The sequence below is a fragment of the Chenopodium quinoa genome, unplaced genomic scaffold (assembly GCF_001683475.1).
Source record: "Chenopodium quinoa cultivar QQ74 unplaced genomic scaffold, ASM168347v1, whole genome shotgun sequence".
Classification (NCBI taxonomy): domain Eukaryota; kingdom Viridiplantae; phylum Streptophyta; class Magnoliopsida; order Caryophyllales; family Amaranthaceae; genus Chenopodium; species Chenopodium quinoa.
The window spans coordinates 292,347-364,435 of NW_018744466.1; the positions used below are offsets into that span (position 1 = coordinate 292,347).

Genomic DNA, 72,089 nt, shown 5'->3' on the forward strand with positions numbered 1-72,089 from the left:
ATGTTCTTTTATTTTTGAAAAACTCCAAAAAGATTTTTGTTTTTATTAAGGCAAATTTGCAATGTGTTTTGTTTTGTTCTTGCTTTGGACATAGTAACATTTGGACTTGTAAACTTGAATTCTTTTATTCCTAAATGGTAGCGGTGTGCACGGTTTAAGATTACGTTTGGTTGATTCTAGGATAAAGCATGCTAAGGTAGTTGTCTAGAACTAGGGGGATCATGAAACCAGATTCTACTTGTTTGTGGCATGTTGGTAGTTGCTCCCTATCTTTGATTTGACAGCCTTAGTGAGTTTTCGCTACAACCATGTGAGATTCATACTTTTTCAAGCTTTCAACATTTTCTTGCATGAGTGGCGTGGATCCTTGACTTTCGCAAACCTAATCTAGAATTTTAACGTATGATTCCTAAGACCGAGACCGAACCACCTAGGTATGGCAAAGGCATCTTTTCGGGGTGGTACTTTTTCTTTTCTAGGATAGTTTTAATTTTCTTTGGTTTTTGGGTTTACATTTGCCTACTTGCTAACCCTTTGAGCCTTTTTCCCTTCTTTTCAAGCCACGTCTTAAGCTCTTGAGCCTTTTGTTTCATTTTCATTTTCATTACTAGTTTTACTGAAGCAATGGTCATTGTTGTTGAAGATTGTGGTCTATAAGTTTAGAACTTGGTTGAAGTTTATGAGAAAGTTTGTGTTGTATATACATTGTGAATATTGGCATATGTCTAGTAAAAAGCCGTCCAAAGTAAAAAAAAAAAAAAAAAAAAAAAAAAAAAAAAAAAAAAAAAAGTGAAAAATGAAAAATGAAAAAATATTTTTATGTGAGTATTCTTCCTTTTTTAGCATTGGGGACAATGCTCCATTTAAGCTTGGGGGGAAGCGTTCTCACGCTTTTTGTGTATATGTTTGTGATCTTAGCTTTGAATAAGCTTGGGGGTGTTGGTATTTTTGTTTGGTGATTACTTGGTTATGGTGTAAAGAAATGCGCAATCTTTGCTTCACAATTTAGGTTAACCACCAAATTTTAAATTTAGCCTACCTTAACCCTTTTTGCCTTACGTTACAACCTTTGGGAAGACCTTTTGACCTAGGTGTTGAGTCATTCATCGGTGGAGGGAATCATGGGTTAAAGCCTAAGGAAAGGGGATGCAAGGACAAGATGTCGAGTAAGCAAAAAATTTGATCTTTTTCCGGTTCCTTCGTGGAATCTATGAGACGCTCACTAAGGGGAGATATGAGATTAGTAGGGGGAACGCGGTAAGACCGTTTGGGATGAAAGTGGAATGTGATAACTAGTTCCTATGCTTAGCATATTTATGTTTCAATCAACCTTAGGTATTTGGAGCGTGCACTCCCTTACTTATTTAGAAAGATTTGCATTCATTTGTGCTTGTACATTTTAAAAAGTCCTTTCATGAACATGTGTTTGCTCTTCTTTTCTTTTGATTTCCTTTTTTATGCTTTGCGTTGTTTGTATTATTATGAGAGTTATGGGTTAATCTCTGAGGAAACCTTTACGAGAGCATCACTCGTCCTCTTGGGCGATCTTGGGGTTTAAATGGCTTGTCTTTAGTTGCTAAAATTGACCGTGATTCCTACGAAAGTGAGTTAGTGTATATTCTCATCCTCTTTCTTTCTTGTTTCTTTATTTGCTTTAATAAATTCATCATTTTTCCCTTGGGTTGGATTTTATTTTGCTCGAGGACGAGCAAAAGTTTAGCTTGGGGGAATTTAATCCGTGCCATTTATGGCACCTTTAGGCTATGTTTTATTTATATTTCTATGCTCGTTTTTAGTCTTTTATGTCGTGTTTTTAGGGAATAATGCTTGATTTGCCTGTTTGTGTGTTAGTTTAGAGAAATGCGTGCTTTTAGTGGTTTTCTTATTATTATATTCATTTCTCGGCTTTTTCCCTCGCTTCTCCGTTTGTTTGACTTGTTTTGTAGGTTTGTCGAGCTTCCCGGGATTTAATCATCAAGGAGGGAGCTCAAGTGAATTTAAGGAATTTAACGGAGCCAAGTTAGGGAAGCCAAGCAGGCAAGTCCAGCCAATCTAAGAAACAAAGGAAAATGAAGGCTTACAAAGTTTCAAAAAGGACCTTTGTGCTTTGTTTCGGCCATATCTCGAGTTCTACAAATTGGATTAAGGTGATTCAAGTTGGGTTGGAAACTAGACTTGAATATCTTTCCAATGATAGGTCACAAACCTTCATATGATTCTTATATCGTAAGTTACAGCCTTCCAAATTTGGCCCTGGAAATCTGCCGCAACCCATTTCTGCCGATTTTGGGCAGTATCTCTCCGCGGGCGCGGGCTTAGGCCGCGGGCGCGACTTCTGGGGTGTCCGCGGGTGCGGACTTCTGGGTCTTTTATGATTTTAAGTTTCTTTTCTCCTTTTGTTTATAAATTGTTTTGGGAGGTTTTTATTATCATTCATTCACATAATTCTTAGTCTTAGAATAGTTTTCTCTCTTAGGCTGAGAGCTTCTCTCTCTAGATTAGGCTAGATTAGGAGTAGTTTTAGAGAGAGAAAGTGAAGGATTTCAATGGTGATTGAGAGATTGAAGATACAAAGGTGACAATTGTGTTCAAGATCTTCTCTATTATCAATGAGCATTCTTAACTCTATCTCACCTTATTGCTTTGTTTAATTTCATGTTTGTTTGGTTTAATTTTGATGTTTGATGCTTGATTAGTGTAATTGTTCTTGATATTTTTTTGATTCTTGATTCCCATAGTTGTTAGTTGATAGATGATGATTCTTGAATAGTTGTTTGGCTAGGAATTGGGTGAAACTTGTATGATCGATTAATTGTGATTAATTTGGGAATTGTGTTGATTAATTGTTGAGATTAAAGTGATTAGTGAAGGTTTGCATGTGTGTAATTCAATTAGGCCTTGAGAATTATGCTAGATAGCATTGTAATTGCTAATGACATGAACAATTGATTTAGGAATTGAGATTATTGATTGGTTTTGATTGTGATTCTCTTAGTTTCTTATTCATAGTGAACCCTATCTTAACAATTAGGAGATATCTCTTTGATTCCTATTGATTGCTCTTATCATTAGTCCTCACAACCTTTGATTGGCATGCTCTTTCCAAGTTGTTGCAATTGACATGATTACTTGTTGATCCCCGTTCCTAGTGTTTTATTTCCTTGGTTACTTGTTTTCTTAGTTGTTAGTATTCTCTCTTATTTTCGTCTTCGACCTAGCTTAGGCGCATAATTGAAAGAGCTTGAACATTACCGTTCCTTTGGGTTCGACCCTTGACTTTTCTCTATATCCGTATTTAGGTTTGTTAAGTGTTTATAAATTTAGTTTGACTGAGGGAAGTTTAGATAACGACCTAGTTTTTCCCCTCGTCAGTAACATGCAAGGGTTTGTTAATAATCTTGTTAGTATCATGCCTAGGATCTTGCTATTAATATTATGCTTTAACAAGATTATTTTGATTATTATTTTATGATTATTATTATGTTGCTTGATACATTTTTGTTATTGCTTGATCACGCCTTTTTGCATGTTTAAAGTGAATTTGTACTTGTAATCACGCTTGATAAGATAATTAATAATCTTGTTTAGGGCTAATTTGATTATAATTCAAGTGATCGTCAATAATATATTTGTTTGTGCATTAATATTCAACAAACATTGATTAAATAGTTTTAGGGTAAACCTATTGTTTGTATGTTAGTTAGAAAGCACACATGAATACGAGAAGAATAAAGTAGAGGGCTATTTTTAGAGCAGGTTCAATCTCTTTTAGGTTGGATTTGTACCTTCATCCCCGAACTTCCTATCATGGTTCCAGACCTATTGGAGTAAACGATCTTCTGGATCGTTAAGGGGTGTAACCTTCACCCTGTGAACGGTTTACAAGTTCCTAACACTTGTTGGCGACTCTTTTACTCTAACTTACTTCTCTTTGGACGCCATTATGCTTAAGTGTATGATCACTGTGGGGCTCAAGTGTAGGATGGCTTGAAATATTCCCGACACCGAGGTACTATGGAATATTGTCATAAGTAGTTAAAGATGGTTAAAAGCGGTGGTCTTCGATGATGGCGTTCACGAGGCACTGTTGAGGTTATCAAAACAATATACAACAAAAAATTAATTACTCTAGAGACGTGTGCTCGACGGTGAAGATACACGTTTCTTAACTCTTTTATCTATTTTAACTAACGCTAGTTTGCAAGTATCGGCGTTACAAGAATGATTTAGGGTCGCAAAACGCTTTGAATTATTCTCCTTCTCTATCGCTACTTTGACTTTTGTTTTTGAAAATAGCGTTTCTCCAAAATTAGTCAAAGTGGGGGCTTCTGTAGACACCCAAATGTGTCTCCCCAAAACCAAACCCAATGATGAATACCTTTCACGTCATTTGATTATCGAACAAAGTTAAAGTGTGAAAGTCTAGTGATGCCTTTATTTTTATATCTCTCTTTCAGTTTTTAAAAATATAATCTATTTGAAAATAGACATTCCAATTTAGTTTGGTCCATGATAAGGGTCCAATAATAGTTTAGTTTGATTTAGCTTGCAAAGATCTTTTTAACGATATATTATTAGCCCAATTACGATGTTTAATGATAAAGTTATAGCCCAAATACTAAATTGGGCCCAAATGAATTTTATATGCGGCCCAATGATCTACAGGAGGGCCTATTAATTATTATTCCTAAAGTTATTTGGATTGGCCTTAATCTTCTAGAATAATCTAGAATAAGGTTCTTCTAAATTCTAATGGAATTAGGAAATACAATTTTATTTTTAAGGAGTTTTACTTGGAATCAAATAAGTGTATTATGATAAACCCGATTTTAATTTTATAAACGTAGAATTACTACTTAATCATATTAAGAATAGGATTCCGCATACAAAGCGTGTTTTATTTCTGATTCAGCACATGGCGAAAAGCCTGTCGCTAGTTCCTGTCGTCTGGCGCTAGCTCCTGTCGTTCACGACAACAAGTTTTTTATTCGGAATGGAACTTGTTTTCTTTTCTATCGATTTTCGGAATATTTTTCTATAAATAGGGTCCTTAGCCTCCGTTTTAAAAGGAGCCAGAATTCTCTAATTATTTCTCTCCCTTAAGCTAGAAGCTTATTGTTTCTCCTTTTTTCTAAACCCCATTATTACAAAATTTTTCTAACATTAGTTCTATGTACACCTAGCCAAGTTTGAAGTTGACTTTGCCCTAGATGTGAAAGGTTGATAATTTCTTAGGGTTTGGCCCCAAGTACATATTTCAATAATTAAATTTAATTATTTGATTTAATATTTTCCTTGAAGTTACTGACGCATGTATTTTGTTATTAGAAAGAGATATGAGGTATCCAATCAAGTAATTTAATTACTTTGTTATTCTTTTGATATAGAAATCATGCTTTGATTATCTTAATTCCTAGTATCATGTTAGGATGTCTTTATGATTCCTCGTAGCATGTTTAGGGTAAAAACTAAAATTTCTAATATCATGTATGTTTATATGATGCTTCCTATTCTTTTCTTCTATCATGTTAGTAACATGTTAGCTAGGATAAAGCTTCTATTTTTAATTTTTAGTGACATGCTAGGGTTTGTTATTAATCTTGTTAGTGTCATGCCTAGAATCTTGCTAATATTATTATGCTTTGATGAGATTATTATTATGATGATTGTTGTTATTGTTGCTTGATATACTATTGTTATTGCTTGATCACACCTTTAATACATGTTTAAAGGGAATTTGTACTTGTAATCATGCTTAATAAGATAATTAATAATCTTGTTTAGGTTAATATTATTATAATTCAAGTGATCGCCTATAATAGATTTGTTTGTGCATTAATATTCAACCAACATAGATTAAAAAGGTTTAGGATTAATCTATTGACTGCATGTTAGTTAGAAAGCACACATGAATAAGAGAAGAATAAAGTAGAGGCCTATTTTTTACGGCAAATTCTTTATCTTCTAGGTTGGACTTGTCTTTATTCCCAAATATCCAGTCATGGTTCTAGACCACTATGGAGTTATCGATCTGATGGATCGTGAAGGGGTGTAACCTTCACCCTGTGAACAGTTTAAAAGTTCCTAAAACTTATTGGTGAGTCATTTACTCTAGATTTCTTCCATTTGGACGCCACCATGCTTAAGTGTATGATCACAGTGGGGTTCAAGTTTGAGATGCTTGAAATATTCCCTATAGAAATAAAACAATTAAATTACATAAAAGAAATAGAGATTTGTGACCAAACCCTCAAAAATTATCAACCTTTCATGTCTAAGGCGACGGCAAATTCGAACTTGGATAGGTGTGCCTAGAACTTGTGTATGTGGAATTTTGTAAAAGTGGAGATTTACAAAAAAGGGAGAAAAAATAAGCTTATATCTCTTTGAGAGAAAGATATTGATTGTGAATGAATAAAAATGGGGGAATATGACCCCTATTTATAAGAAAATAGTCCTGAATCGATAGAAGCAAATAAGAATTTGAATTGGAATAAAATTGATCCCTGTCGCAAGCGATATAGCCCAGCGCGAAACGACAAGTATCACGCATGGCGACAAACTCTGTCGTTTAACGACATGCTTGTTTATTAGCGCTGGTTTAAGATAAAACGTGATTTTGTACAGAATCATCTTTTTTAATATAATTAAGCAATTAAAACTCCATTTTAATTAATTCTAAATTAGATTTTATCAAAATAAAACATTTGTTTTATTTCAAACCAAATAAAATATTTTTTCTAAATATCAATCCTTATGCCATTAGAACTCAAAATAAATTTCTAGACTATTCTAGAAGACTATAATCAATCCTAATCATTTTAGGAAAAATAATTAATGGGCCCTCCACTAGATCATTGGGCCATAAAACCAATTTAGACCCAGTTTAGTATTTGGACCATAACTTCCTCATTATTCATCGGAATTGGACTTATAATATATTATTACAAAGCTCTTTTAAAATCCCATCCAACGACCCTATTATTGGACCCTTGTCATGGACCAAACTAAATTGAACTGGCTATTTTCGTAAAATAGAGAAGGTGTTCGAAATAGAAAAAGAGATTTTTATTAAAACAAACACATCACAAGACTTTTCTAACTTTCACTTTATTCGATAACTAAGCGACATGAAAAGTATTCATCACTGGGTTTGGTTTTTGGGGAGACACATTTAGGAGTCTATAGGTCCCCTCCGGCAAACCCGTTTGCTATGGTAAAGATCGGATCCTTGTTAGTGTCCGAACTGCTAGTAGGCTGGGCAGTCTTCTTGGATGACTGCCTAGGGTTTGTATTAAGGGTAACCTTCGACTTGAGGATGTAGGAAATTTTCACCCCCTAATCAGCTTGACGGTCGAACATCCGCTTGAGGCTATAGTAGGCGTTGGTGTCATGGCTAATGTCCTCGTGAAAATGGCATATCTTATTTTGTTTCAATTTTTAATGGAACCCTTCATAGCAGTGGGTTTCTCAATGGTCACCCTATATTTTATCTTTATGAGGATGGAGTGGCAGTCTTTATTAAACTCGAACTTAGGGACGTACGGTTTAAATTCCTTCTTTCTATTATGGGACAGCTGATCAGAGTCATCAACCGCCTAGATCTCTTTTCTCTGTTTCTCTGTTAAGCTTTTGGAGCCGGCTGAGTAGACCGGCTCTTATTTTGTTTGTTAGACTTCTTGGAGTCTGATTGATTGCTAGGCCAACAGAGATCAGTTGCTTGTATAAAGCTTTTCGCCTCTATCATCGCCTCTTTGAGGGTGAAAACCCTCTTTCAGACAAGGTCAAACTTAAAGGATGACCCGTCCTTCAGACCTTTTAAAAAGTTTATATAGGAAACTTTATCAAATTGTCCTTAAATTTGGATTCTATGTATATTGAACCGCCTGAGGTAGGAGCGCGAAGTCCTTCTCTGTCCCCCCTACCGGATGGTCCTCAAGTGAAGACATTATTTTCTTGGCTAGGATGTTCATCGAGATTTTTAACAAAACATGAAGGCAAGCCTCTTAAAGCTATCAATACATCCGGCTGGCAAATTGCCAAAGGTTTGTGTAAGCCTGAGGTGATCTTCAAGGTTAGTGGTACTATCATATGCACCAACCAAGACATTCTTAACTTTGGCTGGTTGTGCCGCCTTGGTTATCTCCATGGTTAACGTAGAAGGTTGATTAACAAGTTTAAGCAGTTGGAGCTTCCAGTCCAAGGGCTGGACATTGTATGTTGCCTAACCTCCGAAGAGGGCCGGCTATGTGTAAGGTGGGGCATATTGCCCGTCTGGCATATGAGGCACATACGAGGCTGGCTTAATCATCTGAGGGCCTGAGTGGACAATCTTGTCGCATGTATGACTCTCATGTAAGGATTCAATATTTCTCGTTGAGGTGTTTTTGAAGCTGTATGGAAGCTCGATGTAGAAGCCAAACTAGACATCTGCTGATTTCTCATCTTCTAGATGATGTATCAACCATCGAAAAATGATTTTTTTTCTATCATCTTGTTAAACTTTCCAGATGACCTTTCGTATGCTTGTCTGAGGCAGAAGAACTTTGGACTGGTCTACTGTAGGTGTGGGATTCTATTTTTGATGTGGGGTAGGTTGCTTGTCCTTGACTGGCTTTTTCCTCTCAGCTTGAGGAGTCTTCTTGGGCGAATGACCCTTGCTAGAGCCAACCGTCTTTTTGATGATGAGGTCCTTGATTTCACCCTTGAATCTAGTCATTAAATTCATGAGTTCATCACAAGTGACGGGAGTAGTCCTTGTAGCACACTGGGTTTCCTAGCCGGTGGTCTAGTAGATTTTCTTAGACCAGCTTTATTGTTGCCTCGTTCCAGTTTTTCTCTGGGACAGGTGCGTTCAAGGATGAGTGACCCATCTGGGGCCGCATGAGTTCGAAAGCAACGTCGTTATCTATGTCATGGTCTGAATAAACTTCCCCATCGACTCGACGTCACTTGGGTTCGAGTGGCGGTACAGACTCTTGAACCAACTTACAAGTACTCTCCCCACAGATGGCGCCAAATGTCTTAGGGTTTTTCTGGTTAATCGGGAGAGTTATGTCACTAAGTATGGAGTCTACTATCTGTACCTTCAAAATAACAAAGACTCTGGGTGGTAGAAGATGCGCCTCCGACGAACAAGTTAGAACGTGCACGAAGAAAAGTAAAACTCAGACTAGATAAAGTACGATTTTCTCGGATTACGAGATCAGGTGATTTCTCTTATGTAAGAGAATGTAGGTATATTAAATGAATAAACGTGCTCCAGAAATGGAGAAAAGCTCCCTATTTATAGATTCATCGGTAATGGTACCCTTTTTTAGGACACTCTGACCTAAATTCGATGGGCTGCGCCGCATTACGACTTTCTCGAGATATTTGCCATAAAGGCAGCTCTTTTCCCAGAGGGCCACATGTCATGAGGAAATTAATCTGTTTGGACCTTTCTTATGACACTTGTTTCCTTCCGATAGGGCCATATGGCCTGGGTAATTTCTCCCAAAAAAAAGTGTCATATGGGTTATTTAGTAGTATTACGTCATGGGTTACTAGGTCAATGTTATGTGGGTTACTTTTTCTTTACTACCTCCATTTTTAAATACTTCCTCCACTTTCCTTTCCGGTCGTTTTTAAATAATTGCTCCATTTTCTAATTTGGAAGTACACTATTTAATTCATTTTTCTCACATAGTGGACCCAACATAAATCATATTTTATTAATGTCACATTCTCTCTTCTCTTATTCTCTCAACTACTTTTGTTTTTTTTTCTTACAATTTTTCGTTGTTTCTCCTACCACCCCACCCTACTACCTTTATATATTATTATTTTTTCCAATTTCTCCTAAAATTTCGTACATGGAGAAATGGAAATTATTTAAAAAAGGAGGGAGTATAACTAGTCACACGATGTGGCTAGCCACACACAAAACGTGTTGATTTTAGAATAAATTGAGGGTAAAGATAAGCTTTTTTACCTAAATGATTTCGGTTAAACTTGCCTTTGATTTGCGAAAGATTTCTTTTTAAGCACGTCTTTAGTAAAGTAAGCATTATTAGACTAGATCTTGATTGTTGTGTTAAATATATTTTTTTTTAATATTTTTTGTATTTTTTACAAACATAATATCAGAAGTAATTCAGTAGACAGTAGTGTATAATCAATAATTTGATTGAAGAGTTAAATTAAATTGGAATTAATTTTGTGAAGAACCCCAGATTTAAAATTGAATTATGAATTTTGATTTCAAAATTGAATTAATCACAAATGTTATGTTTTAATTCAAAGGAAAAATTGAAAATAATAATCCCACCTTTTTCTCATCTTCTCAAAATAATGCCACCTTTTCGAATTCCAGAAATAATCCCACCTTGTACCTCTATCTTTCCAAAATGAGCCTTTTACCTGTTAGTGAAATTGGTAACTGGTTTTTAAGGTATTTTGCCACGTGTTGTCTTCTAATTGGTTATTTAAAAAAAAATTAAGGAAAAAAAATCCGTTTTTTTCCTTGATCTGATGTCCTACCAGAGCCACCCCTCCGTCTTCATATCAGTTGCCCACCGGAACAGCCAAAAGCCAACCAAACAGACCTGATCTCAGTCGCCCTCCTTGATTCCCTCCCACCTAATTCACCACCACCACCACATCCAGCCACCCACACATCGGGAAAAAAACCCAAACATTAACTTTCCTTCCCCGTCACTCGCTCACTCCCCACCTGAACCTTTCTCCCAAATCGACAATAATAAAAGCGCAATCAGCAAGCAACCAGACTACTATTGTTGCAAACCAACACCTCCAGCAACACCGCTTTCGCCGTGTATAACATCAAAAACTGGTTGCAATAGCCGCATTATACTTTTGGTTGGCAAATTTAGCCCAATTTAAGATTAATTGAACCCCCAATTTAACCCAATTTAAGATTAATTGAACCCCCAATTCAGCCCAATTCCGGATTCATTGAAGCCCCAATTTTGCCATTGAAGGAGTGACAAAGGTAGGAGGTTTAATAAGCTTCAGAGGTGGAGGAGAAAGAGAAAGGATTTAGAGAGGTGGCTAACTCGTAGGATTAGGGGTCAGCATTTAGTGGTAGTTGAGCTTGCAATTGATGTGCATTGGTAAGAGAAGGCAGGGACAGGGGGGTTGGAGTTGAGGTTGAGTATGGGGGATACAGAAGGTGAGGATTAGTTGTGGCTTGTTAGTTTGTGGTTGTTGTTACGGATGGTGGAGGAGGGGTGGTGTTTGTTAAATTATGCCTTGAATAAGATTATACGGCATATGAATATGTCTACCTTGGGCACCAAGTGTTTTACTTGAGAACCAATCATAGTAACACTTGGGCACCAAGTATTATACTTGGGCACCAAGCTTGGTAAAGTTTACCTTAGGCTCCAAGGTAGGAGGTCTAAAAATACCCCTTGGGATTAGTCATATTCTTTCATTCATTCCATAAGTAGTATTTCATATAGTTAAACTCATGGGGAATATCATGGGATATATTCATAGGGATATTGAATGGGGATATTCAATATCACTTTGTAATATATAATTTGTAATATGAAAAGATCCTCAAGATTAATAAAAGGTTTTTCTCCCTCTGTCCGTGGAGGTAGCCAATTTGATAATTGGTGAACCACGTAAATCTGTGTGTTCTTGTTAATACATTCTTATTTTGTTTCTCCCTCACATCCGTCATAACAAGTGGTATCAAGAGCTAAGGTTCAATCTTAGTGTGGGAGATGTCTGGGGTGAATGTGAAAATCGACAAGTTCATGGGGAGAAATAGTTTTAACCTATGGCAAATCAAGATGCGGGTATTGCTGAAGCAACAAGGGATGTGGTCACCATTGACAAAGAAGTCATTACGTCAGGAAACCGCTGATATGACCATTCTGGAGGAGAAGGCACAATCAACAATAATGTTGTGTCTTGCAGACAATATCATCACCGAGGTCGTGGAGGAATACCGCATCGGGTCTGTGGTTAAAATTGGAGAGTTTGTACAGGACAAAGTCTCTAACCAACAAGTTGCTTTTGAAGCAACGTCTGTTCAGTCTGCGAATGAATGAAGGTACACCTCTCAGAGATCACCTAGATCAATTGAATTTAATTTTGCTAGAATTACTTAATATTGATATTAAGATTGATGATGAGGATGCAGCTTTATTACTGTTAGTCTGTTTACCGCTTTCCTATGAAAATTTTGTGCAATCTTTCATTAATGGTAGAGATACTGTGACACTAGAAGAAGTTAGATCTGCTCTTCATACTAGGGAATTATGCCATAAGGCATCCGGAAGTACAGGTACAGACAATCAAGCCTCAGGATTATTGGCTAGTGGAGGTAAGGGGCATGGAAATGCTGGGAAAAGGAAAAATAAGAAACCCAAAAGTTTCAAGGGAGGTCCTAAACCAACTTATGTTTGTAATTACTGTATAGAAAAGGGGCATTGGAAAAGGGAATGTCCTAGGAGAGCTAATTTGCAAGAAAAGTCTGGCTCTACTGCTGTAGCAGAGGAGAATTCAAATTCTAAGGATGACATAGCTCTAGTTGCAGGTGAAAAAACACATTATACCGATGTCTGGGTTCTAGATTCTAGAGCATCATATTATATATGTCCACATAGAGAGTGATTCACTACCTATGAGAAGGTAGATGGGTGAAATATTTTGATGGCCAATAGTGCAATTTGCAAGGCAATTGTGATAGGTTCTAACAAGATCCGGACACATGATGGTAACTTTGGCACTTTGAACAATGTCAGGCATGTTCCACAACTGACTAATAAGAATCTGATTTCTCTTAGCATGTTAGACATCAAAGGTTTCAGTTTTAGGGTGAAGGTGGATTAATATATGTCTTCAAGGGTATAAATGTGGTTATAAAAGGTGTCAAGCGTGGTACCTTGTATTTTCTACAAGGATACACTCTATTAGGTTTAGTTGCGGTTGCTTCATCTAAAGTGCAGAAAGGGAATATGATAAGGTTATGGCACATGAGGCTTGGACATATGAGTGAGAAAGGAATGAGAATCGTCTCTAAGGTAGATCTTCTAAGTGGTCATAAGGTCACGGACCTTAACTTTTGTGAGCATTGTGTTTTTAGAAAATTACACCGTACTAAATTTCCTAAAGGCATTCACAAAACTAAAGGCACTCTTAATTATACTCACTAGGATTGTTGAGGCCCTTCACTTGTGGAATCGTTGGGAGGTCACAAATATTTTGTTTCTTTCATTGATAATTTTTCAAGAAAGACTTGGGTGACTTTAATAAAAAACAAAAGTGAAGCTTCCAAGAATTTCTAAATGTTGAAGGCGTTAGTGGAAAATCAAGTTAGGAAGAAGATCAAGAAGCTACGAACTGATAATGGTCTGAAAATTTGTTGATCTGATTTTGATGAGTTTTGCAAGAACAAAGGGATTGCTAGGCATCATATAGTGAGAGATACACTATAGCAAAACGGTGTAGCAGAACGAATGAATCAGACACTTTTGGAGAGGGCTCAGTGCATGCTCTCTAATGCTGGATTAACTAGAAGATTATGGGGAGAAGCAGTCAGTACGACATGTTATCTGATCAACCGTGGACCGCATACTAGAATTAACCTCAGAACACCTTATGAGGTGTGGTCTGGTAAGCCTGCTGATTACTCAATTTTGAAAGCTCTGGTTTTAATGCGTATTATAATGTAAATGAGGGTAAATTTAAACCACGAGCAAAAAGGGGGGTTTTCGTGGGTTATGGAGATGGGGTTAAAGGATACAGAATATGGTCCCCGTCGATGAACAGGGTTGTACTTAGTAGAAATGTTATCTTTGATGAAAATTCTATGTTTAGCCCTATTGTAAAATGATCAATTAGATCAGATAGTTGTAGCGTTGACAAACAGGTGGAGTAGCAAGTCACTCATGATGAGAGTCATAAGGGAAAGGAAGAAGATGTTTAACACAATATATCTGAAGCACCAAGTTCTTCAACACCAATTTTTAACAAGCTTGGTCTAGCTCTGGATCGCTCTAAAAGACGAATATTGGGAAACCTCCAAATAGGTTTGGTTTTGAAGACATTGTGGCTTATGCACTAAAGGTTGCTAAAGAAGTGGATGTTTACGAGCCATCTACTTATAATGAAGTGGTTACATTTACGGAGTCTACCCATTGGCTTGTTGCAATGAGTAACAAAATTGAGTTACTTCACAAGAATAAGACTTGGGATCTTGTTCAAAGGCCTCCAGGGAGAAAGATTGTTACTCGTAAATGGGTTTTCAAGAAAAGGAGGGGATAACATCTGAGGAGGGGATCAACTATAAAGATCGATTAGTTGTAAGAGGGTTCACACAAAGGGAAGGAGTACACTACAATGAGATATTCTCACATGTGGTTCGACATAATTCAATCAGGGTACTACTAGCAATGGTTGCACATCAAGAGTTGGAGCTTGAGTAACTAGATGTTAAAACAGCTTTCCCACATGGAGAATTGGAAGAGGATATATAAATGACCAACCTAGATGGTTTTCATGTTCCGGGAAAGGAAGAATTTGTTTGCAAGTTGAAAAGGTCCTTATATGGGCTAAAGCAATCTCCCAGGCAATGATACAAGATATTTGATAGCTACATAGTGGATCTGCTCTGTTAGTTAACACCTGGAACTGCTCTGTTATGAAGCCTGCCACTTATCAAGTAGTCTCAAATTTTAACATGTGATATTTGTGAGAAGTAGGCGTTCACGTGCTGTTGACCTAGCTATATCTATTCTGTTGAGTCATACACTTGTGTTTATGTTTGTCATTCTAGCTTTAGCTATTAATTTTATTGGCTTGTACCTACTGCCCTAGTTAAATTAAATTATCACTGGCTGATTTTCAAACAAGATGAGGAATTTTATCAGTTGTTTTGCAACACCAAACAACTTCAATCTAGCATTTGTTTAGGTTGTTTGGGTGATTGTGGACCGACAGATAAGTCTTGAAAAAGGGATAGCTTATGTCTTGTTCAAAACAAGGGTATGCCTTATTCTTTGTCTATGCAACCACTGCAGCTTCTACCTCGTAAGGCTACTGCTGTTGCTACCTTAGATCACAAGGCTGTTGATGCATGCTTCCATGCTCCTACTAATGTTCTTGTCTACGCTAATGCTGCTGCTATGCTCTATGCCACTGTTGCTAATCTGCTCTACGCTACTGTTGCAATATTATTACAGTCGATCTTTTTACAATATAAAACTATATTTTGTGATTTTTTTTTTGAATTAAAATGGTAATGTTACAGCTTTATACATTAATGAAATTATAAGTTTATATATATGTATGTGTTTATATATTAATTTAAAATGCAATTTTTTTTTATTTTTTTTATTTTTGTAGAGCATTAAGGGCACCGATTTTGACTCAAACTATTGCTAATAACAATGTTATTTCCACCGGTTCTAAACCGAACCGGTGCTAATAACTGTGTTATTGGAACTAGTTCTAAACCGATGCCAAAAGCTCTCAATTTTGGCAGCCTTCAAATGAACACCGGTGCTATAGGGGGGTTTTGAACCGATGCCCTTTTATATTTTTCTACTAGTGAACCAATATTCATATTGTGATAAGATGGTTCTAAAAGGCAAATTTTAAAAACCCATGTCAAATGTCTAAGGCTAGTTTTATTAAAAATGTTCGAGTAAAATGCCAACACATCTTCCTTTTGAAAAGTGTTTTAAGGGATATAATGAGATGAGAGGTATACACATTTGGAAAGACAAGCATAGAAGCCCAATAAAATCATTTATCTTCAATATGATTGAATATAAGAAAGTGATTGAAAATCTATGATTTAAAGTTGATCAAATTATATTACTCTTCATCCATTTCATATAGTGTTAAATAGTTGATTAAACTCTAATATAAATTATGATTGAATAAGACTTAGCAAAATCTTGTAATGTGCTTAAAATAATTAAGCAAAGTACCATTTTGAACATAAGAGAAATATTCTAAGTGGCTCAAATGGGAAATGTTTAACAATATGTGAGGATTGCATTAAAAAGTTATAGGCCAAGAAATGTAAATAAATTGCTACTTCTCAATCCTAGAACTACTTACATTCTAAAAGTTGTTATGACAACAAATGTTTCAAATTAAATGGACTAATTCCAATTAATAAGAAACTACCTCATATAGTTGGAAGGTAAAAGAATGAAAATGTTCAAATTTAAGAATTACATTATAGAAATTGATTTAGCATATTGCTACTTCTTTGACATATGATGTCTTCTTTATTTCACTTATTAAACAATTTGGTTAAACTAAAGGAATAAGTTATGGCTAAAGGAGAAATAAATCTACAAGTTTATAGGCAAATGTTGATACTTCACGAGTAGAATCTACAAGTCTGGAAGAAAAAGTTGCAACTTTACAAGTAGAACTTATATTTCACCTTACCTTGTTATTTGCTAGAATTAAATAAAAGTTATTCATTCTTGGCATTATTAAAACACCATTCAATGTTTGTAATAACTAATTATCGTGGATTCAAAAATGTGGAATAAATGCTATTATATGCTTCCTTGAGTTATAATGGGTTTTGAATTGCTAAATAGGTTTAAAGTTCTATATGTAGAAATAATTACACCATTCCTCTATATATATAAATTGTCTCTAATATGTCAATTAATTTGAATGAAAATGAGCATTGCATACAGAAGATCAAAAGGGATAGAATTTTAATATCATTATATTTTATAAATCCATTAAGTGGTAAGATTAGCCCAAGTCACCCGAGTTGAGCTCATAAAATTCATGAGCAGCTTCAAGGGTGAAATCAAAGATTTGATCACCATGCAGTCGACTGCTCCTAGAAAGGAATAGTCGGCCAAGAAACAAGCTCGGCCTGGAAAGAAGAAGTCAGTCAGGGACCATCAGCCGAATCCCTATCCTGCTTTGAAGGAGAAGGCTCGACCCCAGATCGACCTCTCAAGACACCGTTTCCTAGAAACGGTAGAAAGAAAAGCAATACGGAATCTACAGCCGGATGGTAGCAAGAAAACATTGCCCGATGCTCGACTGTATAACGAGCAAAATAAGACCTAGCAACTACTAGAGTCGGCATCTACGTTGACTTATCGTAATATCTTTCAAAATACCTCTATGAGGATTTCTCAATCTGTGCATGGGACCCCATCAAGTGGCCCTATTGTTCAGTTAGGACCCCATGTAATCAACTAGGTGTAGTATACGGTTGAGCCATTATAAAGGTCGCTTGCTTTTCAATACATTCAGCCTGCCTTCTTCGGAGGACAGGAGGCATATAAATACCAGCCTATGGACTGGCAACTTTGGCTACAAAACCTTAGGGAACATCCCTCTACGTTTTCCAAGGAAATAGTCGAGATCGAACAGGAGGCCAAGGTTAAAAATGTGTTGATTTGGACTTATGATGGTACCTCCAACCCAAAAGACCACATCTAGCATACACCCACCTCATGTACTTACAGGGGTTGAATGATGTCGCATGATGTCGTTGCTTTCCAACTACCATAAAGGGCATAGCCCAACATTGGTTTGGCAACCTACCAACTGGTTGCATTAATAGCTTCAAGACGCTTGTGTCTTGTTTGCTTCTAACTTCTCTATGAACATCCCTACAAAGAAAATGAGCCTTGATCTAGACAATGTGCAGCATGGGGATACAGAAGGGATGCGCTCATACGTCAGGCGGTTCAATCTGGTGAAAATCCAGATCCAAGGACTATATGATGAGGTGGCTTATACAGAATTTTTCAAAGGTCTGAAGGACGGGTCGACTTTTAAGTTCGAACTCGTCCGCAAGAAGATCTTCCCCCTCTAAGAAACCCTGAAAAAGGAGGAATCCTATACACATGCGACCGAGCTCTGCTCCTTAAATAAGCAGTATAACTCAAAAAAGTCTGACCGACAGAAGGAGAGTCGGCCTGCTCAACCGTCTATAAAACCAGAAGAGATCAAAAAGAAAAAATAGATTTGGGAGTTTGATAACTCCGAGCAGCAGGCCTAGAAGAAAAATAAGAGTGGAAGTCGTACGGTCCAAGGTTTGAGTTCAACAAGGACAGCTACTCCATCTTTATGGAGATAATGGATCTGTTGACTCTAGAGAAGCTAACTCATATAAAGGGTTCTGCTGAAAATCTGAACAAAAGAAGCACTGCCATTACCATGAGGATGTCGGCCATGACATTAACGATTGCATCAGCCTCAAGAGGACGCTTCACCGTCTGGCCAACCAAGCAGCGCTGAAGTCGTACGTGAAGTCCAAAGTGACTTCCAAGGCGAATCCGGGGCAGTCTAGCAAACAAACTCCCCAGCCTATTGGTAGTTCTGAAATGGATAAGGAGCCGGTCTACACAACAGCAGGCGGATTCTAAGGGGTGGCCCGACCATGCGGGGCACCAAGGACTATCTTAGAAAGATGGTCCATTCTATAAAAAAAAGGGACAGGCGGAAAGCACATCCGCCTTCCCCGAAGTCATCATCACCGAAAAGGACAGAGGAAAACTACGTCGGCCGCATGATGACCCTGTGATAATAGACTACAAAGTGGCCAACCAAAAGGTTGGCCGCATCTTAATCGACACAGGAAGCTCCTCAAACATCATCATCCGCAAATGTCTATCCAACCTCAAATATAGGTCGAATAGCATGATGGATGTCTCCTATCCCCTTGTTTGGTTTGGGGGAGGAGTTGTGCATCCATTTGGACGGATTGATCTGCCTGTTTGCCTAGGAGAGAAGAGAAGCGTTCCGCACATGACCATCCGGTTTTTGGTGGTTGAAGAGTTGACCGCTTAAAATCTCATTCTTAGCCGACTCACTCTAATGAGTGCAAGGCCGTCATCATCCCTTCCCTCATTATGGTCAAGTATGTGAAGGATGATAGAACTGTTGGTTCCCTGAACAGGGATAAGAAGACGGCTCGAGAGTGCTATCTCTAAGATGTCAAGCCCGCGGCAGCTGCAGCCGGTCAGGGAAAAGAGCCAAGAGACCTTTACGCAATCAAGGATGATCATCCGACCCTACCAACAGCCAAGAAAAGAAAAACTAATTAGCTTGTGGTGGTCAAAAAAGAAAAGCATATGCAATCACTGACCGAGGAACAGTCGGAAAACCTCCGTCCCCAGCCCCCTTCCCCAGCCGGCTAGAGAGCACATTGATATTCCTCTAGACCACAGTCAGCCAGAGCAAAGTGTTTAGTGGGGACGACTGCTTTTGCTAAGTTGGGTGCAAGCTTGCACTAACTGCTGAAAGAATTCAAAGAAATTTTTTCCTTTAAAGTAAAAGAGATGCCAGGAATCAGCCGGGATCTTGATGTCCACAAACTCGTCGTGAATCCTAAAAAGAATCCTATTTGGCAAAAGAAAAGAAACCTTGGCGAGGAGAGAAGTCAGGCGACAGTGTCCGAAGTTAAAACGTTGTTAGACACTGGGTTCATTCGGCCTTGTAACTTCCTAACTGGGTTGCAAACGTTGTGCTGGTAATTTAGTCGAATGGTACCTGGTGCATATGCGTTGATTACGCTGACTTAAACAGAGCATGTCTGAAGGATAATTATCCACTTCTGAGGAACGATAGTCTAGTCGACTAGTGAGCCGGACATGCCCTGATGAGTTTCATGGATGCTTATGCATGCTTCCATCATATTCCCCTATGGAAAAAAGATTAAGAAAAGATGACATTCATCACTGATTAGGGGTTATTTTGTTATATTATGATTTTGTTTGGCTTGAAGAATGCGCCTAATACTTTCCACCGAATGATTAACACAGTCTTCATTATTAAGATTGGGAGGAATGTAGAGGCGTATATTAATGACATGATAGTCAAATAAAACCAGCAGGCGGATCAACTTGCTGATCTCCGAGAAAAATTCACCGCACTCAAGCAGCACAAGGTCATGCTTAATCCAAAACAGTATATCTATGGTGTTGAGTCTGGAAAGTTTCTTGAATTCCTGATGACCAAAGGGGGATAGAGGCCAACCCTAAAAAGATACAAACGGTCATCAACATGCAGTCGCCCCGCACTGTTAAGGAAATACAAAAGCTAATAGGTTGTCTGGCGGCTCTAGGGAGATTCCTCAGTCGGTCAAGCAACAAGTGCCTTTACCTCTTCCCGGCGATCAGTAAGAAGACTAGATTTTAATGGGGGGATGATGCTGAGGCAGCCTTCCAAAAGTTAAAAGCACATCTTTACTCTTTGACATGGCTAGTTAGCCCTCAGCCCAAAGAGGCACTCTATATGTATTTGGCTTTCTCAGATCATGCCCTCAACAACGTTCTCTTAGCTCAACGAGACAGCACGAATCAAGCTCCCAGTCTACTTTATTAGCCATGTTCTTAGGAACGCAGAACTTCGATACCCCATAGTCGAAAAATTTGGCCTTGCGCTCTATATAGCTATCAAGAAGTTCAAGCCTTTCTTCTTGGCACATCCGGTTGTGGTCTACACTAATAAACAGATTAAGCAGAGAATGACAACTCTGGAATCCTCGGGTCGCATGCTCAAGTGGGCTATTGAGTTGCATCGACTGGAAATCACTTTGGAACCAAGAAAGGCAATAACGAGGCAAGTATTCGCTGAATTTATTGTAGAAATGGCAAGGCCAGCTGAGCCAGATAATATTGATCAGGTTTGGAAAGTATATGTGTACGGGAGCTCCTCTATGAACGGCTGTGGTGCATGCGTAATTTATCAGTCCCCTAAGGGGGACAAGTATGAGTATGCACAATGGTTCAAGTTCCAGGCCTCAAATAATGAGGCTGAATATGAAACCCTGCTAGCCGGCATCCGCATGTGCAAGGAAGCAGGGGAAACCAAGATTGACGCCTGCTCAAACTTCTAGTTGGTCGTAAGCCAATACTATGGTGACTATGAAGCCACCCATCCGACCATGATCAAATACTTTGAGGCGGTCAAAGCTGAAACAGGGACACTTGAAGACTTTCATCTAAGTCAATTGCCTAGGTCTGAAAACAACCAGGCATATGCTTTGTCAAATTTGGCATCCCCCGCCTCCTATGATACGCCTCGGTCAGTCTTCTTGGAAGTTATGGAAAAAAGGTGTATATCTAATGAAGAGCCCATTGGAGTACTTGATTAAAGCTTTACCTGGAAGGATAGCATCCAGGCATACCTGCCAGACGGCATGGTCCGTGATTCACCCTACGAGACTGTCGTGCTAAAAAAAGCGAGCTGCAATCTTCGAGATGAGACAAGGAGAACTCTTCAAAGCATGTTTCTTGAAGTCTCTATTGAATTGTGTTAACCTAGAAAAGGGGAAAGAAGTTCTCGAAGAATTGCATGTTGGATACTATGCCTCTTATATAGGCGGCTGATCCTTGGTCGTTAGAGCCAGACGACACTACTTCTAGCCAACCCCTGTGTCAAACGCTATGGAGAAGATTAAAATATTTGAAAAGTGTGAAAAATTTGGCAAGTTAATCCATCGTCAGGCCACTGACCTGATGGCAATCCACAGTTAAGTAGTGTTTGCTAAATGGGGCATGGACATTTTGAGGCCTTATACGGATGCTCCAGGCGGCAAGTGCTACATCTTAGTGGCTGTGGATTATTTTACTAAATGTGTAGTGGCAAAGGCGGTCAAAAAGTCAAGATAAAGGACGTCATCTCCTTCATCCGGAAGAATATCATCACCCGGTTCAGGGTGCCTATGTCTATGGTTTTAATAATGGTCCTCATTTTGAGACACCTCAACTTACGTCTTGGTTGGGATATCTAGGGAGCTCAAGTTATTTTCCATCAGTCGGCCAACCCCAAGCAAACGGCCAGGTCGAAGCCTTCAACAAGTTAATCTCAGACGGCATAAAAAGAAAATTAAAAGAGCCGATGGCCTATGGGTGGATGAATTACCATCCGTCCTATGCGCCATTTGAACAATATCAAAAGGGCAAACTGGAGAGACCCCATTTCTCATGGTGTATGGTGCATAGGCTGTCTTTCCCATCGAATACTATGAGTTGACTCTTCGAATCATGTTGTATGACGAATAGGTAAACTGGGAAGACATGTGGTTGACATTGGACTCACTCCCAAAGCGCAGGGGCAATGTCGCCTTGATCCATGAGATCTACCACCTGAGAATGACTCGTTCTTGTAACGAGATAGTCTGCAAGAGCCCTTTGAAAGTTTGGGACTTTGTTCTTCGGAAAATGGAGACAGCTAGTAGGGCGAATGAACAAGGGAAGCTAACCCCTAATTGGAAAGGTCCCTACTTAATCTATGAAAAAGTAATAAGTGGCACCTACCGCCTGGAGACACCAGACAGTAGGCAGCTACCCAGAACATGGAATATATATAACTCAAAAAAGTACTACTTTTAAAATTTTGTAAATTTTTTACTTGTTAATGAAAATCTTCCTTCATTTCCAAACTTGTCTTTTAAACATTTTATTAGGGCGCCGCCTACACAATGCACAGACGAACCCTGCTCAAATGTTTTTAATACGACCGCCTACACAATGTGCAGACAAACTAAGCTTAAGCTTCTATAGATATTTGAACAGCGCCAACATGATGTACAGGCGGGCAATGTTCTAACTCTATAGATTACCACATGTACAATGTGGAGACGGCCCTACTTGCTTAACACTTTGTTTAAATTGTCTTATGGGATAACATGGCCCAACAACATATGCCCCCAACCTGGATAAAAGTATCGACTGCACAAAATCAGTCGTCCCTAATATTATTCCACTTTTAAAAATTAAGTCACAAAGACTTCGAAACTATCTATTTTTTCAAAAAAGGTCGATAGCCAGATACACTCCATTTAAACAATCGACTGCTCCAATATGAGTACGACTTTCTGCTCCAACATGAGTTAGACAGCCGGCAACGTCCATTTGGACGAATTCGTCAAAGAGAAGCATCTCCCAATTGGGTGGCATATTGCCCCATGAATAAAACCAAGCGGCCCTATCGAATACGTTAGGGCAACGCTCGCATTCATTTGATCCAATATAACTCGAAATCTAAAAAGCGTCGAGTTTTTCGGACTGTTCTAGTACAGGCGAAAAGCGGCTACTGTTTCATTTTAGAGGCTATTCCACCGCCTGTTCTTGCTTTAGGGAAAGCCACGCGGTTGATTAGTTTCTCAAAAAATAAGCTAAGTCATAAAACATATCTGCTTAACCATATTTCATGAGGCCTTTAGCCGGATGCATTCAACTTATTAAACCGTCTGCTCTACATGGCCGTTTGTCGCTTTTTTGGGAAAATCACCATAGTTATTAATTGACTTAGAAACCATGCATAATCCTTAAAGTATCAATAATTTCTAAGTCAATAAATCCATGTTTTTTAAACCAACCGACATCCGGCAAGGGGCAAGGACATTCGCATAGTATACAAGTAAAATATAACAACAATATAAATAAAGTCGGCCAAACGACTAGATGCTTCATAAATAAAAGCAATCGTCAAATTCATGACTGGTAATGTTAGCTGGATAAACCAGGAATTGTCAAATTACCCGACCCCAACCCCTTGGTCGGTAAAAGATACACAGAATACTCAGCACGCAGGCCGAAAAAGAAAAATACTTGGCCATCCGGCCGCAGAAGTGATACCTAAAAGCTTATCAGGGGAGGTTCTTAGTGTTGGCAGCCACCTTGTCCTCTGGCGACTACTCTTTATTTTCTTTTCCTCCTCTTGATCTTCCTCCCCCCTTGAGCATGAATCATATGAGAAATCGGACCCCTCATTTCCGACATTGGCAGTCGCCTCCTCTACATCCCGCATGAGTCGGGCATTCAACTCATTGTTCGCCGCATCAAACTTGGCTGCAAATCTGATAATCGACAGACGGCTGCAATGCTGCCCAGGCCGCACGCATGATGGCTTCATTGTCATCCATTATTTGTTTAACCAAGGCCGCTTTCTCCTCCTCAGCCAATGACCTATACTTGGCCTTGAGCTGAGTTTCCTTGTTTTGTAGCCGACCCTTGAGTTTGTTAACCTGACCCTTTAGGTGGCTAGCTTTGTCCTACGATTCCTTGAGGGGATCCAGCTTCTCCTTGAGGCTCTTAATCTCATTTTAGAGCTTTGTGATACGCCTTTTTGCCGTATCTAAATTATGATAGACCTGCAGGTTGGCCGACGCCTGGGAATACAACATATCAAGAGTTAGAATCACTTTTTAAGTTATCTCAAACTGAGCTTTGTCTAAGGAGGAGGTGGCCCGGGCATTCTCTGCCTTTACCTCTTTGGAGTTGTCGTTGAGTGGGTTTTAAGATCACTCACTCGCGACATAGCCTACACTCAGTCGAAACAAAAGGAGAAATTAGTAAACATCCAGCCAAATCATTACTCAAGTCAAAAGACACAAGTCTGGCCTCGCAAAGAAGCTCTAGTATGGCGACTAGATCGAGGATCTTGACACCTTTGAAAGACGCCTAGTCATCAGGATCAAGCGTCCTGAGCATTTTATTGGCAATCTGTAGAACAATCGGCCTGACCGAAACCTCTGCAAAAAGAAGCAAATAAGCTAAGTTAGATTCCGAAGAGCCAGATCCATTCATGGTCAATGCTATATGATCAAATAAGTGGAGTATGCCGAATGTATTACCTTCCTCCTCACATGTGGCAGCATCACTTTCGCCTGCTGCTGAGCCGAGAGCAGTAGTGAGTGGCTTGCCACTCTTCGACACTCTTTGATTAGTATACGGCTTCGTGGGGGACTTGACAGGGGTGAAGGCGCCGGTCCCATTCATTGGCAGGGAGGCGACGTGCTTTCGGTTTTTGCCGACATCGCCACCAGACTACTTTCGCAGCTTAAGGTCCGGTTGTTGAGAGGGAAAAGGCTTGGTCGAGCCACTCTGCAAAAAATTTCACATGTTAGTTGTTACTTCAGCAAATTTTGACAAGTAAAAATGAATGAAATATTTCTCACCTGTGGAGTTCTGCTTAGCAGCTGCTCCTCGTTCGTCCGTTTGCCCAAGACGTTCGAACGGTAGAAGGCTGCCGAGTGTGCAACCGACTTTCGATGAGAAGGAAACTTTGTCATTGCTATGTGTGCACAATATAGCAAAAGATTTAAAGACTCATAAATAATAATAATCATTAGTAGTTAAGTAATGTAAACGCATGCAACCTACTACTTCTCGGCTTCTAAGAGCTAAGGCCACAAGCTGCAAATTATGTCCCGTCCGAGAGCCACTCGAAGCAGGGAATGTAACTCTGGGGGGTTACCTCTTTTACGTCAGTCTCCTCGTTGATTCGGAAGGCCACCAAGAATAGGCCTCGATCTAATATCTCCTCCTGCACTAGCCTTGGGAAAGGCGGTAGGGCTTTCTTTTCAGCAAGGAGGGGCGGCTCCTTGTTCCATCAGTTGTACCGCTTGTGTCTTTGGAAGTCTGGGTAAGAGACGATATAAAACTTAGACCTCTAGTCTTTCCACTTTTCTCCTTCCCCAGCGTCATCACAGCGTCATCTCGTTGATTCGGTTGGCCCAGCTTGCATGTGGTGTCTTGCTCAACCAATGAATCTGAGCGAATGCCTCGAAGCTGGGATCCACCTCTAACATCTCACAGGCGGTAATGTAGCCAAATATGTTATCCCAAAAATTAGGGGCTAGTTTCCAGATACCCAGCCGGTGTCCGTCCAAAATTCTCTCCACAATTGGATGGAGAGGGAAGCTCAGACATGCTTTAATGGTTGCCTCGTAGCAACCAAAACACATGTCTCCATAGCTGGCTTTCTATGCCAGGTGACCGTGTCCTCACTGTAGGGAATATTTCAATTGTTATCCCAAACTTGAGCCCCACTGTGATCATACACTTAAGCATGGTGGCGTTGATAAGCCTTCTTATCATGGGTTGAGAGAAGCATTTTAGGGTGTGTTTTGATGCTTTATATGTACTTTTGTTAGCTTTTGTGAGTTTTGGGCTGTGATCTCACTTATGTGCAAAAGGCGGGATTTATGAGTATAAGTGAGTGAGTGAGCTCGGGAACCAATGAAGAGTTATGTAAGAAGGATGGACCTTGGCTCGTGATTTGAGAGTTCTGATGGAGCATGGAAGAGCAAGGAAGAAAGCTTGAGGAAAAGGTGAAGCAAAGCAAGAAGAAGAAGCAAGGAAAGCAGGCAAAAACAGCAGGAACCGCTGCCAGGGCCGCTGGCAGCTGGCCAGAGCCGCTGGCAGCTGGCCAGAGCCGCTGGCAGCTGGCCAGAGCCGCTGGCAGCGAGTATACCAGAGTGAGGGGCTGCCAGAGCAGCTGCCAGCGGGTCCAGAGCAGCTGGCAGCGACTTTGGCAGAAATTTGGGCTGTTTTGGTTAATTTTCAGCAATTTGGCTTTGTTTTGGCTCGTGTTTTGGATATTATTTTATTATTATTATTATTGTGTTATGTTATTAAAATATAGAAACATATAAATAGCTTAGTTTTAATTAAGTTTTAAGTTAGAAAAGGAGAATTAAGTTTTGAGAAAAAAAAGCTTTCTAGGATTTTCTTGGAATTTTCAGAATTCTTTGTTTTGGAATTAGAATCCATGGAAGCTTAATCTTCCGGGTTCTTGGTTAAAGATTGCAGCTTTTAGCTACGAATTGTGAGATCTTTCTTCTCTTAATATCTATTGAATATATATTGTTCCTTGAATTAATTTCATGATTTACTTTAATCAATTGCTAGGTTAGAATTATTGGATTCGCTTGCATCTAATTAATCTTTCCAAAGTAGCAACTTTAGGTTATTGATGCATGCTTTTGGTTGATAACTTGAAGAGGGAATAATATTATTGAAGAAATTAGACCGCTTGTGTTAATTTATTCAATCCTTGTTGATTTCTCCGTTTATTTTCTTCTTGTGGATAATTTAGAGCGCTTGTCTTGAATTGTGCATTGGAAAGGGTTAGAAAGGAGCGCTTTGCTATTTCTAACTATTTATGAGAATTTAGAATCTAGGAATTCTACAACAAGGTGTTCAATAGAGCTTGATTGAGGAGACTTCTATGATCAATTTGTATATTCATTAGTGGATTTCGCATAACCAATACCGTTCTTCTCATTGATTACCTATTCATTACGTTCGTTGTTCTTACTTAGTTCATTTATCATCATTGCTCGTGAAAACCCCCCTCGTTACTTAGGTTACTACCGTCCTAGAGTATTTCCACTTAGGTTTCCAGTTATTAGTCCCTTTTTCCCTGTGGATTCGAACTCGACTTCCCTAACTACGTTTATTTGCAGTTAGCTTAGTTGTGATATTTTTGGTTGCATACGACTGAGGCACACCAAATTTTGGCGCCGTTGCCGGGGATTTAAGGCGTTACTTTTTAATTGTTTATCTTAGTAGAATTTATTTTAGGACTGTTCTTAGCTATCTTTCTTTGTTTGTTCGCTAGGGTATGATAAGTACCTGTTCTGCTAACAAAGAAGTTTTGCAGTTTGATCCAGAAATTGAAAGGAATATTTCCAGGTTGCGAAAAGAGGCAAGAACAACCCCCAGTGAATCAACATACTCCTTCAATATTCAAGAAGAAGAGGAGATGCTGACAATCGAACTCTAAGGGAACTCACAGCTCCCAACTTGAACCAACAACCGTTGTGCATTGCATACCAGCAGTTGGAGGAAGGTACAAATGTTGAGATCGAATCCGGTCTAATTCATCTATTGTCGGCATTCCATGGCATGAAAGGCGAATATCCGAATAAACATCTGGCAGAATTTCATGTGGTTTGCACTAGCATGAAACCGATTGGGATGACTGATGAACAAATTCAGTTGAGAGCATTTCCTTTTTCTCTCAAAGATGCAGCAAAGGATTGGTTTTACTATCTTCCCCCAGGTAGCATAACAACTTGGGCAGATTTAAAGAAGTGTTTCCATGAGAAGTACTACCCAGCCACTATTTCTGCAAGCCTTAAGAAAGCTATCAGCAATGTGGATCAGAAGGAAGATGAATCCTTGTATGAGTATTGGGAGAGATTTAAGAGATTGTGTGCTAGTTGTCCTTACCATGGGTATTCCGATCAAGACCTCATCCTATACTTCTATGGAGGTCTAACTGATGATGACTTGAGGATGGTGAATGCAGCAAGTGGTGGAGGGCTAGTGAATAAGACTCCAGGAGATGCAACTAGGTTGATTGCAGAGCTAGCAGAAAATTCTAGGCAATTCAGTCAGAGAACTCCCACGCGCCGGGTGAATTTAGCAAATTCGAATACAACTGAGTTAGAGAGTCAAGTAGCTGATTTGACTTCTATGATGCGTGAGTTCATGGTGAACTCAAGGAATCCACAGCAACTGAATGCTTGTGGTTTATGCACCTCCATGGGACATCCCACTGATGCATGTCCTCAATTACAAGAGGAGCAGAATGAGCAGGCCAACGCCTTAGGTTTTCAAGGGCAAGGTCCGCAGAGAAGATATGATCCCTTTTCAAATACCTACAACCCAGGATGGAGAGATCATCCAAATTTGAGATATGGGAATTCCCAAGGAAACCAACAACATCAGCATGCTCAAGGTCAACAACAGTTTCAGCAATATAGGGCACCGTTCCTAACACCTCAAGGCCAAAGCTCTAATTCAGGTAATATGTCAACTAAAGAAATGATTAGATCACTAACTTCTAATGTTTCTACCATGCAGCAGAATATGATGCAGTTTCAACAAGAAACTAGATCAAGTATTCAAAACCTGGAGAATCAAGTCAGTCAAATCTCAAGTGCAGTAAGCCGACTTGAAGCTAAGGACTCTGGAAAGCTTCCATCCCAAACAGAGCTGAACCCTAAGCAACAAGTTAATGCAATAACATTGAGAAGTGGCAAAAAGTTGCAAGAAACTGTAGTTGCACCTAAGAAGGCTAAAGACTTGATTGGAGTTGAGGAAGAGGAAGTAGAACAAGAAACTAAGGCGAATCCGCCAACCTTTACCTCTTATGAGCCTGTGCCACCTTTCCCAGAAGCCTTGCAAGATACTCGAAGGTGTGAGAAAGACAAGGATATTTATGAGACTTTCAGCAAATGTGATGTAAATATGCCCCTCTTGAATGTGATTAAAAGTGTTCCTCGTTTTGCTAAGTTTATGAAGGAACTGTGTACGATCAAGAGAAAGCACAGGTTGGGAGGAAAAGAAAAAGTGAAGGTGAGTGCTCATGTTTCTGCAGTTTTCCAAAAGAAACTCCCAGAAAAATGTGGTGATCCTGGTATGTTTACTATTCCTGTTACAATAGGAGACACCACATTACACCGAGCCATGTTGGACCTAGGTGCATCAATCAATGTCATTCCCTACTCCCTGTTTAAATCTTTAGAACTTGGGCCTTTGCATGAAACTGGGGTAGTAATTCAGTTAGCTGATAGGTCCAATGTATATCCTAAGGGGGTAGTAGAAGATGTACTTGTTAAGGTTGATGGATTGATCTTTCCTGCTGACTTTTACGTCCTTGACATGGAACATGACAAACAAGCAGCCCCCATCCTGTTAGGAAGACCTTTCTTAAAGACTGCTAAGACAAAAATCGATGTGTCTACCGGTTCTTTGACTATGGAGGTTGATGGGAAAGCAATTGTGTATAACATTTATGATACCATAAAGTATCCTGTTGATACTCATTCTTTATATTCTATAAATGTTGTCGATCCAATATTGCATGATGTTTCTAACATTGATCATGGGGATGAGCTCCTCACACCTATTACTAATGTTGTGTCTGGTGATTGCTTGGAATCTTCTATACCTACTAATGTGCAGGTGAAGGTGGCGGAATTGAATGAACAGTCCAAGCTTCCACCTATACCACTAGGGGCAACACCCACCCCGTCATCATTTCCGGGCAAGAAATTATCCCAGGTATACCACAAAGCAAAGAATAAGGTGTGGCATGACAAGATGAGCTCCCGTTGGAAGGGTCCAATTCAAGTTGACAAGGTCTATCCGCATGGAGCGGTAGAAATTCGGAGTTTAGAGACCAACAACATGTTCAAAGTGAATGGAAAAAGGCTCAAACCATACTACGAAGGGTTCAAGGTCGAGAATTTGGAGAACATCAATCTCTACGAGCCATCAATTGATTAACGAAGTTTCATGAGTTGTGTCGAGCCAACGACGTAAAATAAAGGCGCTAATCGGGAGGCAACCCGAAAACTCTTCCCCGTTTTCATTTATTTTAGTTTTTATTGTTTTTGTTTTGATGTACCAAGTGCTTTTGGTGGATTTATGTAGGAGGATGCTTTGGGAGTACGTATTGTGAGCAAAAACAGAGCAAAACAGGTAAAAACAGGCTTTGGGAGGTAGCCCCTGCAGGAGCCGCTGGTAGCGGGCTGGCAGCTGCTCTGTAGCCGCTACCAGCGGCTCTCCAAGCAGCCAAAAAATCCCAAAGTTCTGCCCCAGCCGCTGGCAGCGGGTCTGGTGCCGCTGCCAGCGGGTGTCCTTCAGAAAAAAAAAAGAAAAAAAAAAGAAAAAAAAAATAAAATTTTTGCAGCAGCCGCTGCCAGCGGGTCTTCCAGGAACATTCACCCTAAATTCCTTCTTAAGCCGCTGGCAGCGGGCCCCAAGCCGCTACCAGCGGCATTCCCTGCATACCTGAATTTTTGCCCTTTTAAACCCCTTTTTCTTCAATCCTACAATCCAATTCATTCTAGTCTTTATCCAAAACCCCAATTAATCACTTCCCTCTATCCCTTAGCAAGTATTCTTTATCCAAAACAACCCATTTGCCCCATTTTCAATCCAAAATTCAGAAATTTAAAAACCCCTCGTCTAACCTCTTTTCCCTCAATTTCAAGTCCAATTAAACCTTAACATTGTTTCAATTTCTAAATTCTAAACTTGAAATTTGAGGAATTGTGTGAACCTTGGTGTTTGGAGGTTTGGTGGGTTGCTCATTGTATTTTGAAAGAGGAGGTGAGATTTGTGCAATTCGTTCTTGTGCAATGGGAAGACATAACAAGTGAAGGCAACCTCTTCACCTACAAGGGTTGCAAGGGGGTAGACAACAAGGGGATACTTCAAGGGAGGGTGTATCACCCTCTTTTCCCCAAGCAAATGACTTCATGGGCATTCGTCTAACTACGAAAGAAAAGACTACATGGGTTCAACTTCAACAGCCCAAAAGAATGGTGCAATGCACAAAAATCGTCGATTTGGAGGCATTGCAAGTGGTTGGTTTGGAGGAAGTGATGGAGCACGAGCGCACCTACTTATGTGAGGTATAGATGAATTCCTTTCCACTTTGACTAAGGGATGTCAAGAATTTCTTTCAATTTTAACAATAAGAACTATGTCATGCCTTATGCGGTAATTAGAAATGCGTTTGGTTGGAATAATCTTCCCATGGGCAACACTTGGGGTCCCCATAGTTCATTTTTCTTCTCGAGAGTTTTGAAATCCTTGATAATGCCGAATCTTCCAACTTCGGGAATCCTTCCCATTAAGGTGGTACTTATTTCTTCCCTTTCCCTTACTTTTGTTTTTATTGTTGTTGTTCTTGCATTGAGGACAATGTCTCATTCAAGTAGGGGGGGGGGGAAGCAATTCTTGCATATTTTTGAAATTTGTATAGTTATCCTAATTTAATGGTTTTGTATAGCTATTTCAATTATGTTTCAATGAAAAAAAAAAGAAAAAAAAAAACAAAGAAGAAAAATTGAAAAAAAAAGAGAAAAGAAAAAGAAAAAGAAGCCCTCTAAGTCGAAAACCTGAAAAGGCGGCTTAGGCAAAAATGGGGGCCTGGTTAGGTTGAAAACCCGAAAGGGCGACCTAAGCAAAAAAGTGGCTAATGAGCGGGTGAGGTAGTGAGATTTGGAAAAAGATGAGAGGCTAGGATGAAACCCAGAAAGGGCTCCTAGGCAAAATGAGAGAAAAAAGAGAGAAATGTTCATGAATTTGATTCTTCAAGGAAATTTCGCATCTATTTGCCGGAGTCGGTGTCATAAGGGGAGGAGATATAAGGAGGTGTCGGGGTAGGTTTCATCTTGGTGATTTTGGGAGATAGTTGAGATTTTGGGGGAATTTGTTGATCATCTTAGGAATTTGAGAGCATGAGTTGTTTGTTTTCACTCTTGAATGTGGAAGTGTTTTTATGAGATTTTTGGTTAAGTTGAGTTTTTGTTTGCCCAATTTTATCAAAAGTTTCATTTCTTTAGGCAGTTGAGAATATTCATACTCATGGCTATGCGTTTATCGTTCCAAGTTGATTTTGGGGATGAATTGATAAATAAGAAAAAAGGGAGATTCAAAGTGTGAAGTATGGGGGAGTGTGATTGTGATTGGTTGATAAGTACTAGGATGTTTTGTTGAGTTTGAGTGCGTAGAGCTAGTTTGATTCCACCATCTTCTGTTTTGAACCTTAGTGAGGAGGATGTGTTTTATTCTCTAAGTTTACTCGAGGGCGAGTAAGGGTTCAAGCATGGGGGAATTTGATAAGCCTTCTTATCATGGGTTGAGAGAAGCATTTTAGGGTGTGTTTTGATGCTTTATATGTACTTTTGTTAGCATTTTGTGAGTTTTGGGCAGTGATCTCACTTATGTGCAAAAGGCGGGATTTATGAGTATAAGTGAGTGAGTGAGCTCGGGAACCAATGAAGAGTTATGTAAGAAGGATGGACCTTGGCTCGTGATTTGAGAGTTGTGATGGAGCATGGAAGAGCAAGGAAGAAAGCTTGAGGAAAAGGTGAAGCAAAGCAAAAAGAAGAAGCAAGGAAATAAGGCAAAAACAGCAGGAACCGCTGCCAGGGCCGCTGGCAGCTGGCTAGAGCCGCTGGCAGCTGGCCAGAGCCGCTGGCAGCGGGTATACCAGAGTGAGGGGCTGCCAGAGCAGCTGCCAGCGGGTCCAGAGCAGCTGGCAGCGGCTCTGGCAGAAATTCGGGCTGTTTTGGTTAATTTTCAGCAATTTGGCTTTGTTTTGGCTCGTGTTTTGGATATTATTTTATTATTATTATTTTGTTATGTTATTAAAATATAGAAACATATAAATAGCTTAGCTTTAACTAAGTTTTAAGTTAGAAAAGGAGAATTAAGTTTTGAGAAAAAAAAGCTTTCTAGGGTTTTCTTGGAATTTTCAGAATTCTTTGTTTTGGAATTAGAATCCATGGAAGCTTAATCTTCCGGATTCTTGGTTAAAGATTGAAGCTTTTAGCTACGAATTGTGAGATCTTTCTTCTCTTAATATCTATTGAATATATATTGTTCCTTGAATTAATTTCATGATTTGCTTTAATCAATTGCTAGGTTAGAATTATTGGATTCGCTTGCATCTAATTAATCTTTCCAAAGTAGCAACTTTAGGTTATTGATGCATGCTTTTGGTTGATAACTTGAAGAGGGAATAATATTATTGAAGAAATTAGACCGCTTGTGTTAATTTATTCAATCCTTGTTGATTTCTCCGTTTATTTTCTTCTTGTGGATAATTTAGAGCGCTTGTCTTGAATTGTGCATTGGAAAGGGTTAGAAAGGAGCGCTTTGCTATTTCTAACTATTTATGAGAATTTAGAATCTAGGAATTCTACAACAAGGTGTTCAATAGAGCTTGATTGAGGAGACTTCTATGATCAATTTGTATATTCATTAGTGGATTTCGCATAACCAATACCGTTCTTCTCATTGATTACCTATTCATTACGTTCGTTGTTCTTACTTAGTTCATTTATCATCATTGCTCGTGAAAACCCCCCTCGTTACTTAGGTTACTACCGTCCTAGAGTATTTCCACTTAGGTTTCCAGTTATTAGTCCCTTTTTCCCTGTGGATTCAAACTCGACTTCCCTAACTACGTTTATTTGCAGTTAGCTTAGTTGTGATATTTTTGGTTGCATACGACTGAGGCACACCAGGCGTCCAAAGGAAAAGAAACAAGAAAAAAAGAGTCGCCAAAAAGTTTTAGGAACTTGTATACCGTTCACAAGGTGAAGGTTACACCCCTTAACAATCCAGGAGATCGTTAACTCCAATAGATCTAGAACCATAACTAGTGTTCGGGGATAAGGGTACGAATCCAATCTAAAAGAGAGAGGAGTCGCCCTATAAAATAGGCCTCTACTTTATTCTACTCGTATTCACATGCGCTTTCGGACTAACATGCAATCAATAGGTTTATCCTAAACTTGTTTAATCTATGTTGGTTGAATATTAATGCACAAATAAAACTATTATTGGCGATCACTTGAATTATAATCATATAAGGCTTAAAAAAGATTATTAATTATCTTATTAAGCGTGATTACAAGTACAAATTCCCTTTAAACATGCATAAAAGGCGTGATCAAGCAATAACAATAATAACAATCATCAAGAACTATAATAACAATTATAATCATAATTAAAATAATCATGTTAAAGCATAATACTACTAGCGAGATCCTAGACATGATACTAACAAGATTAATAACAAACCCAAGCATGTCACTAAACATCAAAGATCAAAGCTTTAGCGCTAACATGATAGTAACATGATATTAGGAAAGAAAATAGAAAGCATCTTAGAAATCATAATTGATATTAAAAACTTAATTAACCCTAAAAGTGATACGAGGAAGGAATAAAACATCATAACATGATACTAGGAATTTAAATAACAATCTAAACATGATTTTGTATCAAAAGATCAATAAAACAATTAAAGTACTTACTTCGATGTCTCGTACCCGTTTCTAATAACAAAATACACACGTTAGTAACTTCAAGGAAAACAATAAAATTAAAGATTAAATTAAATAATTGAAATAGTGAGTTAAAAAGATTAGTCAGGATTTGGGACCAAACCCTCAGAAGGTATCAACCTTTCGCGTCTAGGGCGAAGGCAACTTTGAACTTGGCTAGGAGTGTCTAGATCTTGTGAACACAGAATTATGTTTGTAAAAGAGTTGGTTTATAAAGAGAGAGAGAGAGAGAATCAAGAAATTCTTCATGAGAGTTGATGATGAAAACAGAGGTCCAAAGACCCTATTTATAAGAAAATAGTCTTGAAAGCGATAGAAAAGAGTTAGAATTCGTATCGAAATAAAACTCATCCTGTCCTCAACGACAGAGATGGTCGCAAGGTGACGAGGTGCATTGCCAGGCATTGCACTGCAGCACCTGGAGACGAATTTGTTGTCAGGCAGTGCTAAGATAGTTTTTCTGCAGATTTTGTTTTTATCATATTTTATGATCCAAAAGTCCAAATAAGTCATATAATATGTCGTTGGAAAGATCTTGAAGTCTACTTTCCAACCCAATTGCAATCAGATTAAATATTTTTAAGATAAAAAGATATGGCCTAAATAGGGGAAGGATGTCACTTTTTGATAGAGTTTCGTATTCCTTTCATATCTTTTTCGTTACATTTGGGAATTAATATTATAATATATAAATGGAAAGATGATTTCAAGATCTATCCAACCATATAAAATGAAGATAAAGATTATGAGGCACAAAAATAATATCTGAATATATTTCATTTTGTACAAAACAAGGATTCTCAAAATGAGTAGTTTTATTCAATATCATACTCTTTGAAACATAATTATCAATCCTAACTCCATGAGGATTTAAGAGAACCATCTAGACTATTCAAGAAATCTATAATCAATACTAATATATTTAGGAATGATAATTAATAATAGGTTCTCCTCTAGGTCATTGGGTCGTATGTAAGAACCAAACCGGGCCCAGTTTAGTATTTTAGCCATAATTTCCTCATAATTCATCGGAATTGGGCTTATAATATATCTTTGGAAAGATCTTTTCAAGCCCTATCCAACTACGCCATTATTGGACCCTTTTCATGGACCAAAATAAACTTAATTGGCTATTTTCATAAAGTAGAGCAGGTTTTTCGGGAACAGAAAGAAAGATTTTTAATAAAAACTAACCGCAACACTAGACTTTTCACACTTTTACTTCATTCGGTTATGATTCGACGCGAAAGGTATTCATCACTGTGTTTTGTTTTGGGGAGACACAAATGGGTGTCTACACTCACCATCCGACTCCTAGTTCTAGATTCAGCCGTCCCCGGTGACGGCTTATCTCTAACCTAGGCCGTGTCGGGTGCGCTTGGGAAACAATTTTTGAAAAAGAAAAATGTAATAATAAAGAAAAGAAAAGATCAGGTGATTACCTTAAAAAAAGGTACTAGAGGTGCTTGGCCTTGGAATCTACTGAAATAGGAGGAAGATTGGCCGAGTGTCGGATGCCGAAGAAGTCAAGTCTTTGAAAGTCAAAGATTCAAGATTCTCCCAAAGATTGACGTAAGTGTACATGAATCTAAGGAGAAGTCAAACCTCTATTTATAGAGAAGGTGAAAACCTAGGGTAAAACCCTATATTCTCCCCAAAAGTTTATAGTAATAATTCGGCCAATTAGAGGACGACACCTGTCACAGGCGTCATGTGGAAGGCCACGTTACCCCTATGAAAGCCAAATGATTTGGGGTATTTTATACCCCAAAGTGGACCAATTATAGAATGACATGTGTCGCTCTCAAAGGTGTCCAAATGGACACCCCAGATGGACAACAAGTGTCACTTGGATATGCCCCTTTGGGAAAGGCGACCTTCAAGGCCCAAATCCCAAGGGGCGCCGCAAAAAGGCGCTGCCCTAATCCCTAGGTCATCAAACCGTCGGGTAGGGCACATTTTCCTAGGACCATAAAAAGGGATATTCCCCCAATAATTAGAGAACCTTTAAACTCTTACATCTTAATCATTAGGATATTTATTACTCTCTAAAACTGAGAGCACCTAACTTACTGTCCCCACATTTTACTCCGATTTCGTACAAACTAAATCTTTAGAGGTGGACCTCTGACCATTTGACGCTCCATTAGTTTTGTAGGTACATGTGTCCTTGTCGAATCCAGTCTTCGAGTTGTAATTCTCCCCAGGACACAAAAACACCCGAAATAGTAATAATGAGAATTTAAGCTAAGACCTTGATAAACATCCAAGAGTTGTGAAATCTTTTTACAACACACTCTGAAATAAAACCTTATGAAGTCTTTTTGAAGGGCCTATCAATCTATATGAGATATATTTTGATAATGGATGAAATTACCTATCTTCTAACCATTGTTCAAGGGACATACTTTTAAGATCAGCTACAAAACAAAACAAACTGTAAATATCATATTAAAATGTAATGAAGACTTTATATATGATATGGATAAGAAGAGTTCTTATAAGGTCTTTCTACAAAGCAAGAGATAAAAGTTGTATTAAATTGTGTAATGCACGATTGTAGGCGTCGTTCGAAGTGCGCTTACGTAAAAAGCATGTTGTGAATATGCTTGGCACTCATAGGGAGTGGGAATTGACATATACGGTAAGGGACACGATTAGGGACAAGGAAAGTAGGGAGCCGCCAACAAGTTTTTAAGGAACTTGTAAACCGTTCACGGATCATAAAAGCCAACCACTAATAAGGGACAATGATAGGCAACAACGATTGACCCGTGAAGGTTACACCCCATTCATAATCCATGAGATTACTAACTTTATATGGTTCGGAACCACGAAAGGAGGATCGGGGATGATGGTACGAAGTTAGTCATGGAGTCACATTCGCCGTATTGGCCTCTACTCGATTCTTATAGTGAAAAATGATTCTGAGGTCTCAAAGGCATACAAACCAAAATATTCAATTTGCTCCAAACTATTATTAAGCTAAAATGGTTAAATATTAATGCAACATATAATTCTAAAATATTTGTGATCACTTGATTAAACAACAAGATTAAAAAGGAACATAAACCGGTTGTCCAAATTATCTTATTAGGCGTGATTTTCAATTACATATTCCCTTTAAACATGCAATATGGTGATCAATAAAAAATATAATAGAATAAACATTAATATTGGAAGCAATTTAGCCATAATTCCAACAATATAAAATCGTTAGAAAAATAATAGAAATAAGAGGAACATAATTCTTACTTTGATTCTGTTTGTTTGCAACTACAAAATAATAAACGAGTTAGTAACTTCAATGAAACAATAATTAAACAACAATTAAATTAAATTAAATAAAGTAGAGTTAATTTGGGGCCAAACCCTCAAACAGTTCTACCTTTCACGCCTAGCTTAAGGACAGAATCACGGGTAAAGTATGGAATCCTTTGAGCACTTGAAGAAGGAATTTTGAAATAAGAAGGGTAGGCTAGTGTTTAGGCTAAAGCATAGAAGAGAGAAAAATAAACTAGAGAATTAATTGGTGCCCTGTACATCAGAAATGAGGGCGGTATTTATAGGAAAAATGTGTTGAGGGAGCACACGGAACCCTAAAATAATAAAAACCCTAAAAAAGTATCCCGGGACACGGCAAACTATACCGTGACACTGGAAGTCCCACCGTCAGACGAGAAACATTCCCGTGACACGGTGGGTTTTTAGCGTGACACGGGAAATTTTCAATGAACGGGGAAGAAAACGCGTTAAGGGTTTACGCGTAAAAGACACAGAATTTCCCGTGTCACGAAATATTTCCTGTGTCACGGGAAATCCCACCGTCAGACGGGACTAATTCCCATGACTCGGTGGGTACCTGTCGTGGCGCGTGAATTCCCAGCCTACTTTTCCGTCTAAATACATTTTTAACCCTAATTTCATTCGGCATTTTAAGTGCCGATTGATAATTTCGGGCCTTTTTGACTTATTATTATTTGGGCTAAAATAAGAAAATAATTAAATAAAAATAAATAAAAAGTTTGGGCCAAAAATAAATAACAAAACAATAAAATAAAAAAGGTTTGGGCTAAAATTAAATAATAAGTTTGGGCTGAAATTAAAACTATGCTTTTACCAAACATCAAGACTAATCCATGAACTTTTCAAAAATACGAATTTAATCAAATACGATTTTTAAGCACTCTCGGGATTAAATACTGGACCCGACCAATAGTGGCGGTGAAAGGTTGTTCATCATCGGGTTTGGTTTTGGGGAGACATTTTTAGGTGTCTACAGAAGCCCCCACTTTGACTGAGTTTGTAGAAACGTCAGTTTCGAAAACGATAGTCAAAGTAGTCGATAGGGACGGAGAATGATTAAAGATGTTATGCGATCCTAAATCACTCTGTATACGCCGATACCTGCAGAAAAATGTTAGTTCTACAGATAAATAAGTAAAGGGATAGAATGCTTATCTAACACTAGTGTATCGGTGGCAAATGAGCTTGGTAGCTTCCTATGCTTGAAGGAATCCACCGGATGACGTTTATTGAAACGCTTTCCATGCCTGAGGAAAGCCGACAGATGAGTTTGGTAGCCTTCTAAGCCTGAAGAAACCTACCGGATGACACTTTCCATGCTTGAGGAAAGCCGACAGATGAATTTGGTGTCATTCAATGCTTGAAGAATTCCACCGATAATGCCTTCCATCCTTAAGGAAAGCCGACAAAGGAATTTGGCGGTTTTCTATACTTGAAGAAAAATCCAACGATAACGCTTTCCATGCTTGAGGAAAGCCGACTTGGCGATTTTCTATACTTGAAGAAAAATCCACCGATAATTCTTTCCAAGCTTGAGGAAAGCCGACTTCGCGGTTTTCTATACTTGAAGAAAAATCAACCGATAACTCTTTCCAAGCCTGAGGAAAGCCGACTTGACTGTTTTCTATACTTGAAGAAAAATCCACCGATAACGCTTTCCAAGCCTGAGGAAAGCCGACTTGGAGATTTTCTATACTTGAAGAAAAATCCACCGATGACGCTTTCCAAGCCTGAGGAAAGCCGACTTGGCAGTTTTCTATACTTGAAGAAAAATCCACTGATAACGCTTTCCAAGCCTGAGGAAAGCCGACGACTACTGTAATTGCTGAAATTTGCAAGTGTATAATGGTTCGATTATCCCCGAACATGGGCTGTAGATGATCCGCTTGTCCCCGGACGTGGGCTGTGGTAGTTCGCTTGTCCCCGAACGTGGACTGTAGATGGTCCGCTTGTCCTCGGACGTGGGTTGTAGATGGTCCGCTTGTCCCCGGACGTGGGCTGTAAATGGTCCGCTTGTCCCCGGACGTAGGCTGTAGATGGTCCGCTTGTCCCCGGACGTGGGTTGTGGATGGTCCGCTTGTCCCCGGACGTGGGCTGTAAATGGTCCGCTTGTCCTCGGACGTGGGCTGTAGATGAGACCTGCAAAAATAAATTTGCCAATGGACTCGTATGTAAAGCGGTTGACTTGACCACTGACTTGACCAAGTTTGACTTGATGTAACATGACATGTGTATGATTTGTGAGTGTGTGTGTGTATGTGTATATGTGTGTGTGCAGACACAAGAAAACAAAGATGCAAAAGCAAAAAATTTCCGTCAATTTTTGTCATGAGTGGAGGGTACCGACTTTCTCCAGAAAAAGAAAAATGTGAAAACTGAACTTTTATTTTCGAACTTCCCTCGATGAGAAAATTTGGAATTTTTTTTTTTAAACTTCCCCAAAAGAAAAGATGCAAAAAAAGGAAAGAAGTTTTGAACTTCCTCGTTGAGCAAGACAAAATGAATCGCATGGATTGACTTGCTTTTCTTGAAAGTAATGTATGCATGATGCATGTCCATAGGCAAGGAGGCTAAGGATAATTACATCATGTGACACGATAGATGAATTAACTTGGGTCTTGGAGCTAAGCATCATTTATGGTGTAAAGAAACGATCCTGAACGTCACTTAGGTCTGGAAGCTAAGCACGTATACAGATGAAGTGATTATTGCATAATGAACGTTGCTTAGGTCAAGGAGCTAAGCACGATATGCTTTGTATGATTAAAAATCATTGATATATAAATGTTTCTCAGCACATTATGCGATGCATGAAACAATGAATATTGCTCAGGTCAGGAAGCTAAGTATACAACGTTTCTTCTAATGAATGTTATCTGGAAAGATGATGAAGCATGCGCGGTAAGGAAATAAGATTTCATGATAAAGGTTTCCTAAAGGGAAGGATGATATGGATATGGATGTGTGAGTGAAGTGTGTGAATGTGATACTAAGGCTGGCTGCAAGGGTTATGGCGATGGAAAGAGATGTTAGAAGAGTCAAAGATGATGACTCTATAGGCTAAGTAGGCTAAATGATGTGGGTTCAAGCCCCCAAGTCTAGCTCTAAATGGGTAGGGGTAATCATTGGATATTCTTTAACTCGATCATGCAGGGATATGAATATGAATGTGGCCGCACCTCGATGTGAGGTAGCCTACGTATCCGTTAGGAATCAGGCCGAACGTAGCTCTAACCAAACTTTGCACAAGTACATGTACACCACAAAGAGGTCTTTCAAGGGTTGTAATGTGGTTAAGCTGATGGTTTAAGGAAGAACGAGGTAAAAGGCTCAAGACCCGAGAGAAGCCCCTAAGATGTGTAATTGTGTATTTAAAAATTTGGATTTTGCAAGTTTAATTTATTTATTTATTTTTGAATTTCTTTTTTTATTATTCTTTTGAATCAATGTAGACAATCTCAGATCATGTGGTCCATCACTCACTTAGTATTCATGTTTCTCAGGCACGGTACCAAGCACTCGATGAGAGACGCAATTTGACACGTGTTCATATCAAAGACATTGGAACACTTGCCTTTAGACATTGTTTTATTGTTGCTTTGCTGCCTTTTTTTTTACTTGCTTTTTGAATGTTATACAATTACACATCTTCCAATCCCAGGGTTAAGTGAATGTGGGTTGAATAAATGAAGGCCAAACGTTAGACGAGGCTCAAAATGGTTGATGTAGAAATGGATATGTGATTGAATGGTTAATGGCGAATGAATGGGTTGCAAAGGCGCCTCAAGTCATTGGTGTACCTTGTGTTTAGTTCGGCAATATTTTTATTTTTTTTTCAAATGAATTCGATGATCGATTGCAAAGGAAAGGAATGCTCATTGATGGAAAAGGTAAGAAATATGACACATAGACAGTACACATGGATAACGGGAACCTATGCTAGACTTATTAGGGGAGAGGGTTGAAACAAAAGAAGAAAAAAAGCATGAAATCTTGTATGAAAACTTGTCTTGTGCTTCGTCTTCATGGTTGCTTATGAATTAGGGGGGACAAGAAATTTTTTGTTGTTGATGCTTTGATTAGAAGAAAAGAAGGAAGGAATGACGTTCCCCTTATTCTTCCAACTATTGCCTAGTGATTTTAGACTCAAGTACTGTGTAAGGATGATTTCACTTAATGCATTCACTCAATACTCGGATTGGAAAGGAAGAGTGTATGAAACAATTTTGAAATCTGATGGGAAATACTCCACTCATTCCTATTACGACGGAAAATGACGTATGCATGGTCCTAATATACGATCATAAACAATATAGTGCATTATCCGAAGACAAAGTGTGTGCAATGACTCAACATGTGTGATTAGGTGAGTTTATTAAGACTCGTGGTATGATCGCATGGCTAGACATGAGGACGCTGTAAAAAACAATGGACCCAATGACCAAATAGCACGGAAGACTAAAAGACAAACTAACTTGATTAATTTTGTCCAATTTTAATGTTTATGCTATTTACTAGGTGAAAACGGTCCATTGGCAATCATTAGTCATAAATATGATCAACCACAATCAAAGACAAAGAACACATGTTAAGGTTAGCACAAAAATCGATCACAAGAAACTAGGAAGAGGACTAGAATTCTAGAAGAGTTGAGACTCATGGGTATAAAAAATAAAAATAAATAAAAATCTATAATCCTATGTTATACGAGTTGACACGGATTAAAGGACTTGGCTAAGACTAGCTTGACACGATTTTTTTGTTTTTTTTTTTTTTTAAAAAAATTACAATAAAAAAGGGAACGTTAAAAAGACACCTAAACTGGACAGGCTGTAGTATATCGGTTATAAATTTTTATCTGTGACTCTTATTGAGACGAAACCAATGCCAAATGAAAGATAAAACCCGGAGCTATAGATCCATAGTTGGCACGACACATAAATCTTTCTAGAACTCCGGCTATGACAAAAACAAGTTGACTCTTGTGCAGTATACGGGAATTAGAATCCGGGTGACTTAAAAATTAAAAAAAAAATCTATGGCTCAACTCTAATAATAAAAAAAAGGGTTTGATAAGAGAAAAAAAATAATTAAAAAAAGGTCAATAAAAAAATGCACACATAAGCATATAGTCACGCATGATGCAATGAATTTCGCAACCTAAAGTCAAGTTCTATGTTCGACTGTGGTCAAACTTTTGGGTGTCAAAGGGTACCATGGTTAAGAGTTTGGACGTGTTAGCAAGGCAGCCTCCCTTGAGGGTGTATGCCAACGGGCGGCTCCGCGAGTTCGTGATGAAATCGAAATCGAATCCATGGTTTGGGTGGATTTAAAACCTCGGATGAACCCTTATTGCCATGAGCGTTTTCGGGTTGATAGAGCATAAATCCCCCGGGCTAGCCACATACATAGAACACGTACTATTGTGGAAAAATAGGTAACCTAAAAAAATCATATGCATATGTGACAATGCCAATTAAATCGCAGGAATAAAATTCAAGAATCTTTCAAGTCTCATCCACTCATCTTAATTAAATACCGATCACTCAAATCGAAAAATAACCAAGAATCCTCCCCAGTGGAGTCGCCAAATTGTAGGCGTCGTTCGAAGTGCGCCTACGTAAAAAGCATGTTGTGAATATGCTTGGCACTCATAGGAAGTGGAAATTGACATATACAGTAAGGGACACGATTAGGGACAAGGAAAGTAGGGAGCCGCCAACAAGTTTTTAAGGAACTTGTAAACCGTTCACGGATCATAAAAGCCAACCACTAATAAGGGACAATGATAGGCAACAACGATTGACCCGTGAAGGTTACACCCCATTCATAATCCATGAGGTTACTAACTCCATATGGTTCGGAACCACGAAATGAGGATCGGGGATGATGGTACGAAGTGAGTCATGGAGTCACATTCGCCCGTATTGGCCTCTACTCGATTCTTATAGTAAAAAATGATTCCACTGGTCTCAAAGGCATACAAACCAAAATATTCAATTTGCTCCAAACTATTATTAAGCTAAAGTGGTTAAATATTAATGCAACATATAATTCTAAAATATTTGTGATCACTTGATTAAACAACAAGATTAAAAAGGAACCTTAACCGGTTTTCCAAATTATCTTATTAGGCGTGATTTTCAATTACATATTCCCTTTAAACATGCAATATGGTGATCAATAAAAAATATAATAGAACAAACATTAATATTGGAAGCAATTTAGCCATAATTCCAACAATATAAAATCGTTAGAAAAATAATAGAAATAAGAGGAACATAATTCTTACTTTGATTATGTTTGTTTGCTACTACAAAATAATAAACGAGTTAGTAAGTTCAAGGAAACAATAAGAAAACAACAATAAATTAAATTAAATAAAGTAGAGTTGATTTGGGGCCAAACCCTCAAACAGTTCTTCCTTTCACGCCTTAGCTTAAGGACAGAACCACGGGTAAAGTATGGACTCCTTTGAGCACTTGAAGAAGGAATTTTGAAATATGAAGGGTAGGCTAGTGTTTAGGCTAAAGCATAGAAGAGAGAAAAATAAACTAGAGAATTAATTGGTGCCCCGTACATTAGAAATGAGCGGGGTATTTATAGGGAAAATGTGCTGAGGGAGCACACGGAACCCTAAAATGATAAAAACCCTAAACAAGTATCCCGCGACACGGCAAACTGTACCGTGTCACGGGAAGTCCCACCGTCAGACGGGAAACATTCCCGTGACATGGTGGGTTTTTAGTGTGACGCGGGAAATTTTCAATAAACGGGGAAGAAAACGCGTTAAGGGTTTACGCGGAAAAGACACGGAATTTCCCGTGTCTTGGCTGATTTCCCGTGTCACGGGAAATCCCATTGTCAGATGGGACTAATTCCCGTGAAACAGTGGGTACCTGCCGTGGCGCGGGAATTCCCAGCCCACTTTTCCGTCTAAATACATTTTTAACCTTAATTTTATTCGGCATTTTAAGTGCCGATTGATAATTTCAGGCCTTTTCTGACTTATTATTATTTGGGCTAAAATAAGAAAATAATTAAATAAAAATAAATAAGAATTTTGGGCCAAAAATAAATAATAAAACAATAAAATAAAAAAGGTTTGGGCTAAAATTAAATAATAAGTTTGGGCTGAAATTAAACTATGCTTTTACCAAACATCAAGACTAATCCATGAACTGCTCAAAAATACGAATTTAATCAAATACGATTTTTTAAGTACTCTCGGGATTAAATACTGGAGCCGACCAATCGGGTTTGGTTTTGGGGAGACATTTTAGGTGTCTACAACGATCAATTCCTATAAAGAGCACGGGGTACTACTACACAAATAATACTTAGCACAAAATTTTTGTTGCTCAAGTAGGTGTCCTTATGGAAATTGTTCCAACATGTCAAGTGGGAGAGGTATAAATCTCGAATGAGTTCGAGAAAAGCAACAAAAAAACATGGTTTAAACCATGGTTAGTTCACCCTATGCTAAATGTGCCTCCTCAAATGGCAAGTGGGAGTATAAGAATCTCGAAAGAGTTCGAGAAACTTTGAAAAGTTCAAGAAAAGTGAATTAAAAAATCTTAAAGAAATTCGAGAAGTAATCGAATAAAAGCAATAATATGAGCATTATTCTCCTCATGTTACAAATGATAACGCGCGGTCTCATTGAGTGTAATGAGAATAATAACCATGTGTCAAAGGTAGTACATTCCAATTACACATCCTCTATTGTCGTTTCTCATTGAAATTTGTTGCATCAAAAACTCACTATGATGACTAGCATAAGTAAACCTTCCCCAAAGAAATATGATTTCATATAGACTAAGAGTTTCAAAATATTTATTTTGGAACATATAATTATGCAAGTAATATTATTAACCTTTATGTATTCCACAAGTGTTAATTTATTTATAAAGTTAATCGTTTAATATGTCAAATCATAATTTAATAAATATGTACCTTGACGCTTTGCCTTATTAAATGAGACCCATTATAAACAAATCAGAAAAGAAAAAAAAGTGTTTTCTAACTAAAGCATAGACTTGTTAAAGGGTTCAACTAATTCATAATATGACTATGACTACGATGAAACCTTTACATTAGTTATGTTGCAAAGCTCTATGAAAGATATTTTTGAGATTTCTACCTTATGAGATTTGGTAGATGGATTTCAAAGGGTATTCTTGAAATATTTCATGAAAGAAGATCAGTATATGATACAATCAGAATGGTTTTGAAAATCCAATAATCATAAGGATGCTTAAAAGACCCATTACTGGAGTAAGTAAGCATCATGGAGTTAATGTTCTTAATTTTGTGAGTTAATCAAATCATTTGATGTTCTCGTAAAATGAAGAAAAGGTCTTGTATATACAAGAAGTTTAGTATGAGCTATACACTCTTCTTGGTCTAGTATAAAGAGAAATTATTCATTGCTTGAAGAGTCAAGTGATAGTCAATGCAATTTGTATGAAAACCCTTGAAGAGAATGATGAGCACATTTGGGACTCAAGCTCTATATATAGAGGTCTCGAAGGTTGTTTGAGATTGGTTAAGAAACTTATATTGATAAGAGCCTTATAAGGTTCAATAGTATATTGAAAGGAGTTTCATTCCCATGTAACATGCCACATTGATTAAAGATTAAATGCTTTGTGAAAGGTTGATCAAATTAATGTATTGAGTAATGCTTCTTATGGAGTTTGCAAAGGATGCAGCGTGCATATCATTGACTATACTCGTCTATTTAATTCACATGTTTTAAGAACAAGTGATGATAGGTTCAATCAAAATCTAATATAATTTTGGAATTCAAATTAGAAATTCCTAAGTTCATTCCTTGCGAAAGGATGAAGGAAAATTCTTAGTGTATGGAGATGAATATGATTATGAAATTTAGAAGTAGAAAAACTCATGTTTATGAGAATGTCTCATGAACTCTACTTACTAAACCCCTTCCATGACCAAGCTATGAGAGTCATATCAAGGTTCTTGGATTGAAGCAAATTATGTAACTTAAGTTGTATATGTTTTGAGAAAACGTATCACATAAGTAATTACATTAACTTGTAGAATTATGTTTATCAATTGAAATAAAGTTTCAATCTTATTTAATTATGGTTTTTCAAATTAAATAAAATGTCCAAAATAATTATGGATTGATGGGCTCATCAAGTTGATGACATGATGAATGAGACAACACATATTAACGAAATTCATATATTATTTAAGTTCCTAGTTCGAAATCATTAAAGTAGCGACATAAATGATTTCAATAAATGGACTAGCACGTAAGATTGATTGGATATCGCAGTTTCATGTGCTATAGGAGCGTAGTGAAGCTCGGCTAATCACATGGATATGCATTAATGATGCATGATCATATCGAACTATAGACCTCCTTTTAAGTTCAAGTATAGAGCTTCCGAATATATTAGTGGATTCCTTTAAAATGAGTGGAATATTGATTCCATTCAATGATCTATTTAACTGTGTACACTCAAAAGTCTAACCGTAACTGGAGATTATAAAAGATGTTTCCTGGTTACTTCATGAGTTGAGTGGGAGCTTTGGTTTCCACAAGATTGGATTGAGTCTACCTATTTAATTAGGAATGTTTCTTAGCCCCTTAAAGAGGGAGAATTCAGAAAATGCATGGCCATGATCAAATGGATTACATAATAATCATTTTTTTTTTAATTCTAACTCAGATTTCAAGAAAAGATTTGTAGTTTAATATGATCATGACATGAGATGTAATCATATTATCAAATTGACACACATTGACTTAAGGGATTTTAATTTTGCGCATTTGTCTAAGACAAGTGGGAGATTGAAGGTATTATGTCTTCGATAAGTGTAATTACTAGATATATCAAGGATCACTATTATGGAGATAATAAGCTCGTTCTTTTGGGTCGTCATTGTCTATTGCTAGATTATGATAAATAATTTTTGGGCTAGTCAAATAGCCCAAATCTCTCTAGAACAGATCCTATGAGGTCACACAACAAGGGTATTAGGTTAAACATGTAAAAGGCTCATTAATAAGCCTCATGAGGAGATGACATACCATGAATGGGCTAGAGTAGTTGGATTAGAGTTAGATATTTGGGCTTGACGTGGACTCGTATTTAGAGATATAATCTAAAAATTAGATTCATGTCTAGGGTTGCATTAAGTCACAATTTACAAGTCAGTAAATTGTGAAACAAGCAACCAATTCCAATAAACTCTTAGCTCTCTCTTTCCTCTCTCAGTCACGACCCTCCCTTCTCACCCCTCCATACGGTTGGCCACCACTAGGTAGCGTGTGGTGTTCGTGGTGGTGGTTCTTTGGTTGTTCGCTCCTCTCCTCTCCATAGAAGGTTGATTGAAAGGTTCAATCAAGACTAACTAGCATTAGTGGAGGTTTAATCTGTGCCCATGGACCAAGTAGAGGAATCACGTTTGAGGTTCTTTATCTCCCATTGTTCGTGCTTGATCGCATGTGGAATCACGCTTCAAAGGTATCATTACTTGTTCTTTATGTGTGGATCCTGGGATTAGGTGTTTTATGAATATGATTCATGTTTTTCCGCAATTAGTACCTATAAACTCCTTCAGTTTATTCTTTTAGGTTTATTTTTTTTGTATGTTCGTTTGCCAAAGATTGAAAACTTAGTGTTTTACAATCTTTACAAGTATCTAGAAGGCCATATGAGTTTTATCATCCAAATAACTATTCATCCGTGAATTTCAACCCGAATTAATTAGTGCTAACTCACATATTGTATTGTTTCGGATGATGATTTTTGTAAAGGCGATCGTTAATCGAATCTGCAATGTAACTAGTCCTAAGGTGAATTGTAAATATGTTGGAATTTTAGATTTCCTCGAAATTATTTGTAAGTGTTGTTTGACTATCTTTCATTAACGAAATCATTTTCTTCTTTTTTTTTTAAAAAAAAATACTCATTACGAAAATTTGGTATTACGAAACAATAGGTCAAATAAGTTTTTGAAACATTTTGCATAGGAGAGCTTAGTATAATTTCTTCTACATAAGCCGTATATTAATAAAAAATAATGAAACACAAGGTGCTACAATTTTCTGAGGATGTAAAAATCCAAGATGTACAAAAATATATTAAAAAAAGAAATCCTTTTTGTTAGTAATACATGTATATTCTTTTCCTACTCACAACCATCTTCTATAATGTTTATAATGATGCATCTATCAATTGGCTGAGGGGCCAAGTTCTTGAAGACCTAGATCATCAAACCAAATTAGAGGGCTCTTACCATTACCCCCAATGTAAGGATTTGGCCACTTTTGGCCCAAGCAAAGATTGTCACTAGGTGCTTTCATGAAGTTCTCGAAAGACGGCCGGTTCGCGTCCATACTCCGGTGGAGATCCACTTGATCACCACCATATATGTTAAGGTCTTGGAGGCAAGGAAAGTTCATATGAGGGCTATTGCCAGGTAGAATATTGTTTCCTTTATAGCTAGCTGAAGCTGCTGAATTTGTCTCTCCTGCTAGTGTTTGGCATGCTTTTTCGATTATGTTTTGCATGTACTTACCTTGTGCTTCAATTCTTAGTTGGAGATGCCTTTGAACCTGATATTCACAATGATTTGCATTTATATTGTTTTTTATTGTGATAGAAATCGTTTGACGAGAAAAAAAGAAAGGTTGAATTATACTCCATTACTCCTTCATTCACAAAAAGTGTCATTTTTCCTTTCGTATCTTGTTTAGGAAGGCTATATATATATATATATATATATAGGGGAGGGATCCGGTGAGAATAGGTCCATATGTGAGAATTCATACTTATATGAGAACTGATTTAAAATTTAGAACATATGGGTAAAAATTTAGAACATACGAGTTAAAATTTAGAACATGTGACTCAAATTAAAATTTTGAACATATGAGTAATAATTTAGAACATTTGTGTGAGTAATATGTTAGAACATTTGATTTAAGAATTAGAACAAGTGATTAAAAATTTATAAAATTTGCTTTATGAAATTTTAAACATATGAGTAACATTTAGAACACTTGATATAAGATTATGAATATGTGAATAAAAATTTAGAACAAACTGATATTGAATATAGAAAGTGTGAGTAAAGAATTTAGAACATACGAGTAAAAAAAATAGAACATACGCTTTAAAATCTGAAACATATAATTAAAAAATCTTAGAAAATCTGGAACATATAATTAAAAATCTTAGAACACACGTTTTAAAATTTAGAACATAAAGTTAAAAGTTTGGAACAAGTTATTTAAAATTTATGACATCAAGCTTAACTAATTTATGATTTAGAACATGTGAGTAATAAATTAGAACATTTGATTTAATTTAGAACACCTAAAAAAAAGTTTAGAACATCAGATTTAAAATTTAGAACATACGAGTAAAAATTTAGAACATAAAGAGTGTTCTCACATAAGAAAAATTCTCATATAAGAAAAATTCTGACGAGAGCCTTCCCCTATATATATATATATAATACAAAGAATAAAAAAATTAGTCTATTTTTATTATTGATCGATATTATATTTATTGAGAAAACTATGACTAGAAATGTAACAACTAGGCTTATTTATTAGCGTATTAATAAACAAAATTTTTTTGTCAAGCTTATTAAAATCATGATAAATTTGAAAACCTACAATAGAAAAGTGTAAATAACATTCTAAATGTTTTTATTTGACTGAAAACCGAATGTACAAATTTAAAAGATAAACATTATGCTTTTCCATTGACATACTAATAATGATATTCTAGGTTATTTGTATGTCAATGGAAAAGCATAATGTTTATCTTTTAAATTTAAGAGAACACAAAATTGATAGAAATATAGAATAGCAGAATCAGAAGGTATTTATTATTTTTGTCTGACCTCTAATTGTTCTTGGAGTCTCCTTTGCACTTCCATTTGCATCTGGATTGCATCACCAATATGCACATTGTTCCTGCAATTGTTAAAACACAGATTATTTAATTAAGTGGGTAACATAAGTGTAACATATATTAATTAAAGGGAAAAAAAAAGGAAAGGAAAAGTGCAAAAGAACAATGCCAGAAATAAAGATTTTGACGAAGAAGGGATAGTTCAGTTACTTCAATTAGAAGTTGCCTTAATAAAGTGATATTCTAGTATTAGAAGAAAAAAAAAATGTACTTGCTAATAAAGAAATATAATGGAAGTGATAAAGCACCTACTCGTTTATATTGCGGTTCATAAATCCGGATGAAAAAGTAGTATCCCTATGAGCCTCCAATGAAGAAGATACAACTAAAAATAAGGATATCAATGAATAAAGACACAATTGAGTTAGGAATCTTAGTATTTGTTATAGTTATTTAATTTCAAATTAAATAAGTTTAGTTGAGTTTCATTAACTTTAGACCATTGAAAATAAATTCAGAAAAAGTCATACAAAGTATAAGCTATTTTATATGATATGATAGTTAAAGTATTTTTTGCAAAATCATATAAACATTATATTATGTTATATTAAAATAAATTTTGTTCCAATTAGAATACGTTAAGACAAATTAAGTTTAATAAAACATAACCATAACTAGGTTAATTTGCATGTGCAACAATTGACCTAGAAATGAATAACAAACACCGTACCACTTGTGTAAAAACCTGACTCCATCGATTTTATCGTGAATCACCTTGGTTAAAACCTTATTCGGATTTTTACTTGTATTAACACATAACATGAATTAAATTTAAAACTGTTTAACTCGATCTGACGTCAATCAGACACCTCGATTGCTATTAGGGAACTTTGTACCCAACAAACAATTTATATTTCTTTTCACGAATAAGGATTAGCACAACTACTAGTCTACCAGTACTGCACGAAGACACATATCCAACAAAAAATATGATCACTTACTAAGCTAAAAATATAGGTAAATATACGTACAAAATTCACAAAATCATTGAAGAAGTGATGGTAATAAATGTAAGATTTGTAAGTATATCATTATACAACACAAACACACTTAATGATGATTAATCTAGTGTACATTGCACTTTTATCATGCATTCAGAATTTAAGTGACCATTTCATACCTACAATGATTAATATATATATATATATATATATATATATATATATGAATTAAATAATATATATAAATAAAGTATTAAAATATAAAATTAATTGGGGATATTATGAAATCTACAAATGGAGCATTCGTAACCCTAGGCTAACGTAATTTTATTTATGGTCAGTGATCCCTCTTACCATCCTTAACGGAGTGATCATACAATTCCTTATTGTGCGGATGCTTTCCTAACCTGAATTTCTTTTTGAATAAATACGAGAATAGTGTTAATTAGATCAACTGAACTAATACAAATGCAATTAATAATCAAAATAACCTTAAAAAAAAAAAAAAAAAAAGAAAAAAGAAAAAAGGGAAAACCGAAATTTAACCTGAAGATGACTCTTGAGATGGTACAAAGTGAGACCTTTAACGCCCATTACTCTCATGATAGTCTTTGGTGTAGCTTCTGTATAATATATAACTTCATTACAATTAATAGTAGTAATCACAATTCTTTTTAAAAAAAGAAACCTAGCACGGAAATTTTAGAGATTATACATATGATAAAAACATATCAATTTAATTAAGACATGTAAATAAGAAATATTACTATCAGGGCCACCAAGTTGAGCAACAGCATCGACGAATCGGTCGTGGAGCTCTAGAGTCCAACGAAGACGAGGCTTGGGATCGGTAGTGAGGATGAGGCCGGAATCGCTTTGAGCACACATAGAAGATGAAGATGACCTTTCATTAAAATTATTCATAATAGTGGAAGAAGGACTTTCAGGGTGAAACATTCTTAGCTTGTTTCTTATGCCTTTGTAGAATACGAATGTCGAATGAAAGAATATGATGACCGGTTATACTTATAAGGAGGAGCTGCTCTTTTAGTTTAGTTCTCCTTTTCCATTTTATATGTTAAAAAAAAATTATAAAAAAAAAAAAAATTGTTTAAGGGGGACAAATTTAGGCGTATAAAAAGAGTAAGCTATAACTGATAATGGAAAAAGGTAGAGAATAGTGAAGGAAAAAGAGAAAGTTATATACTCTATGTTATAAGGTAACATGCAGGACCCTCTTTAATTTTCAAAAGTGAAGCTCTTTGTTTGTAGAAAGTATTGCCCACTATCAGGTAGGGACAACGAAGGTCCATACCTACGTTGAAAAAAAAAATTCGCTAAGTGTTGGAAAAACATCATTTTCTATTTTAATACTGTTATTTTAAATTTGATCTTGTTATAATAAATGTAATACTATTATCTGTTTCTTTAATACTGTTTGCGAGGTGTATTTTGCTCTTTTCATAAGTACTTATATATTAAAATGCTACGTGTTTGTATTAGAAATTAATTGTTATATTTGTATACTTTTGTCGCATAAGTGGAATATGTTATTAAAGAACACAATACTGTTATTATAAATTAGAAATTGTTATGCTGCGAGATTGACAGGTTCAAGTCGTATTCACCTAATCAAAAATAAAACCTAAATCCACTAACTATGTAGATAGGGAAGAAGGGTCGAACCACAGGAAAACAAGTCAACTTATTCGTAATTAATTAGAACCAATCTAAATTATCAAGTAACCACATTATTGTAAAAAGGAAATTAAACTACTAAAGGTAAGAGTAGGAAGGGAGTAAAATAAGAGGTAAATCAATGAAGGAAAAACCTAGACATAGGTTCACCAATAAACAATATTCCAGGGTAAATCATAATAAGAAATCATAATGCATCAATTAATCAGATTATAAAGGGTTTTCGCTACGTATTACAATCACAGAGTTAATTTACCGGCATTAAATCTCATCTCTCGAATCTCGACTTAACCATTTATAAAGTAGTCCGCCTATTGAAACTAAGCCTAAACATCAATTCTCATCTTTCGAATCTCGAATCAATATTGCTAAACTTATAAAATTAAATCTGGCCAAACCTAATTGCATAGCATTAAATCAATCAATAGGAAAATAATCAAGCATTGATAATCAACTATCACAAATTACCCCTTCATATTATTTATTACATCCCCATAAACCTTAGAAATAAAACTACTCACGCATAATTAAATCTAAACTAATCAAAACAATAAAATAAGACATGATGAAAGAATTAAAGAAAATAACTGAAATTAAAAGAGAAGAAATTGTTACAAAAAGTAATCTGGAATAAGGAATGGAATTCAGAACAAAGTTGAGAGAATTTAAGAGAGAGAAAATATTCTAAATCGAGAGAGAAACTCTAAAAAGAAGGTAATCAAAATTACGTTTAAAAATCGTACTTAAACATCCCTAAAACAAATCCTAATTGAAGACTAAGATCTCGGCAATCAGGTGCCTCCAAAAACACGCGCCTGATTGGGCGAAGGGCCGCCCGGTCGGGCCCGCCTTTTTCTTCAAGGTCTTCCTGGGTAGCCGCGCCCGATCGAGCTAATGCTCACCCAATCGGTTGTGCCTTTTGTTAGTGCCTTCTTCTGCGCGCCCGCCCGATCGGGCGCAAGCTTGCCCGATCGGGCCCGGTCTTCTCTTCGAGGCTTGGACTTCGATTGGGCTTGATTCTTCGGCCCAATCCGGATTTCCTCTTCGGTTCTTGAATACATGGTCCAAATGCCCCAGTATCACACACCGAGCCCTTAATCACTGGTTCTAACCGGTCCTGGGCTTCAAAGATGGTCGTGTCCTCTTAATGTTCGTATTTGCTCCATGAAAAACCCGGAATATGCTTTAAATGTGCAATTTCCTACAAAACTCAAGCAAAACTACAAAAACATTAGAAAACACCAATTAGTAATAAAAGTGGCTCTAAAGAGCCAAAAAAACTACTAATTATGACCAAGGGATGGGGGTAAAATACTATATAAAATAGACATATCAAACTCCCCCAAGCAAAACCTTTGCTTGTCCCTAAGAAAAAATCTCCTCAATGAATAAATAAATATGCTTCACCCCAAAAAGTAAAATTCAAGCACAAACAATTCAAGGTAAATCTAATAAACGTGCTTTATAGTCAACCAATCAAATCCATCCAATTACTCTTCCTCCCTAACAATTGTCAAATAGAGCAAAGCACAAGAGCATATATAATTCATGACTAGTGCTCACACACTCAACTCTAATTTATGTGGCGAGTAAAAGATGTACTCGATCGCTCTCCATCCAACCCCTTTATGTGAACAATGCCCTCCCAACTCACACTCTCGTGTGTATAAAAAATGCACACTCAACCTACTAGTCGACTCGAAATATGTCAAATCATAACTTGCATTGATAAACAACACTTTCACATCATACAACTCTATGCACATAGGTCGGAAGGTCTTTAAACCTTGTAATGTAAGGCTAGGGTAAGGGGTAAGAATCATTTGGGAACAAGTGAGAGAAAAGCAATGCTTAAGGGAGCAAATCCTAGTAAAACCCATGATTAAAAATAAATAAGGATCAACATCTCCTACATAACCAACTCTAACAAAAATCCACCAAATATACTCCAATCATAAACAACAATCCCAACACTTACAAAATCACTCGTAAAAAGATGATAATGTAGAACTAGAGTGAATAAACAAACTTTTTTTTTCCAAACTTCAATATTTCATTGAAACTCAACTTCTAAATTTTTTTCTTTCTTTTGATCAACCTCCAACTAGAACATTTGAACATTAAACAATTTTTTTTCTTTTGCTCTTTTTTTTTCTTTTGAAGCTCACTTATTTTTCTTCACTTTTTTTTCTTGAACTCCTCTTTTTTTTCATATCATCATGCCTTATTTTTTCAAGAAAATTAAACTTTCAAACTCATTAAAAATAAAATACGATCAAGAACAAAATAACTTCTCAAAACCCACCAAAATTATGCAAATAATAAGCACACTACAAACTCCCTCACCTCACTCACTGATAGCTCCCCCAAGCCAAGCTTGGGACTAGAAACCAATGGGGCAGAATAGGTTTGTAATGTGGCTAATAAACAACAAAAAGTGAAGGCAACAACATAGGTAGAAAGAAGGGAACAAATGTATCTACAATTGTCTGAAGACCACCTAAAAGAATGAACGTCTTCGTCCTCCTCAATGTGCATAATAATGAGTCATATAAATATTACTTATAGTTGCAAACCAATAATCAAATTCATTGACATACCAGGAACTATCACACATTCCTAACCAAATTAACAAGTCAAGCACTATATTCACAAGCAGTTGGGCAAAATTGACGCATGTTAGGACATCTAAGCAATCAAATTTAAAATCATGATCAACAAATTAACAATACTTATCATCATATACCAAGAATCAAAACAATATTTTCCATGTATGGGACACAGGGAAGCATGATTTACAAATTATTGGAATGTAATTTTGAATTTTTTATATTTTTCAATTTTTTTTTGTATTTTTTCATAAAGGAAAGCAATAAAAATTACACTAGAAAGCAATAAATAGAGAAAAGAGAGAAAGAGTTACCATATGTACAAAATATCTTCCCCCAAGCCAAATCAAGCAATGCCCTCATTGACTTGGGAGTGTAACTAGGAGAAGCTACTCCTCATCATCATCATCATGGATCCTCTGGTAGCCTCCTCCAAAGGAGCCGGCACCACCCTGGTTCGTACCAGCACCACCGTAGCCCGAACCACCTGCAAAGTAGTTAGGGTCCACATTTCCTCCCATCCCCCCCAAAAGGAGCATCGACCCCATAACCATGGACTGAAGAGTAGTCCACATAAGTACCAAAGGCTCCGGGGGTCGAATACCCTCCTTGGGGTATTGAAACCAATCGGGAACTAACGCCTCAGGGGGAATAGCCCCTCGGCGTGCATAATCGTCATACATAGTGTATAAACCCCTCCCGAGGTTCCTCTCAACATGTCCTACCTCCGATATAGAGTGCCTAATCTAGAGTCTGGGTTTTGCACCATGCCCTCCACTCTCCCTTGCCCTCTCTCTATGCGGTCTAGTTGGCTCCTAAAAGCCGAAAAGTCATAAGGGGCATGGTGGTCAATGTTATATCGACGGAGGTGGGTATGCCGTATGTGTAGGGTTGGGGTGGTGCTTGGTATTGGGGTGGTGGTTGGTATTGTAGTGAATGGTGGGGTTGTGGTGAATGGTGAGGCTCTTTAACCTCGCCTTGACCATCTAACTCAAAAGTGTAGGAAGGCTTCCCCTTCTCAAATTTGGTCAAGGCGGGGTTGGGTAGTTTGAAAGCTTGGTCTCTCTTACCCGATTCCTGGTGGACTATCCACCATGTCTCACCTCCCATAGGTTGCACCCAGTTAAGGCCCCCTAAGTATGCTAGGTCCATGAGGGTAGAACCTTCCATTTTCCTATGCCTGGTTGGGTTCCATCCTAGGTGTTTCATTGCTATTGTAGGGAATAATTTCAAGCCTTTAAAATCCCACTAGCTTGAACCCCATTGTGATCATACACTAATGTACAGTGGCGTCCAAAAGGGAAGAACATAGAGCAAAAGAGTCGCCAACAAGTTTTTAAGGAACTTGTAAACCGTTCATGAGGTGAAGGTTACACCCCTTAACGATCCAAGAGATCGTCAACTCCATAAGGTCATGAACCAAATAAGGGTTTGGGGATGATGGTACAAATCCAACCTAAAAGAGATTGAACCTGCCCTAATAATAGGCCTCTGCTTTATTCTGCTCGTATTCATGTGCGCTTTCTGACTAACATACAATCAATAGGATTAACCCTAAACCTGTTTAATCTATGTTGGTTGAATATTAATGCACAAATAAACTATTATTGGCGATCACTTGAATTATAATCACACTTAACCTAACAAGATTATTAAATATCTTATGAAGCGTGGTTGCAAATACAAATTCCCTTTAAACATGCAATAAAAGGTGATCAAGCAATAAAAAATAAAATAATCAAGCAACATAATAAATAATAATAATCAATCATAATAATAATATCAATCATAAATATAATAATAATAAATATTAGGGAGAATATAGGAAGCATCATACTTTTAATCATACTTAATATTAAAGATACCCTAGACATGATACTAGGAATCAAAATAACAATCTAAGCATGAATTCTACATCATAAATCAATTAATCAATTAAAGTACTTACTTGGATGCCTCGTATCTCTTTCTAATTACAAAATACACGCGTTAGTAACTTCAAGGAAAATAATAAAACAAAGCAATTAAATTAAAAAATTGAAAGAGAGATTTGGGACCAAACCCTCAGAAACTAAAAACCTTTCACGTCTAGGGCGAAAGCAACTTCGAATATGGCTAGGTGTTTCTAGGTCTAATGAATGCGGAATTTTGTATTAAAGCAAGAAAGAAAGGAATGCTAAAGAATTAATGTTATTGAAAATTGATGTAAAGAGATGAATGAAAAGGATTATTTGACAGTAGATGAATGCTAATTGATGAATAATTTGTGAATGAAGAGAGTTGATGATCGATGAAGAATAGAATTGATAATTCTTGGTGAAAACTTAAGAATAAGGAGAATTGGTGAACGATAGATGTAGATGATGAAGATAGTTGATGAATGAAAACGGAGTTTTTAATACGATATTTATAGAGAAAATCATCCAAAAAAGATAATTTAACAAAACAGAGTTTGAAGACCACAAAAACATCTTGGCGCCAGGACCAGTGGCTAGCGTCAGGCGCCAATGGCTGGCGTCTGGCCCCAATCCTGGTTCCAGGCGCCAAGGCCTGGGGCTGGACGCCAAATTGGATTTCAACGCGTTTTCGAAAATCCGATAAATTTCCCGTACTGGAAGATAAAATAATATAATTTCAGTCGAAAATGCTATTTGATCTTGATTAAAACTCTGAAGAATCCTAATTGAATTAAGAATGATAAAACCTTCTAGAAGATTACCAGGTCATTGCAGACATCCCACTGTGTTGCATTTGTGTTCTAGAAGACCAAAACCATTCCTAATTGCATTAGGAATGATAAATCATATTAGGCCCTCCCCTAGATCATTGGGCCGTACATAAAGCTCAAACAGGGCCCAGTTTAGTAAATTGGCCATCTTATAATATATCGTTGGAAAGGTCTTTGCAAGCCCCATCCAACTACACCACTATTGGACCCATATCATGGACCAACCAAACTGGAGAAAAGAAAAGAAATAAAACTTTCCGCAACATGACAAGTGCACATTAGGGCGCGCTTTAAGTCATATAAATGGGTGATTTTGGATGTATTTAGGCCCGTTTTGGTCGTTTATTGCCTTATTACACTCGTTTCCTTCATATTACGTGCTTCACGGGTTTCGGTCTGTTTTTGGTGTGTTAACAGGTATAGTTGACCAAGTTATGTCGAGTCCCGAACCATTGGTGCGTATTCAGGCTATTATCGATCCTAGTGCACCAAGCTAAGGCTTTGCTGCGGTTCTCAAGGCATTGAAAAGCAAGTTAAGTAGCAGGCAAGGCAGAACAGTTCACAAATATGACACCTGTTCACTATTTTTCTCACAACTTTCAATATATAAATGATAACGGAGTGATTCTAATTGAATTGGAAAGTAGACTTGAAGAGCTTTCCAACGATATATTGCACGCCTCAAACGGAGCTTTGGATAAGAAGTTGTGACTGTTTTAAGAAGACCAAATTGCCTGCAACCTTCCTGCCTATGCTGCACGGCCGTGCCAGATTCAGCACGGCCGTGCCAGGCATTAGCACGACCGTGCCAAGCCAATTTCCATGCCCGTTCCAGTGCCAGATTCAGCACAGCCGTGCCAGATTCAGCACGGCCGTGCCAGGCATTAGCATGGCCGTGCCAGATTCAGCACGGCCGTGCCAGGCATTAGCACGGCCGTGCCAAATTCAGCACGGCCGTGCCATAATTGAAGATATTGCGGATCAGCTACTGCCATGCTTGCACGGCCGTGCCACTTCCAGCACGGCCGTGCTGATTCACGAAGGGCAGCCTGCGATTTACTTTCCGATTTAAAACATATATATATGGCCCGATTGTAAGGGTTAAGAGAGAGCTTTTAGAGATAGTTTTTGAGAGCCTTTGTAGAGAGTTATTGGAGAACGTTCTTAGTTTTAGATATTCATTAGTTTTCTTAGAGATTATTCTAGCGATTTTAGTTTTCTTGGATTGATTTGAAGCAAGATTTGTGAAGATTCTTTGTATTATTCATTGACGACGGATATCAAAGTTCTGAACTTTTCCATTGATTCGCATCAATACAATTGGTATTATTCATTCTTGTTTATTAATCAAGCTTTATTATTCCTTAATCAGAATTCATGTTTATATCTATTATGCTTTTGGAATTCATTATTGCTTTGATTATGAATATGTGTGAGTAGTCTCCTAGCTAGGGTTTCGGGATGAAACCCGGCCTAGGTAATCTATGTAATTGAGGATTGATTTTGATAAACGGATTGTGATTAAATTGATTATATGCGATTGCATGTTAATTCATTATAATAGGAGTAACTAACCTAGAATCTTGAATTTGATTGCATGATATCCTTGATTTGAACAAGAGATTGTGAATTGAGTATTTCATTATTGAATGTGGTTTGATTATGTATCGAGTAATGTTAAGTGCATGAGAAATCCAAGCTTAGTATTGCCCGTTGTCTTCCTATCACATGATATTGATCAGACATATAGTCTTTGCATATCCCGTTTGTCTCTGTGATTCCTTGTTGCGTAGTTACCGATGGTTTGGTGAATTCCCGTTCTCCCTAGTGTCTTAGTTTATTGATTTATTCCATCTTATTAGTATTATTTTAGAACACCATTTTCCATTGATTTCGAACTAGCTTAGGTTTAAGATTGATTTGCAATTACTCTCGTTCCTCGTGGACCGAACCTTTATTTGCCATTGTACTTGGTTATAGGGTGTTCGTATAAGTATTGTTTGATTGAGAGTTAGGTTGTAGTGACCGATTTAACCCTTGTCTAAATGGCGCCGTTGCTGGGGAGCGGTGTTTGTTAATTGCTTTTTGATTTCTTGAGTCTAGTTCATCATAAAAAAAGCACAAAAAGATTTTTCCCTTTTTGCTACACTTGTAGCCGTGCTATTTAATTGGTTTGGTTAGTGTGTATGTGCAGGTCTAAACAGAGAGAATTAATACCCTTCGATCCAGAAATCGGAAGAACTTTGAAGAGCAATCGTAAATCTCGATTGACGTCATCTAACTCTCAAGGAAAGGAACACAACACACAAAAGGTTCCAATGGCAGACATACCGCGCCAACCCAATCGGCCAGCACCACGACCCCTTAAGGAGTTGGGAACTCCTGGGGCGTATAGAGCTTCAAGTGGGATTGCTCCACCCACTACTGAGGTCAATGATTTCGAGATCCGGCCGGCTATGATCACCCTCATCGAGAGAAGGCAGTTTAGTGGTGCCAAGCATGAGAGCCCTTTGGCTCATTTGAACGAATTTGAGAAGTACTGCAACACCATTAAGGTTAATGGGGTGAATCAAGAGTTCGTGAGATTGAAGCTTTTCCCCTTTTCACTTATTGGGAGATCTCTCGAATGGTTAGAGAAGGAGGTGAAGCCGAACTCTCTACACACTTGGGATGATGTCACGACAGCATTTTTGGGAAGATTCTATTCTCAAAAGAAGACGGCCGATGCTAGAGCCTTGATTCAAGGGTTTCGGAAAAGGAGTGGGGAGTCGATCTATGAAGCATGGGAAAGGTACAAGGAGTACCTAAGAGAGTTTCCACACCACGAAATCCCAACATATCAAGTTTTACAGATTTTCTATAGAGGATTGAGTCCTCAAGGGAAGACCAGTTTGGATGCGGGAGCAGGTGGCCCAATAATGAACAAAACTGAAGAGCAATTCATAGATATTATCGAAGATGTGGTACGACACCACATGGATTGGAAAGACGGTGAGCGAGATGCTGTGAACAAGAGTGGAGGAGCGGTCTATTCAGTGGACCACCTCAATTCCATTAGCAACCTGACATCACAAATTACGAACCTCGGGAAGGAGATGTCAGTGATTAAAGCCAAGCTCGATTTCGTGCCATTGCAAGATCTTCCCTCCCAATCTAAGGGGAGAGGTATGAATCCTAATCCTTCCGTTTCTAATATGCCTGTAGGATGTATTTTCTGTGAAAACTGTGGGTCTTATGATCATTATACTAATTCTTGTAATTTTGATCCCTCATATGATCCTAATAATAATGATGGTAATAGATATAATAATGAACATGTCAATGCTATGTCTTATGATAACGGACCTAGGAATGACAATAATAGATATCTGCCACCTAATCAAAGAGGGAACAATTATAATCAGGGAGGTAATGATTTTGATTATCAAAACCAGTGGGGAAATAGGGGCCAAAGGGACCAAAATTCCCAAGGACCCTATAATCAACATGGTGGTTTTGGAAATCAAAACCAATACCAACAGGGTAATCAAATGAATCATAATTCCCAAGGGCAATTCAATCAAGGGGGAAACGGCATTAATAACAGGGGAAACTGGAATAATAATAAGGGGTACTCTAATGAAAATCCCCAACAATCTAATGTGCGTGGTTCCCGAGCTACAAATGATAATTATTATGCTCATGGACCACCACAGAGATCTAGCTTGGAGGAAATGATGGAGTCCCAGGCCAAAATGTTCAACACTTTTATGTCCACCACTGATAAAAAGTTTAGTGAAGTGATGACACATAATAAGATGCTTGAAACCCAGATTTCTCAGTTGGCTAGTGCTATAAAAGATGGGGTTGGAGTTTCAAAACTATCGCCTCAAGGTATTGACCCTAAAAACTCTGTAAATGCTATCACCACTAGGAGTGGAAAGACATGAGGGGGAGCGATGAAGTAGTACCCCCTAGGAGTCAACTTGTGACTCCACCTATCACTAATAATGTTGTAGGAAGTGAGGATGAGAGGACCAGAGAAAAAGATAAAATTAATGAGGTCTGAAAGGAACAGGTGGGAGCACAAACCAATGAACCCGACCTATTACATAGACTCCCCTACCCCCAAAAATATGTGAGACATAAGCTAGATGCACAATTCGGGAAGTTTTTAGAGACCTTGAGAGAAGTCCACCTTTCTATACCATTCACTGATGCTATCAAGCAAACGCCTAACTATGCTAGGTTTTTAAAAGATATATTGAGTGGTAGAAGAAACTGTGAAGGGGTAGAAACTGTTAACCTCACTGAACACTGTAGTGCTATAATAATGAACAAAATGCCTCCTAAGTTAGGAGATCCGGGTAGCTTTTCAATCCCTTGTGCTATAAACAAAATGAATATTGATAATGCTTTGTGTGATCTTGGAGCTAGTGTTAGTCTCATGCCATATTCTGTTTATCAACGATTAAATATAGGAGAACTTCTTCCCACTAACATATCCCTTCAATTTGCCGATCGATCGATCAAATTTCCAAAGGGTAAAGTGGAAGATGTTCCCCTAAGGGTGGGGAAGTTTGTCATACCTGTTGACTTTGTGGTCCTAGATATGGATGAGGATGTTCATATACCTATAATTCTAGGACGTCCTTTCCTAGCTACTTCGGGGGCCCTTATTGATGTAAAGGGTGCCAAGATTTCATTGAAAGTAGGAAAGGAGGTTTTAGATTTTGATTTAAATAAAACTATGAAATATCCTTGTTCTAATTCTGATAATTGCATGATGGTTGACACTGTTGATTCCATTGTCTCTGATATGCGTAACGAATTATTCTATACTAATCATGATTTTGAGTTTAATGAGAACAAGGAAAACAGGGACATGGAGGAGCAATTTCTAGATGCATTAGATGTGGCCACTACAAAGGAGGCTAATGAAGCACCAAAGGTAAAGCTTAAACCCCTTCCAACACATCAAGGAAGGGTTTCCCCTGTGTTTGTAGTACCTAAGAAAGGGGCGGTGACTATTGTCAAGAATAAGAATGGTGAGCTTATCTCCACTGCAATGGCAAGTATTGATTATGGATAACCTGTAATCCATGTGTTGCGTCAAGCTAATGACGTTAAAGAAGCGCTTCCGGGAGGCAACCCGAGACCCAGTCAATGAGGTACTTTTCTCTTTCCCTTTTTGCCTTCAAGGTAGTCTCTCGATGCCTGACATTGAGGACAATGTCTATACTAGCTTGGGGGGGGGGTGAATGGTTTCCTTGTTGATTTTCCCTTGTTTTTCTTCATATTCCTATAAAAAAATAAAAAAAAAAACGAGTTTCTTTTGGTTTCGTTTTGGTTTGTTTCTATCTAACCTGTGCAGATATGAAGACTCATGGAATTAGCATTAGGAGCTTCGCCGCATCTCATGTTGTCTTAGTGTGTTTTCAAGAAGCATTTGGTGAAATCTTTCCCTTTTTCCTTTAGTTTTTTTTGTTTTTGTGTGCAATATAGGAAAAGCTTCTGTTATGAGAATGTGTAGTCTAGTTTATATGATTTGCCTCATAGTCTTTTCCTATATTTTTGGATCATGATAAACTTGTCTAATTGCATAAACGTTTGGAATAATGCTCATATTTGGATTCGAAACGTGAATGAATGTGTGTGGAATATCTATTTCTACTTAAGCCAGTGATGAATACACAGTTTGAGTCTATTGTTGATCAATGTAGACGAGTCTAGGCGAAGGTAGTTGGTTAGAACACTTTTTTCATGTGAAACTCTATGCCTTTGGGCTGTGGTAAGATGGAGTCGCTTCCCATTTCTGGATTTTATCCCTTTAATTGGTAGTTGCTTTGTTTTTGAATCCCGTGAGGTTTTATTGTTCTAGCCTTCATCATTCTTCTTGAGTGGCATATTTGGATCCTTGATTACGCATGTTTCGATCTTTGTGTTGACTTGTAGCTCCCAAGACCGACTTGACACTTTTAAGGGAGGAAGAGGGCACCTTTTTCATTTTTCTTATTCTTGTTCCTTTTGTTTTGTTACAAATTAATTTTCTTTTTACATCATCTTACTTGCTAACCATGTTGAGCCTTTAATTCCATTCTTGGTTACCCATGTTACAAACCCGATGGCCGATGTTTTACCAACCCTTAGTTGTAAAGCGTTTACCTCGCAAGGTTTGTTTGAGCTTATTGTGTATAAATCAAGAATAATGATCGATATTTGGTTTGAGCAAGTTTGAAAGTGAGCTTAATTGTAAAGATGTAATATGAAAATTTGTTTTTGAAAAAAAAAAGAAAAGAAAAAGAAAAGAAAATAAAAAAAAAAAAGGAGAAAAGCCGTCCGAATTGTGAAAAAGGCGAGGACATATGAATAAAAGCTTTGAAGTTTGAAAAAGGTGATTTGAGTTTGTATAACATAGAGAGTTTGGGATGTGTAAAAGTGTGATCAATGTTTATTGTGGAATGTGAATTGCATCTTTTGAACTATTGTTTTTGAGAATTGTGATTCTTGCGCTTCATTTAGGAATTAACCCCATTTTTTTAAATTGTTTTCACCTACCTTACCCATTGCCAATACATTACAACCCTTTAAGACCCTTAGACTTTAGAGGTGTTCGGTTCTCAAACGGTGGAGGGAGATACCTTTCAACCCTATGGAAAGATTATGCGTAATCGAGATGTCGGGATACCTTTGTTATTTCCTCAAAATATCACTTTTTCCGGTTCCTTCGAGGAATCACGAGGGGCCAATTAGGGTGGTGATTTGAAGCAAAAGGGGAGGACGTGGCCGGTTTGGTTGGGTTTAGAGGGAAGCATGACTTCTTTGTTCTCTATGCTTGGTTTAGGTTTTGTTTGCATTTTGATCAACGATACCTTGGATTGTGTGTCTCGTTGCTTGTTTGAGTGAGTTTTTATTCCGTGCATGGTTGTTCTAAGTAGGATCCATTGACTTCATTCCGTGCTAAATTGGATTTATATGTAATGGCAATAGTTTATTTGATCATGTGTGTGTGTGTATCCCTTAGTTTTGCTCGAGGACTAGCAAAAGTGTAGCTTGGGGGATTTTGACAAGCGCACATTAGGGCGCGCTTTAAGGCATATAAATGGGTGATTTTGGATGTATTTAGGCCGTTTTGGTCGTTTATTGCCTTGTTACACTCGTTTTCTTCATATTACGTGCTTCACGGGTTTCGGTCTGTTTTTGGTGTGTTAACAGGTATAGTTGACCAAGTTATGTCGAGTCCCGAACCATTGGTGCGTAATCAGGCTATTATCGATCCTAGTCCACCAAGCTAAGGCTTTGCTGCGGTTCTCAAGGCCTTGAAAGGCAAGTTAAGTAGCAGGCAAGGCAGAACAGTTCACAAATATGACACCTGTTCACTATTTTGCTCACAACTTTCGGTATACAAATGATAATGGAGTGATTCCAATTGAATTAGAAAGTAGAATTGAAGAGCTTTCCAACGATATATTGCACGCCTCAAACAGAGCTCTGGATAAGAAGTTGTGACTGTTTTAAGAAGACCAAAGTGCCTGCAACCTTCCTGCCTATGCTGCACGGCCGTGCCAGATTCAGCACGGCCGTGCCAGGCATTAGCACGGCCGTGCCAGATTCAGCATGGCCGTGCCAAGCATTAGCACGGCCGTGCCAAGCCAATTTCCATGCCCGTGCCAGTGCCAGATTCAGCACGGCCGTTCCAGATTCAGCACGGCCGTGCCAGGCATTAGCACGGTCGTGCCAGATTCAGCACGGCCGTGCCATGCATTAGCACGGCCGTGCCAAATTCAGTACGGCCGTGCCATAATTGAAGATATTGCGGATCAGCTACTGCCATGCTTGCACGGCCGTGCCACTTCCAGCACGGCCGTGCCGATTCACGAAGGGCAGCCTGCGATTTACTTTCCGATTTAAAACATATATATATGGCCCGATTGTAAGGGTTAAGAGAGAGTTTTTAGAGATAGTTTTTGAGAGCCTTTGTAGAGAGTTATTGGAGAACGTTCTTAGTTTTAGATATTCATTAGTTTTCTTAGAGATTATTCTAGCGATTTTAGTTTTCTTGGATTGATTTGAAGCAAGATTTGTGAAGATTCTTTGTATTATTCATTGACGACGGATATCAAAGTTCTGAACTTTTCCATTGATTCGCATCAATACAATTGGTATTATTCATTCTTGTTTATTAATCAAGCTTTATTATTCCTTAATCAGAATTCATGTTTATATCTATTATGCTTTTGGAATTCATTATTGCTTTGATTATGAATATGTGTGAGTAGTCTCCTAGCTAGGGTTTCGGGATGAAACCCGGCCTAGGTAATCTATGTAATTGAGGATTGATTTTGATAAACGGATTGTGATTAAATTGATTATATGCGATTGCATGTTAATTCATTATAATAGGAGTAGCTAACCTAGAATCTTGAATTTGATTGCATGATATCCTTGATTTGAACAAGAGATTGTGAATTGAGTATTTCATTATTGAATGTGGTTTGATTATGTATCGAGTAATGTTAAGTGCATGAGAAATCCAAGCTTAGTATTGCCCGTTGTCTTCCTATCACATGATATTGATCAGACATATAGTCTTTGCATATCCCGTTTGTCTCTGTGATTCCTTGTTGCGTAGTTACCGATGGTTTGGTGAATTCTCGTTCTCCCTAGTGTCTTAGTTTATTGATTTATTCCATCTTATTAGTATTATTTTAGAACACCATTTTCCATTGATTTCGAACTAGCTTAAGTTTAAGATTGATTTGCAATTACTCTCGTTCTTCGTGGACCGAACCTTTATTTTCCATTGTACTTGGTTATAGGGTGTTCGTATAAGTATTGTTTGATTGAGAGTTAGATTGTAGCGACCGATTTAACCCTTGTCACAACACCAGACCTTTCCACACTTTCGTTTCATTCAATTATGATTCAACGTGAAAGGTACTCATCACTGGGTTTGGTTTTGGGGAGACACAAATGGGTGTCTACAGCTATATGGGTTACCAACCCCCCAAAATAGATAGGCGCCCTAGACCTACCCCCCTCGACCTCATTGGCCTCCCTTTGAAAATGTTTGGCTATCCTATGTGGTATGTTTAGTTTTTCAGCATTGGGGATCATGTAGGAAGCCAACAATCAAGTTCATCCCTCCGAACATTTGTCGGTTCATGCCTCCCAAATATTGTGAGACTGGCACACCTTTGCCAAAACTTTGGGACGGGATGTTGAATCCATGTCCCTTTGGCATGTTGGAGGTTAAGTAAACCCTCCCCGGTGAGTCTTTTATAGACCACGGCAATGCGGTCTTGGGAGGATTCAATAGGGTTTTCAGATTTAAGCTCAAATAATTTATCAAATTCTTTTAAAGTTAAACGCACGTCATTGTTTAGCAATCGGAATTGGATAGAAGTGATCAAAGCATTAGTTTTAATAACATTGAAGCTAGAAACAAACTCTAAAGTTAAATAATCATAGGTGTCATAATGCATTTGAAAGAACCCACTCATTTCTATACCTTTGAACAACTTCTCTACCGGTTTATCAATTCCTAGCCTAGACAAAGTAGGATGATGTACAAACCGAGTAGAAATTACCTACCTCTCGATGAGGTTAAGCATCCTACCTCGTTGTTCGGTTCAGGTTATGAAAACTTCCTTCCATCCCGGAATTTGGAGCTCCGGATCGACCATAGGTTGCTGTTGTTGCCCTGAACCGTCACCTCTTTGTTGTCTTGATCTCTTTGAAGCCATTTTATGTGTAAAAGGTGGGATTTGAAGCTTTATCTATCTAAGGGTTTTGTGAAATCATGAGAGAAAGTGGTAGAAATTTAGTGGAGAATGTAGAGGAAGGTGTAAGGATGAAGAATATGTGAAAATTTTTAGGTTTTGTTGGATGAATATAAGGAGATCATGAAAGGAATGTGAGTTTGAAGGTTTAAAAATGGAGGTTTTAGAGAGAGAAAGTGTGAATGAAGAAGAAGAATTAAGAAGGAAAAAGAAAAGAAAGGAGGAGAAAAGAAATTTAAGCCCGACCATCTAATAGGCGCGCCCGATCGGGCGAGCCTGGCCCGATCGGGCGAAGATATGTTTTCCTGAATTATGAAGTGCGCGCCCGATTGGGCGCGAACTCGAACATGAATTTTGCCATTTTGCTCGCCCGACATTTCTTTTTACTTCACTCAATTTCTCCAAAAATCCGTCCGATCGGGCGAAGTTTTCTTGATTTTCTTTCTTTCTTGCGCGCCTGAACAGGCGACCTCTGCCAATCGGGCAAAATAAAGCTCTGATAAAACTCAACTTGCGCGCCCGATCGGGACTCCTTGCCTGATCGGGCACATATTAGCTCGATTTGGACCCTTAGGTGCGCGCCCGATCGGGCGAGCCTCGCCCGATCGAGCCCGTTCCCAAATTGGATGGTTCTTTTCTTCGAACTTTTTCTCTTTAAAACTCCTTACTTTATGATCTAATACATGTACAAAAAAACTTAAGAAAAAGGTAAAATTGCACTCTCCTCACCTCTCTAAAAAATATAAATAAAATATAGGAAAAACTAGTCTTAGTTTATCTAGGTCGCGCACAACCCTCTTACCACATTGAAGCTCAAAATGAACCGGAACCGCTTAGGTGAAGTAGTTCAACTGCACCAATCGTAGCCCCCTCATGATATAGCTTGAGCCTCTGGCCATTAACCTTGAACTTGTTACCATGTTTATCGAATACCTCCACAGAATCAAATTTGTTAGCCCATATGACAATAAAAGGAAAAGACTACCTTGACTTTCCTAGAAAACGTTTAAGTCTAGAGTTGAACAACAACACTTTATCACCTTCTTTGAATTCTCTCGGAAGGATCATCTTCTCGTGCCATCACTTTGTCTTCTTCTTGTAAACACGAGCACTATCTTAGGCTGTCAACGTAAACTCATCGAGTTGGTTAAGTTGAAGTAACCTCTTTTCTCCTGCTAATTTGGCATCCAAATTGAGCTCCTTAATAGCCAAATATGCCTTGTATTCTAATTCCACCGGAAGATGACATGCTTTACCGTACACAAGTCTATATGGAGTAGTACCTATTAGGGTCTTAAACGCAGTTCTGTATGCCCAAAGGGTGTCATCCAACTTATCGCTCTAATCTTTCCTTGATTTTGCCACCACCTTCTCTAGAATGGCCTTGATTTCATGGTTGGAAACTTCAACTTGGCCACTAGTTTGGGGATGGTAGGGTAAACCTATCCTATGGTAGACACCATACTTTTTGAGGAGGGTGTCCAACTTCCGCTCATGAAACTGAGATCTTCCGTCACTGTTTATAGCTCTAGGAACTCCAAATCTTGGAAAGATAGTCTTCTTGAAAAGTCTGTGGACCACCTTGGCATCATTAGTAGGAGTAGCAATGGCCTCAACTCACTTGGATACATAATCAACGACGACAAGTATATAGTGGTTCCTGTTAGAAGAAGGGAACGGTCCCATGTAACCAACACCCCAATTATAAAAAATTTCAACTTCTAAGATTCCAGTTTGGGGCATCTTATGCCGCCGCGAGATGTTGCCAGTCCTCTAGCAAGAGTCACAAGCCTGCACAAAAATGTTAGCATCCTTAAACATGGTAGGCCAATAGAAACCTGACTCATTAATCTTGGCCACCGTTTTGGCGGGATCATGATGTCCTCCATATGGTGAGGTGTGGCAACTAGTAAGCACACCGTGAACTTCCCATTCAGGAATACACCTGCGAATTAATCCATCTACACACTCATGAAACAAAAAAGGATCATCCCAAAAATAATGTTTAACATCAGAAAGAAATTTCTTTTTCTGTTGGCAGGACAAGTCAGGAGGTAGAGTACCACCCACTAAATAATTAGCAAAGTCAGCATACCAAGGGTTTTGCTCTACAAATGCTTACAAGTTGTCATTAGGGAAAGAATCATCTACAAGAAGAGAATCCTTACCCTCATCATACCTGATACGTGACAAGTGGTCTGCCACTACGTTCTCTGCTCCCTTTTTATCTTTTATCTCAATATTGAAATCTTGGAGCAAAAGAACCCAACGGAGTAGCGTAGGCTTTGATTTCGCCTTGTCTATCAAGTACTTCAAAGTTGCATGGTCAGTAAAAACAATGACTTTAGAACCAACAAGATATGATCTAAATTTTTCTAAAGCACATATGACAACAAGAAACTCCTTCTCCGTGGTGGCATAGTCGACTTAGGCTTCATTCAATGTTTTGCTTGCATAATAAACAGCATGAAAAACTTTGTTCTTTCTCTGTCTGAGCATGACTCCTAGTGCAAAGTCACTTGCATCACACATAATCTCGAAAGGTATATTCCAATCGGGAGCACATATGATGGGTGCCGATATCAAAGCCTGCTTAATCTTGTTGAAAGCCTCAAGACACTCGTTAGTAAAAATAAAAGGGGCATACTTGAGTAAAAGCTAAGTCCGTGGTTTAGCTAATTTAGAAAAGTCTTTGATAAAGCGACGATAAAACCCCGCATGAACTAAGAAACTTCTAACTCCCTTAACATTAAATGGGGGAGGTAATTGCTCAATCACCGAAATTTGAGCTTTATCTACTTGTATGCCCTTGTCAGATACAATGTGACCAAGAACTACTCCTTCTATCACTATAAACTGACATTTCTCCCAGTTTAGTACCAAATTGCATTCTTCACATCGTTTCAAAATTTTAGTGAGATTTATTAGACATGAATCAAATGAAGAACCATACATGCTAAAATCATCCATAAAGACTTCCATAATAGAATCTATGAAATAAAAAAAAATGCTCATCATGCAACGTTGAATGGTAGCGGGTGCATTACATAAACCAAAGAGCATCCTACGATATGCAAGAGTACCATAATGGCATGTAAAGATAGTCTTTTCCTGATCTTCAGAGTGAATTGGAATTTGGAAAAATCCCAAATACCCATCAAAACAGCAAAAGAACTTATGGTTAGCTAACCTCTTAATGATTTGATCTTTAAAGAGGAGGGGGAAGTGGTCCTTTTTAGTGGCAGTATTTAATCTACGATAATCAATGCACATACGCCACCCTATTATAGTTATAGTGGGGATTAATTCATTTTTCTCATTTGTAATCACAGTCATCCCACCTTTTTAGGCACTACCTGCATAGGACTTACCCACTTGGAGTTAGAAATAGGATAGATAATACTATACCTGCATCGAGTAATTTCATAACCTCTTTCTTGACTCC

General features: G+C 37.9%; 2 protein-coding genes across 2 annotated transcripts; one reads left to right on the forward strand and one right to left on the reverse strand.

The window, feature by feature from the left end:
* Nucleotides 1–28,052: 28,052 nt before the first annotated feature.
* LOC110697528 lies at nt 28,053–30,050 on the forward strand. Its single transcript, XM_021874895.1, has 2 exons — nt 28,053–29,070; nt 29,140–30,050. The coding sequence occupies exons 1-2, from the start codon at nt 28,053–28,055 to the stop codon at nt 30,048–30,050; spliced, it is 1,929 nt and encodes a 642-aa protein (XP_021730587.1).
* Nucleotides 30,051–48,930: 18,880 nt separating this feature from the next.
* Nucleotides 48,931–53,093, reverse strand: LOC110697496 (myb family transcription factor APL-like). The gene is made up of 6 exons (XM_021874862.1): nt 52,616–53,093; nt 52,395–52,471; nt 52,203–52,263; nt 51,160–51,232; nt 50,837–50,909; nt 48,931–49,538 (listed from the first exon to the last, which is right to left on the reverse strand). The coding sequence occupies exons 1-6, from the start codon at nt 52,803–52,805 to the stop codon at nt 49,155–49,157; spliced, it is 858 nt and encodes a 285-aa protein (XP_021730554.1). The 5' UTR covers nt 52,806–53,093; the 3' UTR covers nt 48,931–49,154.
* Nucleotides 53,094–72,089: the final 18,996 nt, after the last annotated feature.

Coding starts and splice junctions, on each gene's coding strand:
- LOC110697496 (XM_021874862.1), bottom strand. CDS start 52,805: ATGTTTCACCCTGAAAGTCCTTCTTCCACTATTATGAATAATTTTAAT. Junction 52,264..52,394: donor ATCTCAAGAGTCATCTTCAG/GTTAAATTTCGG, acceptor TTATTCAAAAAG/AAATTCAGGTTAGGAAAGCA. Junction 50,910..51,159: donor ATGAACCGCAATATAAACGA/GTAGGTGCTTTA, acceptor TAACAATTGCAG/GAACAATGTGCATATTGGTG.
- LOC110697528 (XM_021874895.1), top strand. CDS start 28,053: ATGGTGAATGCAGCAAGTGGTGGAGGGCTAGTGAATAAGACTCCAGGA. Junction 29,071..29,139: donor TAAGTTTATGAAGGAACTGT/GTACGATCAAGA, acceptor ATGTTTCTGCAG/TTTTCCAAAAGAAACTCCCA.